Source organism: Syzygium oleosum, unplaced genomic scaffold (genome assembly GCF_021117445.2).
Source record: "Syzygium oleosum isolate NSW1041296 unplaced genomic scaffold, Sole_v2.1 Sole_v2.45, whole genome shotgun sequence".
In the NCBI taxonomy this organism is placed as follows: domain Eukaryota; kingdom Viridiplantae; phylum Streptophyta; class Magnoliopsida; order Myrtales; family Myrtaceae; genus Syzygium; species Syzygium oleosum.
The window spans coordinates 1,159,088-1,231,176 of NW_026607529.1; the positions used below are offsets into that span (position 1 = coordinate 1,159,088).

A 72,089-nucleotide genomic window follows, 5' to 3' on the forward strand; every position below is an offset into this window, starting at 1 on the left:
AATCAGGTAAAATATGTTAGAGCATCCGATTTCACCATAACCACTAGATATGAATTTCGGATCATTATGCATACAAGAACAATATCAAACATGTGATAGCGGAATTCCCTAGTCTATTTACTATCCTATCTCTAGGTATAGCAAACCTACTCAGTTTATCAATTCACTATATTTCTATGTGAATTTAAATAAACATAAGCGCATTAAAATCTGTGAATATTCCCGGTTTACAATGAATCTTTTGGACCACCTTATCACCGAAAGCTACACAAATAACATGGTATATTTCTATCCACATTTAATGCATGGTTATATATTATAAGGAGCAATTGCATATTATTACTTCTCAGTCTCAAACATGCACATCGGATCATTCAAGTGGTGGCCAATCACCTAAACGCATTAAGCACAATAATATATAACTCACATGAATGAAATTACTTGCAAAGCATAAAAAGCATGAAATTCATATCATCATGGTTAGGCTACATCGTAGCTCTAACAAAGAAAATTAGAACATAATAGAAGAAAAAACGAAAATATAAATTAAACCAAACATCTTGAATCAAAGAACAAGAATTCTGTCACCACTTTTGTCTTCTCTTCAAAATACTTGAAAAACTCTCAGAACACTGAAAACAAAAACGATCTAAAAAAAAACTCCATGTTCCCCCAAGTTATCATATTTATATGATAACATCCAAGACTCCTCTCTCAAGGCAATTGCTTCTTTTTCGTATAAAATTAGGGAATAAATCGCAGAATTCCCAATGTGATATCCACCTTCTAACTCTTCTCTGGGTTGCATATTCCTTTCCTTCTTTTTGCCATATTTTCCTTATTTTCTCCATATCTCAATATTCTGCATAAACAAGGAAAAATTAAGTAAATAAAAGGAAATCCAAATATATTCTAACAAATATTGCATTATTTATTGCCTAGAGTAGATAAAATAACTCTATTTTTATAGAGTTATCAAACCCCCAAACTTAACATTTTGCTAGTCCTCGAGCAAAAGCAAGATATAAGACATACTTAAGCTAACAACCCCCTCCATGACTTCCTTCCATAATTGCTCGAAATCACAATTCAAAGACAAACAAAAATTTCATCCAAACATTGAAATAGATTCATAAGTTAAAACCAATTCTAACTATGTGATCCAAGTGTGTGTGTGAGTCCTCATCTTTTCGAATTATATGCAATCCAGATAAGTTCACATTGGTATGCAACCTCTCAAAAACTCTTTATAATTATAACCAAATCTCATAGGTTTGCTTTTCATTCCTCTCTCCACTAATGTAAGCTAATCATCCAACCAAAAATCAATAGGACTTTCCTCAGGTTGTAATGTAAGGCTGGGCTAACGGTGACATAATGGTAAATTTAAGCTCAAATCCCCCATGAACACATTGATTTCTAGGATCTAATTGGAGCATATGCCACTATCCCCAATTTCACATCTTCAAAATAATCTTTCTGCCACCACGTATCATCATGCTTTCTCCTTTTTTTTTTCTTTTTTTTTTCTCTCTTTTTTTTTCATTGCTTTATGGTGGAGTTCCTCCCTAAGTCCCTCCTAATATAACGTGAACATTCCCAACCCATTGAGTATCCGAAAGGCTCACTCAATTGAAAGTTGGATAGGGAACCATAAAAGCAATTTTTTTTTCTTTTTTTTTTCAAACAACCATAGCAATCAAATTATTTCCATGCTCCACCCTTCCTCCCAAATAAACTTTTATCCTAAAAAATTAACATGTTCATGGGGCGTGGGACAATGATATAATTTGGCAAAAGGTAAGCTAAAAAAATGCGGGTGCCAATAAAAGATTGGATAATAATTAAGGCTCAACGGGGGTGACTATGGATAAATAAACAGGGTTGGCTTGAAAGGCTCAATCGATCCAAAAATTGCCTAAATCATTTTCTCAGTTAGATGTAGCCTAGGATTTCGCCTCAAGAGAAAATCAAACAAATTCTAAGATTTGGGTGAGATCTAAGAAAAGCACATACTTCACGTGAATGTTCTCTAGATGTACACACTACTAAAAAATTAAGGACTTCTAGTGCTCAGTAAGTGGATCGACATCATCAGAATCAAAATTAACTCACATATCATTCGCAAGTTTGAACAAAATTTAAATTTTCCTAAGAATCGCAAAAATTCACAACAAGGAATGCAAAAAAAAAAAAAAAAACAAATTCAGATTTAGCAAAAAAAAATTTGAGCAAAAATTGTCTCCCCCCAAACTTGAATGAAGCATTGTCCTCAATGTGAAATACAAAAGAAACAAAAGAAAAATAGGAACAAGAAAACTCCCCTTGCTGTCGGATGTGTCCATGGATGGTCTTGATGACTAAACTCCAAAAAGGTGATCCTTCAAAAAAGAAAATTAACCTGGATAAAAAAAAATTAATCATGTTTTTTTTTTTTTGAAAAAAAATGAACGTAAAAATTAATGAAGAAACATAATAAAAATGCTTGGGTTGCCTCCCAAGAAGCGCTTGCTTTATAGTTTTAAGCCAAACTATCTCAGATGTCGTTATTCTGGAGGATGAAGTTCAATAGTGGTCTTCTGCTTGTTGTAACCACCTTCGAAGTAGGGCTTCAAACGTTGACCGTTCACCTTAAATGTGCCTTCGGTGTCATGTGCAACTTCAACTGCTCCGTATGGAAATACCTGTGTGACTGTATAAGGACCAGACCATCGAGAACGTAACTTTCCTGGAAAAAGTTTAAGACGAGAGTTATAAAGTAAAACTTTTTGGCCAATTTCGAACTCTCTTCTGAATATGTGTTTATCATGCCATCTTTTGGTACGCTCCTTGTACATCTTAGCATTTTCATAGGCCTCATTGCGAAATTCCTCCAATTCATTTAGTTGCAACAATCTTCTTTCACCTGCAGACTGCATGTCAAAATTCAGAAATTTCAATGCCCAATATGCTTTGTGCTCTAATTCCACCGGTAGATGACAAGCCTTCCCAAACACTAGCCTAAAAGGAGACATCCCAATTGGGGTTTTGAATGCTGTCCTATAGGCCCAAAGTGCATCATCAAGTTTCATTGACCAATCTTTCCTAGAGGCATTCACTGTTTTTTCTAAAATTCTCTTGATTTCCCTATTTGAAACCTCTACTTGACCACTAGTCTGAGGATGATAAGGGGTTGCAACCTTATGTGTGACTCCATACTTACTCAAAAGTGCTTCAAACTGTTTGTTGCAAAAGTGTGTCCCCCCAAACTTATGATTGCCTTAGGAGTGCCAAATCGCGTAAAAATATTTTTCTTCAAGAATTTGACAATAGCCTTAGCATCATTTTTTGGCAATGCTACAGCTTCTACCCACTTAGACACATACTCCACAGCCACTAAAATGTATAAATTACCATAAGAAGATGTAAAGGGTCCCATGAAATCAATACCCCAAACATCAAATAATTCACACACAATAATGTTGTTTAAAGGCATCTCATTTTTTCTAGAAATATTTCCAGTTCTCTGACACCGGTCACATGAAGCTACAAAGGAGTAAGCATCTTTAAAAAGTGTGGGCCAATAAAATCCAGATTGTAAAACCTTAGCTGCAGTCTTGGAGGCACCGAAGTGACCACCTGCCTGTCCATCATGGCAATGAAAAAGAATGTTAGGTATTTCTTCATTGGGAACACATCGCCTAATAACTTGATCAGCACATACCTTAAACAAGAAAGGATCCTCCCAAAAATAGTGTTTAACATCAGAAAAGAATTTCTTCCTTTGTTGATAAGTCAATTCAGAAGGGAGAACCTTACTTACCAAGAAATTAACATAATCAGCATACCAAGGGGTTTCGGTTTTGACAGAGAAAAGTGCCTCATCAGGAAATTCATCTAGGATTGGTCTTTCTTCCACAGGGGCATTCGGCAATCTAGAGAGATGGTCGGCCACTAAGTTTTCTTTCCCTTTCTTGTCTTTGATTTCCAAGTCAAACTCTTGCAGCAGTAAGATCCACCTAATCAACCTAGGTTTTGAATCTTTCTTTTCAAGCAAATACTTAAGAGCAGAGTGGTCAGTATAAACAATGACTTTGGAACCAATCAAATAAGAGCGAAATTTATCAAAAGCAAACACTACCGCCAAAAGCTCCTTTTCAGTTGTGGCATAATTCAATTGAGCTCCAGACAGGGTGCGGCTTGCATAGTATATGGTTCGAAAAATTCCATCCTTTCTTTGTCCAAGTACGGCTCCAACAGCCGAGTCACTAGCGTCACACATCAACTCGAAAGGCAAATCCCAAGTAGGCGCAGTCATGATAGGGGCCGAAATTAACTTCTCCTTCAATGTGTTGAATGCCTGCAAACAATCATCAGAGAAGTCAAATTTAGAATCTTTTTCCAACAATTTAGAAAGGGGTCTAGCAATCTTAGAAAAATCTTTAATGAAACGCCTATAAAATCCTGCATGTCCTAAAAATCCTCGAACAAGCTTCACAGAGGTAGGAGGCGGCAGTTTTGAAATAACTTCAATCTTAGCTCGGTCCACCTCAATTCCTCTTATAGAGATCTTATGGCCTAGCACAATCCCTTCCTGCACCATAAAGTGACACTTCTCCCAATTCAAGACAAGGTTAGTCTCCTCACATCTTTGTAACACCAAAGCTAAATTATTCAAGCATGAATCAAAAGATGAGCCAAAAACAGAAAAATCATCCATAAATATCTCAATATATTTTTCCATCATGTCAGAAAAAATAGCCATCATGCATCTTTGAAAAGTAGCAGGCGCATTACAAAGACCAAAAGGCATCCTCCTATAGGCAAAAGTGCCATAGGGACAAGTAAAAGTAGTTTTTTTCTTGATCCTCAGGTGCAATAGGGATTTGATTATAACCAGAATATCCATCTAAAAAGCAGTAAAACTCATGCCCTGCAAGTCTCTCCAATAATTGATCAATAAAAGGCAAAGGAAAGTGATCTTTACGGGTGGCATCATTCAATTTTCTATAATCCATGCAAACACGCCATCCAGTAACTGTTCTAGTAGGAATCAATTCATTATCATCATTAGGTTGAACAGTCATACCTCCTTTTTTTTGAACAACTTGCACAGGACTTACCCAAGCACTGTCAGAGATAGGATAGATGATCCCTGCATCAAGTAGCTTAATTACCTCAGCCTTCACCACCTCCTGCATTTTTGGATTGAGCCTCCTTTAGGGTTGGATGATCGGTTTGAATTGCTCTTCCATCAATATTTTATGCATGCATATCGAGGGGCTTATTCCTTTAATATCTGCAATGGTCCATCCTATTGCTCCTTTATGATCTCTCAGGACTCGGAGTAACTTTTCCTCCATCACACCTGTCAAAGAAGAAGAAATAATTACTGGAAGAGAGGACACTCCATCAAGAAAAGCATATTTAAGATGAGATGGTAAAGATTTGAGTTCTAGAATTGGTGGTTCTTCAATAGAGGGTTTCGATTTCTTCAAATTCGATCCCAATTCTTCGAATTTCGGTGGTCTAAATCTCGGAAGAGGTGGATTTGCTTCCAAAAATTTCGTGTACTGCTCGACCTCTATAGCTTTGGCTTCTTCTTTGCTTGGCCAAACCAAGCATGCCTCCAACGAGTCTTCAATTGTGGCTTTACTAAAAATTGATTCCACAAGCCTATCAACTGCATCGACTCTCAAACATTCATTCGGCTCAGCAGGATATTTCATGGCTTTGAACACATCAAAGGTGACTCGGTCATCTTGAACTCTAAGAATTAATTTTCCTTGTTGCACATCAATTAGAGCTCTCCCTGTTGCTAGAAAAGGTCGGCCTAGGATGATCGGGACCTCGAAATCCTCCTCCATCTCTAAGACAATGAAATCTGCAGGAAAAATAAACTTGTCAACCTTAACTAGAACATCCTCCACTATGCCTCTTGGGTATTTGATCGATCGATCGGCTAACTGAAGAGATACGGTGGTAGCTTTTGCTTCCCCCAAACCTAATTTCCTAAAAACAGAATAAGGCATTAGATTAATACTTGCACCTAAATCACACAATGCCTTATCAAAATAAGAATTACCAATAGTACAAGGAATAGTAAAACTCCCTGGATCTTTCAACTTTGGTGGTAACTTATTCTGCAAAATAGCTGAACATTCCTCATTAAGCTTCACAGTCTCATAATCTTCCAATTTCCGTTTGTTTGCCAAAATTTCCTTCAAAAATTTCGCATAACTAGGCATCTGGGCTAAGGCATCTGCAAAAGGAATATTAATGTGCAATTTCTTAAAAACATCAAGGAATTTAGAAAACTGCTTATCTATTTTGTGTTGCTGAAGTCTTTCCGGGTATGGAACTGGTGGCACATATGGCTTTGGATTATCTGGAAATAACTTGCTTCGAGGTGGATCAGCTTTGGAGGGTTCAATTTCGGGTGCGTCGGCTCCGGGTGGTTCGATTTCTTTCTTCTTTCTTGCTGCTTCATTAGACAAATTTCTGCTAACTTCTTTTCCACTCCTCAAGGTGATTGCTTTTGCATTCTCAACTGGATTCTTCTCAGTGTTGCTCGGAAGGGTACCATACGGTTTTTCAGACAAATGGTTAGCTAACTGGCCAACCTGCTTCTCCAGATTTCGAATGGATGCCTCCTGATTTTGGAACCTCACATCAGCACTTTTAATGAAGTCTTGAGTTGTTTGAGCTAGCTTAGTAACCATCTCCTCAAGGTGATTGTGTTGTTTCTCCTCAGGCGGCCTAAATGATGGTGGTGGTGGTCTCGGCCCTTGCTGATTTTGGTTGCTCCAGGAGAAATTCGGGTGGTTTCGCCATCCAGGATTATAGGTGTTTGAATATGGATTATTCTGGGGAGGCCTGCTAAAATTTCCAACAAAGTTAGTATTTTCAGGAGGATGTGTGAAAGGATTACCTACCTGACATTCGGTGCTAGCATGGCTTCCATTGCAAAATTCACAAGTCGGGCCTTGAATCTTCAATGCTGAGTCGATCTTTTTGTTTAAAGCAGCAAACTCTGCGGCAATGGTAGTATTGACACCGACTTCATGAATTCCACTCGACTTTCTAGCAGATAGCCTCTCAATCGGCCATTGGTAGCTATTAGCCGCCATCTCCTCCAAAAGATCAAAGGCTTCCTCAGGCGATTTATTGTTCAACGTCCCTCCAGCTGTGGCATCAATGGTAGACCTCAAATTCGGCATCACTCCATTATAGAATGTATGCACTTGCATCCAAACTGGTAGGCCATGATGCGGACAACGCCTTAGTAGTTCTTTAAACCTCTCCCAAGCTTCGTACAGAGATTCACCATCCATCTGTACAAAAGAAGTAATATCGTTACGCATCTTGGCAGACTTAGCAGGAGGAAAGTACTTACTAAGGAATTTTTTAGCCATGTCATTCCAAGTCGTGATAGATCCTGCAGGAAGAGAAGTTAACCACGTCTTAGCTTTATCACGCAAGGAAAAAGGGAATAATCTCAATCTAATAGCATCATCAGTAATGCCATTATATTTTATAGTGTCATAAATTTCAAGAAAAGCATCTAAATGGATATTAGGATCATCATTCGGCAATCCATTGAATTGGAGTGCGTTTTGAAGCATCTGAATTAGGGAAGGCTTAATTTCGAAATTGTTAGCTTGTATGGTTGGCCTCCTAATGCCTGATGTTGATCCTTGGACCGTAGGTGCAGCATAATCCTTCAAAGTCCTCCTTGGATTTTCTTCTCCCTGTTGGTTTTCAGCCATGGTGTTGTTGTTTTGCTCTCGTCGTCGCCTTAGAAAAGTGCGCTCAATTTCAGGATCAAACTTCTCAAGTTCTCCCTGTTGGCTTCAAGTCATGCAATATTCCACCCAATTCTTGTACAGAGTCGAATTCCTCTTTCTTCTTTTTTTTTTCTGTAAAATCAAACTAATAAAATTAAAATAAAAAAAATAAAAAAATAATGTTAGACTAAACCAAGAATTGCTCGGCATTAATATTAATTGATAATTATCAAATCAATCCCCAGCAACGGCGCCAAAAACTTGTTCGTAAAATTCTGCACGTGTCAACGAACGTGTTGAACAAGTAATATAATGATGAGAAGAGTATCGTCCCACAGAGATTGATGATAATAAACCAATTAAATATTAAAAATGGACTAATTCTAAAATTTATCTAACTGATCAAAATATAATTGAGAACAAATAAAAATTGACAATTTTTAAAAAACGAAATTTTATAAACTAAAGGCAGATAATCAATCAGGTAAAATATGTTAGAGCATCCGATTTCACCATAACCACTAGATATGAATTTCGGATCATTATGCATACAAGAACAATATCAAACATGTGATAGCGGAATTCCCTAGTCTATTTACTATCCTATCTCTAGGTATAGCAAACCTACTCAGTTTATCAATTCACTATATTTCTATGTGAATTTAAATAAACATAAGCGCATTAAAATCTGTGAATATTCCCGGTTTACAATGAATCTTTTGGACCACCTTATCACCGAAAGCTACACAAATAACATGGTATATTTCTATCCACATTTAATGCATGGTTATATATTATAAGGAGTGATTGCATATTATTACTTCTCAGTCTCAAACATGCACATCGGATCATTCAAGTGGTGGCCAATCACTTAAACGCATTAAGCACAATAATATATAACTCACATGAATGAAATTACTTGCAAAGCATAAAAAGCATGAAATTCATATCATCATGGTTAGGCTACATCGTAGCTCTAACAAAGAAAATTAGAACATAATAGAAGAAAAAACGAAAATATAAATTAAACCAAACATCTTGAATCAAAGAACAAGAATTCTGTCACCACTTTTGTCTTCTCTTCAAAATACTTGAAAAACTCTCAGAACACTGAAAACAAAAAACGATCTAAAAAAAAAACTCCGTGTTCCCCCAAGTTATCATATTTATATGATAACATCCAAGACTCCTCTCACAAGGCAATTGCTTCTTTTTCGTATAAAATTAGGGAATAAATCGCAGAATTCCCAATGTGATATCCACCTTCTAACTCTTCTCTGGGTTGCATATTCCTTTCCTTCTTTTTGCCATATTTTCCTTATTTTCTCCATATCTCAATATTCTGCATAAACAAGGAAAAATTAAGTAAATAAAAGGAAATCCAAATATATTCTAACAAATATTGCATTATTTATTGCCTAGAGTAGATAAAATAACTCTATTTTTATAGAGTTATCAAACCCCCAAACTTAACATTTTGCTAGTCCTCGAGCAAAAGCAAGATATAAGACATACTTAAGCTAACAACCCCCTCCATGACTTCCTTCCATAATTGCTCGAAATCACAATTCAAAGACAAACAAAAATTTCATCCAAACATTGAAATAGATTCATAAGTTAAAACCAATTCTAACTATGTGATCCAAGTGTGTGTGTGAGTCCTCATCTTTTCGAATTATATGCAATCCAGATAAGTTCACATTGGTATGCAACCTCTCAAAAACTCTTTATAATTATAACCAAATCTCATAGGTTTGCTTTTCATTCCTCTCTCCACTAATGTAAGCTAATCATCCAACCAAAAATCAATAGGACTTTCCTCAGGTTGTAATGTAAGGCTGGGCTAACGGTGAGATAATGGTAAATTTAAGCTCAAATCACCCATGAACACATTGATTTCTAGGATCTAATTGGAGCATATGCCACTATCCTCAATTTCACATCTTCAAAATAATCTTTCTGCCACCACGTATCATCATGCTTTCTCTTTTTTTTTTTCATTTTTTTTTTCATTTTTTTTTCTCTTTTTTTTTTTCATTGCTTTATGGTGGAGTTCCTCCCTAAGTCCCTCCTAATATAACGTGAACATTCCCAACCCATTGAGTATCCGAAAGGCTCACTCAATTGAAAGTTGGATAGGGAACCATAAAAGCAATTTTTTTTCTTTTTTTTTTCAAACAACCATAGCAATCAAATTATTTCCATGCTCCACCCTTCCTCCCAAATAAACTTTTATCCTAAAAAATTAACATGTTCATGGGGCGTGGGACAATGATATAATTTGGCAAAAGGTAAGCTAAAAAAATGCGGGTGCCAATAAAAGATTGGATAATAATTAAGGCTCAACGGGGGTGACTATGGATAAATAAACAGGGTTGGCTTGAAAGGCTCAATCGATCCAAAAATTGCCTAAATCATTTTCTCAGTTAGATGTAGCCTAGGATTTCGCCTCAAGAGAAAATCAAACAAATTCTAAGATTTGGGTGAGATCTAAGAAAAGCACATACTTCACGTGAATGTTCTCTAGATGTACACACTACTCAAAAATTAAGGACTTCTAGTGCTCAGTAAGTGGATCGACATCATCAGAATCAAAATTAACTCACATATCATTCGCAAGTTTGAACAAAATTTAAATTTTCCTAAGAATCGCAAAAATTCACAACAAGGAATGCAAAAAAAAAACAAAAAAAAAATTGCTTTTATGGTTCCCTATCCAACTTTCAATTGAGTGAGCCTTTCGGATACTCAATGGGTTGGGAATGTTCACGTTATATTAGGAGGGACTTAGGGAGGAACTCCACCATAAAGCAATGAAAAAAAAAAAAGAGAAAAAAAAATGAAAAAAAAAGAAAAAAAAAAAGAGAAAGCATGATGATACGTGGTGGCAGAAAGATTATTTTGAAGATGTGAAATTGAGGATAGTGGCATATGCTCCAATTAGATCCTAGAAATCAATGTGTTCATGGGTGATTTGAGCTTAAATTTACCATTATCTCACCGTTAGCCCAGCCTTACATTACAACCTGAGGAAAGTCCTATTGATTTTTGGTTGGATGATTAGCTTACATTAGTGGAGAGAGGAATGAAAAGCAAACCTATGAGATTTGGTTATAATTATAAAGAGTTTTTGAGAGGTTGCATACCAATGTGAACTTATCTGGATTGCATATAATTCGAAAAGATGAGGACTCACACACACACTTGGATCACATAGTTAGAATTGGTTTTAACTTATGAATCTATTTCAATGTTTGGATGAAATTTTTGTTTGTCTTTGAATTGTGATTTCGAGCAATTATGGAAGGAAGTCATGGAGGGGGTTGTTAGCCAAAAACTTGTTCGTAAAATTCTGCACGTGTCAACGAACGTGTTGAACAAGTAATATAATGATGAGAAGAGTATCGTCCCACAGAGATTGATGATAATAAACCAATTAAATATTAAAAATGGACTAATTCTAAAATTTATCTAACTGATCAAAATATAATTGAGAACAAATAAAAATTGACAAGGAAAAATTAAGTAAATAAAAGGAAATCCAAATATATTCTAATAAATATTGCATTATTTATTGCCTAGAGTAGATAAAATAACTCTATTTTTATAGAGTTATCACATGGAATCTTGATTTTTAAGACTTAATGTATAGGGTTTCCTTTTACACATTCTTAGTGATGATGTAATATCATTTTTTTGGTTTTAGATTGATGTATAGGAGTCTTGTTTCATAAATTTTGATGTGATTAGTGAAATTTCCCTTTTATGTGTTTTTCTGAGATCCCAATGGAATATAGATGGGGCATCTTGTTTAATCATCGTTGTTACCCTTTCAATTGTATAATTTCTTGCAAAGAAATTTTGATAAGAAATCATTTATATTTTCTTTCAATTCTTTTCATTTCTTTTTTCCGTATACTAACTTGATTTCTTTTTCATTTTTTATTAATCAAGGTAGTAAACAATGGAACGAGGATGATCATGTGTAAGGACCTATTCTCAAGCTAGAATGAATCAAGAGGATGCTAATACTCAACTCACTAATGTCGTGAATCAACTCGCCCAAATAGCCGCCATGCTGGCAGAAATGAAAGCTCCTGCTTCACATCCTACACATGAGGTGCCGCCTATGCCTACTATGCCACTCAAACCGCAAGTTAATGATCATAGTGACAAATGAATAGCCAAAGATGTCCCTGTGATCACACCCGTTGTAATCAATCTTGAATACACTCCGAAATAAATATACCTCTCAAGGATGAGGAAAAAGCTAGACAATTGACGAAGATTGAGGAAGATAGTGATTATATGTAAGCATTTATAACATGAATTAAGTACAAACAAACACATTATTTCTAATTGAAGAGGAACATCACATATCCATTTCATTAGTCTTATTTACATACATCGGGTGATCGGACAATATCAACAAAAGAAACCTAGTCTGAGAGGATAAAAAAGATGCATTACTCCCTAACCACCACTATGTGACGCCCCACACCTATCACTAACCGCCATCACCCAACCTCATAGTTCAAGCTAAAAAGTTACGACTGTGGCAATTCAAAAGTCGTTTTCTCCATACGTACTACACCATCCCCTAGCAACTACTCCTCGCCGTCACCTCCCTCATCGCTATTGCTATCGTCCGGATACGGGATCGGCCCCACAAGTCGTTCACCCACCAAAACAACTATCGAGACCAAACAATACGGTATATGACCATGCGGTAAACTGATATCCACCCAAAGAGTCACGGTGTATCTCACAAACACCACCGAAAGAAAAGCAGGAGCCGTAAACTCATACAGTTCACCCTTGAAGTCTACAGGCGCGCCATAATGAGAAATAGGAGACACGGGAATATGAGGCATGACTAAGGATATGTAAAAACAACAGGAGTGAGCTAATGCTCAACGAGAGAAATAACTAGTTATAAACCAATCGATCAATTTAACACTCGATTCCTAAGACAAATCTAGCATAAAAACATCAAGCATACTAGGATGAGCACAAGCCACAATTCAAATGCAACATTCAATGGCTATATATTCAATGCCAGTAAGCAACTCTTATAATGCCACATTCATGTTCACATGTGCAACACCGGCATGCATTTGATGCATCATACGTTTCATTTCTCAATCTCGTCGTGTCATCATGTCCACCCCCATCTCCCGGTTCAACTGGTTTGCTAGCCCGCCTATGCAGGTCACTTCTGGTTTACTGGCCGGACTTCCACAGTTTGCTAGCCACAGGCATTATACAACATCCACCCCCATCTCACGGTACAACCGGTGTGACATCCCAAAATCCGCATAACTGATTAGTGATGGCCATGGTTTGATTATACAATTGTCAAAACACTTAAGGAATTTCGGTAAATACGCACTTGGTATAATTGCGATCCGAAGATTTTGGAAAATCATTGGACAATTGAAAAGGCTTATTTTCGACTATATATGTACACAATGTACATGTATAGTGATTATTTAAGATGATTAGGGATAATGGCCATTAATGTATATCTTATGTGGATATCAGGTGCACTTAAATTGGATATTTTAGGACACAAAATTTGTGCCCCTAATACCTTACGTGCAGCGGGCCACCTAGAATAAATTTTGCATGAAAATTTAAGTCAATTTTTGGGTATAATCATGCTTGATTTCCCCTCAACCAATAAGGCTTCATGCAATATGACAAAGCTTGCATGACACTCTTCTTTGGGGTTAATGATGAAGCTTGCTTGTAACTCATCCTCTCCCCATTATTTTCGGCAGACCACTCTCTCTCTCTCTCTCTCTCTCTCTCTCTCTCTCTCCCCATTTTCTCACTTTCACTCTCACCTCTCACTCACTCTTTCTCGGCAGCTCACTGTCGCGCCGCGCTTTTTTGAGGTTTTTTTTTTCGAGATTTGCGCGCTAAGGAGGTATTTCCGTATAAGGGTCTCTCCCAGACCATACCTCACGTGACAGTGGAAGGTGATTTCTAAATTTGTGATTTTGGAGTCGCCACTAGTCATTATTGGTAGGTAGACCAGAAACCTAATCGAGGTACGGGAGAAATACCACGATTCTACGAACCAGAGATTCTAAGTACGGGGACTTGGTTACGTTATTGATCCCAAATTGAGATCCCTAATGCCCTTTCGGTACCTAAGAACGATATGATGTCTAACGTGTCATGCGAATTTCCGAGGCTTACCCGCTAATCCTATCCGTTCTAATCGCAGGAAAGACCAAACAAGTATTAAGAGCACAATCAAAATCAATCAAGTCAATCAATCGTAAGTGGTCTCTAAAACGAAAATCAATCAAGACAACCCAAACCCTAATGAAGCTCTAATAGCTTGTTCATTTCATGATTTACACATTTTAGAGTTTTAGAGTTTTAGGGTTTTTTTAGGGGTTATAACCCCTGAATTTGGGATTTTCTAAAAATGCCACTTAGGCACTTCCGAAAATTCAAATTTCACTTTTTATGGCTGGCCATGATGATTTTGAATCATTCTGTGGATTTTCAAAAAAAATTTTAAATGCCATTTGGGCACTTCCAAAAATTCAAATTTCACTTTTTATGGCTGGCCACGATGATTTTGGACCTTTCTGTGAAGTTTCAAATTTTTTGAATTATAGAATTTTTTTTTTCGAAAAAATTTTTAAACCGAGAATTGATGTTTTTATGGTTTTCTGAAAATTTTTATGAATTTTCCAATTTTTCAATTTTTATTGATTTTCCAATTTTTTTTCAAAATTTTTTATTTGAATTTTCTAATTTTTTTATTTTTTATTTTTTTTCAATTTTCTGAATTTTTTTATTTTTTATGAATTTTCTAATTTTTTTATTTTTCATTTTTTGGAATTTTTCGAATTTTCTGATTTTCTAAAAAAATTTCTAATTTTTTTTATGATTTTCGTGATTTATTATTTTTTTAGAACTTTCTGATTTTTTTTATTTTTTTGAATTTTCCTGCCGGGGAAAACGAATCAGACCGGCCCGGTTCAACCCGGTTCGGCTTGGCCGAACCGGGTGTCGCCGGCGCCGGTCGCCAATCATCGTCTCCGGCAGGCACGGTGCCAAAACGGCACTGTTTTTGGCCTTCATCATTGGGGCATTTTTACGAATGGGTGGTGTGCATGGATATGTATTTAATGTTTTCGAGGCCACCGGTTCGGGCTCACCGCCGGCGACCTTCCGGCGACTATTTCGCAGTTCCACTTGCACCATCATCAAGTCCACATGTTCTATTATCAACTTAGTCTTATTAGATCGCCGTCGAACGTTCGTCGGCGGGCGAAAACCGATCGGAAAAACCTAAACCATCTCTAACCTAAACAACATTTTCATATTTCAAATCACCATTCAAATCGCCCTAGCCGTCTAAACCGATTCAAAACAATACTCAAAACATCAAACAAATGTTGGAAATCACTGACTTGGATAGCCTAGGGCCAGAAGAAAACTCCGGCGAAGGTTCCCGAGCTCCGGCGACGTGGTTTAATGGGCGACCGAGGTGGTTTATGCATATTTTTCAATCAAAAATGCAATCAAACAAAGTAAAACCTGGTTAGAACACATTTTAGGCACCTAATATAGTAAACCCATAGAAAAACATGCACAAACAATCCAAAACACTATTCTGGAATTTCTGGAAAACAATGACCGTGAACGATATTTACCTTCTTCGTCCAATGATTAAACGAAATTGTTGAAGTGATCCACGCCTGCAGTGTTGTTCCTTGACACTTGATCTTCATTTCGGTGGCCGTAGCTTCGCCGGAACTGGTCTGGATGCGCCGACCGAGCTTCGTTTTCAGGCCTTCCGGACCAGCTCTGTTCTAGTTCGCCCGAGGAGGAGATCCTCCCTAGACGGTCGATTTGCCGGTGCCGTTCAATCGACCTGCGCCGATCACTCGACCTGGGGATCTTCACTCCTCTCTCTCTCTCTCTAGATTTCGCACTATTTCTCTCCCTTTCTCTCTCTTCTCCCTCTTCGGAATTTCGTCGAACACCTTCCTCCCTTCCCCCGTTAGTTTTTCTCATTTTTTGTTGATTAATTCCCGCCCAAATTCAGTTAGAACCGACTTGTAATCGGTTGGGGATGATCATATTGTGCCAGCTGGATATTTTCCAGCTGACACAATCGATTAAAACGTGCTGAATTAACTGGAAATGATCGGTAAAGTTCTTGGTTTGAGTCGGTTTCTGGGTTTTATCACAAGTTGGGTGAGTCGGGCGAAGAAGATGCACTGTTCGGGTCGGGTTGGGTCGACCCGCCCAACCCGGCAGTTCCGGTTTTGACCAAAAATGCAAATTAATCCCGATTTTGTGCGAATTTTCGAAATTTGACCCCAAAATTGAATTTGCCATTACATTTTGAACCTAAAAATGTGTTTTTCCCCAATTTTTGATATAACCATGTCCAAAATTTTCCAAATTTCATATCTGGGTTATCCGGATTTTGCTCAATTCGATGTCCTGATGACCTGATTAGGCAAAACCGATGCCAAAATTGAATTACCCAGGTCTGATTAACCCTAGAAATGATGGTCTCATGATTCAACAATTTCGAATTGGACATGATTTGCAATTTTGGCTCAAAATCCTTAATTTTCAATTAATTTCCGGGGATTTTTGAATTTTTTGCAAACTGTACAATTGGATTGACCATTATGAAATTCAAGGTCCCAGGATCATTTGTTGTGAAGACACAATGACCTAAAAATGACTAGAAATGATCTAATTGAATTTTTGGCTTAATTTGGGTTTGATTTTGTCCAATTTTGGAAAAAAACATACCCAATTGACATTTTTCAAAATTGATGCTGTATTAATGAAATTTAATTTTAAATAAGACTAATGACTATTTTTATGGAATTTTTGGATTCCATTTGCTATTTTTCTTGATTTTCTTCTTTGTTTTGATTAAAAGAAATTAAGGAAAAATTCAGGAAAATTCTAAAAAAAAATATTTTTGGTTTAGAACTGGGTTTCTAGGCTTGGCCAAGGTTCCTAATCCTATTTTTGAGATTTTTGAAAAATTTGAAAAATGAGCTAAAAATTAGGTGTCAATAGCTGCCCCTCTTTGAGATTGAGCTCGTTAGAGGTTGATCTCAAAGACAAGATGACACCTGAACTCAAATTGACTCAACTAAAATGACAAATGATAGTTTCACAACAGCTAATTCAGGAATCTTGCTTCGAAATCCAAGATCTAATCCAAAGGTTTTCTTTTGAACATGCTGGAAAAGTTCTTGATGATTGAGGGAGAGAAACTTACATGTTTGAGAGCATTTCTTGGCTGATCACTTTCAAAGTATGAGTGAATGATGTTGATGATTATGATGGATTGAGTTGGAACTTCATGAAACATGAATACCTAGGATTCCTTATCCCAGGATTTTGATGATTTTGCCTAATGACTCATTGTCAAATAGGACTTTGGGATTTGCCTAGTGGTTCCTCACCGGTAGGACTTTTGTAATAGTTTTCTGAAGCTACGGTTTGTGATCACTTACGGAGGGTCAATTCTCCGAGGCTACAAATTCGCGATCACTTAGAAGAACTATAACGAGGCCATGCTTTAGGCCCAAAAAGTTATCCAACGCTACAGGTTGCGAACACTCGGAGGGTGATGGCTCTGAAGCTACAAACCTGCGAACACTTGGCAAGACCATAAAAATCACCATGAAGAGGCCATTCTATGGGCCAAAAAAGTTATCCAAGGCTATAGGTTGCGAACACTCGGAGGGTGATATCTCCGAAGCTACAATCCTGCGATCACTTGAGAAAACTGTAAAAAATCACCATATTCAAAGCTGCAAAATCGCGATCACTCATGAGAATCATCGCTCAGAGGCTACGAAGTGCAATTTGCTTTAGAATATCTGTTTTGCCTAGTGGCTCCTTGCCATTAGGTCTTTGGATGAGGCCGTGCTTTGGGCCAAAAAAGTTATCCAAGGCTACAGGTTGCGAACACTCGGAGGGTGATAGCTCCGAAGCTACAATCCTACGATCACTTGAGAAAACTATAAAAATCACCATATTCAAAGCTGCAAAATCGCGATCACTCATGAGAATCATCACTCAGAGGCTACGAAGTGCAATTTGCTTTAGAATATCTGTTTTGCCTAGTGACTCCTTGCCATTAGGTCTTTGGATGAGACCATGCTTTGGGCCAAAAAAGTTATCCAAGGCTACAGGTTGCGAACACTCGGAGGGTGATAACTCCGAAGCTACAATCCTGCGATCACTTGAGAAAACTGTAAAAATCACCATATTCAAAGCTGTAAAATCGTGATCACTTAAGAGAATCATCACTCAGAGGCTACGAAGTGCAATTTTCTTTAGAATATCTGTTTAAAAAAATGTGATCTTAAGGATAATTTCACGAAACTTTTGTATGATTTTTTAGCTAACCAAAAACTATTTTGAAACGTGGTTTTTAAGATTACGACAAACTTTTTGAAAACCTGGTTTCTAATTAACCAAAAACTTTTGAAACTTGGCTTTAAAAACAGCATTCTTCATGTCAATGCATTTTGACAATCAAATTTCCTTTTAAAGAAAGTATTTAAGCAAATAACTCGAAATCTTTCGAGAAATGTTTTGAACGATCATTTAGAAGACCTTCATTAGAAAGGATTTGTCTCGATCTATGAATTTGGTCTTTTCTTCACTGGCTGGAATGGGTATCATCTTAAAACCCTCAATTCATCTTTCTTAACCAATCATTAGGTGTTCAGAGATGTTCGCAATGTATACAATCTGATTGATCCGATAAGGTCTTTCAAAGGACTGTAATGTTGGCTTGGTTAATGGTTATTCAAAGGATAGGCATTCTGAGGCCAAGAAAAGGATCTTATCATCTCTCAACTCACTTCGGGTCTTCAAGTTAAGAACCTGAAGGATAAGATAAGACAATATTGCACACACTTCTTTAAGTGATGGCTTCTGTCATGAAATCATATTTTCACTCTCAACATCCCAATCTGAAGAGTCTTTAGGGAGAGGTTGTAATGTTGGTATTGGGTAGGCTCAAAAGGCTCAATTGTTTTTTAATTCAGGGTTTTTGTGAAACTGGTGATCTTCTTGGCATCACCATCCTTTTTCTTTGCCCACTGGGGATCTTTTCTTATCATGAACACAAGAGTCTCCTAAACTTTCATCGAGATCTTTTCAATCACTGATTTGTTGTGACTTTTGATTTTTCACAACTTTTGCTTCACTTTTGACTTGACTTTTGTCATTTTTTCTTTTGAATGTTTTTCTTTCTTTTCTTTTGCTCATTTTTCTGGGCATTGGCCTTGCTTTTACCAAGTACACTGCTTTTTCATGCCCCAGACTCCTTTGTCCTTGATCTTTTTACATTCTAACGACTCTGTGTTCTGCCCTTTTGTTTTTTATTTATTAAAGTGGATCATATGCTCATGCTCCAATGCGAAGAGATGATCACCAACTTGGGGTTCTGAAATGAATATTTAGGCTCAATTGGGCTTTGCCAAAGGTAATGTGTTTGGGTATAAGAAATGAAGTGCTCTTCTTCCTCTTGGGGATGTTTTGAGCTTCCATATGACTTCATGTGAAGTTATCTCAGAAAGATTGATGCAAGAGTATGCAATAAAATCCTTCTTGATCCTATTCTCCATAGCTGTCAATCCACAAGCCTCCTGATTTGCCCCAATGTAGGGTGGTTCTTAACATGGTTGTTTTGGAAAAAACTTCTCCACTGTTTTGGCTCAAATTTGGTTTGTAAGGGATAAGCATGTGTTTGGGATAGTGAAATGATTGCCTTTCATCATTTCAATCCATGTAATCATTGTGAATATCCTCTATTTCCTTCGGATGAGTTTTTCTTACTCAGTTCAACACTTTGACTTTGAGTGTGTAGGGAACGTGTTTGGATATGGCTTACCTTTCATCATTTGAAGGTCTTTCCATTTGATTTGATCCAAACTTTTTCTATGAAATTTTTTAAAGCCTTTTGTCAAATTATCCCTTTTAGGGAACTTTGATGCTTATTGCATTTTCAAAGAAAGCGTGTTTCAAAATCTTTGATTGAAACATTTTTGAAGTATTTTCCTTTGCTTAGCCTTAATGTCATTCCGCTTGGGGAAGAAAAGGTTTGACTTTTTCTCTTAGAAAGGTAACCTCACATGCCTTCATGATTTAGGGATACCCGTCTGATCAATTTATCAAGATCCCTCTTGTTTGCATGCTTTTGCTTTGGTTACACTGGGGATTCTTCTGTTGTTGCTCCATTTCTTTATCCCTCTGGGGATGGTAAAAAGGAAAGCACATTAGAGGATATCAATGGAAAATAGAATTGGGAAATGATACTTCCCTCTACCATTTGATAACTCCATTGGGAATTCTAAAATTGTCAACTGGTTCAGATTCAAACTTGCTTTCTTTTGCAAAACAGATAAACATATTCATGAAATGTATGACATGCACGATATGCATGATATGCACATGTTCTAAAGTGACCCGAATCTTTTCTTGAATGTTCGTCTTCATTTCATGGGTAGAAAATCTTGACAGCATCTGCATTTACAGGATAGGCCAGTTCTGTTCCTGCCATATCTACAAGAATCAACGCTCCTCCGGGAAGAACCTTCTTGACAATGTATGGACCCTCATAATTCGGAGTGAATTTGCCCCGAGGGTCTGAATTGTTGAAGATGACTTTCTTCACTACTAAATCCTCTGTTTTGAAATTCCTCGGTTTTACCTTTCGATTAAAGGATTTAGCTACTCGTCTTTGATAAGCTTGTCCATGACATATAGCTCTTAATCTTTTTTCATCAATTATGTTGAGCTGTTCATACCTTTGTTGAATCCACCCAGCTTCTGAAAGCTTTAACTGAGATAGTATCCTTAATGAAGGAATTTCCACTTCAACAGGTAGCACTGCTTCCATTCCGTAAACCAAAGAAAATGGAGTTGCTCTAGTTGATGTTCGAATTGAAGTTCGGTATGTCATCAGAGCATACGGCAACCTTTCGTGACAATCACGATAATTTTCGGCTGTCTTGGCCAGTATCTTCTTGATATTCCTATTTGCCGCTTCAACTGCTCCATTCATTTGTGGACGATATGGAGATGAGTTCAGATGTCGGACATAGAAGTGCTCAAGTAAATCATCTACAATTCTGTTATTTAGATTTGAGCCATTGTCCGTAATTATTGCTTCTGGAACTCCATACCTAGCAATAATGTCCCGCCTGATGAATCTTGCAACGTTCTTGGCAGTAACATTTGTGTAGGAGTTTGCTTCAATCCATTTAGTGAAATAGTCAATAGCAACCAGGATGAACCGGTGTCCATTTGAGGCCTTGGGGTTGATTGGACCAATCATATCAATGCCCCACATTGAAAATGGCCATGGCTCGGACATTTGATGTAGCTCATTTGACGGTGCATTGATTTTATCTCCATAAACCTGACATTGATGGCAACATCTCACATATTGGATGCAATCTAATTCCATTGTCATCCAATAATATCACAATCTCATAATCTTTCGAACTAGAAGATGTCCATTCATGTGCGGTCCACATTCACCTTCGTGAATTTCTTTCATGATCTGTTCAGCTTCTGTAGCATCCATGCATCTTAATAGAGTTGAATCAAATGATTTCTTGTAAAGGGTTTGACCATTGAAGAAGAATTTGTTGGCTATCTTTCTTATAAACTTCATGTCACCTGGTTGGCTTTCTTCAGAAAATTCTCCTGACTGAAGATACCTTTTGATATCATGATACCATGGTTCGTTGTCGAACTCTGCTTGGACCATCATACAATGAGTTGGTTGTTCGAGAATATTGATTCTCAATGGTTTTATATCCATACCATCTTCAGCTTGTAGTAAGGATGACAAAGTTGCAAGAGCATCCGCAAAATGATTCTGAGCTCTTGGAAGATAATCGAATGTTACCTCTTCGAAACTTTCTACCATCTCTTCTAAATATCTGTGATAAGGAATCAGCTTGGCATCTCGAGTTTGCCATTCACCAGTTGTTTGCAATATGATGAGCATAGAATCTCCATATACTTGCAACCTTTTTACCTTCATTGAAAGGGCTAATTGTAAGCCGAGAATGCACGCTTCATATTCAGCGACGTTAGTGGTGCATGGAAATACCAATTTCGCAGATACCGGATAGTGTTGGCCTTCTGGGGAGATCAGTATTGCCCCAGTTCCTGATCTAGATAAGTTGGTTGCATCATCAAAATACATGATCCATTTTTTATGACCAATGTCAATATGCGGTCATCAAGTAGTTCTTTAGAACTGGCGATATTCTGTGAATTCTCTGCCAGCATGTCTACTATCGCTCGTCCTTTGACTAACTTTTGGGATGAACTTTTGATGTCGAACTTAGATAATAAGACTTGCCATTTTGCTAATTTCCCGACCAATGAGGGTTTCTCAAGAAGGTTCTTGATCGGATCATTCTCGGTCACTAGGAAAATTTAGTGATGAAGGGTGTACTGTCTTAATCTGTGTAACACCCAAATCAATGCAACGCATGTCTTCTCAACTGCTGGGTAATTCACTTCTGATGTTGTGAATTTTTTGCTCAAGTAATAAATAGCTTGTTCCTTACCATCATTTGATCTTCTTTGTACAAGCACCGCTCCTAGCGACTCATGGTGAATTGTCAAATATAAGATCAGCGGGACTCCAGGAATCGGTGGTACTAACACTGGTGGGCATACAAGATATTATTTGATCTTGTCAAAGGCTTGTTGGCATTCTGCATCCCATTTTACTTTGGCATTTTTCTTTAACAGTTTGAAGAATGGTTTAGCAGTCTCAGAAAGCTGATAGAAACGGGCAATGTAGTTTAATCGCCCCAACAAGCTTCTCACTTCTTCTACTGTAGAAGGAGTCTTTAAGTCATATATTGCCTTGATCTTGGAAGGATCAATTTCAATTCCTCTATTACTGACCACAAATCCTAGCAGTTTGCCAGATTTTGCCCCAAATACATACTTGTTGGGGTTTAGCTGCAACTTGTACTTTCTAAGTCTTTCGAACAATTTGTGAAGCACCTCAACATGATCTTCTCCTTGTTTGGATTTTGCAATCATGTCATCCACGTATACTTCGATTTCTTTGTGCATCATGTCATGGAACAGAGTTACCATTGCCCTTTGATATGCGGCACCAGCATTTTCCATACCGAAAAGCATCACCTTATAACAAAATGTGCCCCATGGTGTTATGAAGGATATTTTCGCCTTATCCTCTTTCTTCATGAGGATTTGATTATATCCTGAGAAACCATCCATGAATGAAAATGTTTCGAACCCAGCAGTGCTATCCACTAATATATCAATATGTGGAAGCGGGAAATCATCCTTAGGGCTTGCTTTATTTAGGTCACGATAATCAACGCATACCCGTACTCGACCATCTTTCTTTATTACGGGTACTATGTTGGCAACCCATTCTGGATATGGTACTACTTCGATGAAACCGACTTTGAGTAATTTCATCACTTCTTCTTCTATTTTCTTTGCCAATTCCGGCTTTGTTCGCCTTAATTTTTGCTTCTTTGGTGGAATACTTGGATCAATTGGCAAAGCATGTTCAACTATACTTGGATCAAGGCCTGGCATGTCAGCATAAGACCATGCGAATATATCTTGATATTCCTTGAGCAAATCTGTTATTCTTTCTGCTTCTGCTGAGGGAAGACTTTCTCCAATCTTAACCTCTTTGGGGTTTTCTTTTTCACCCAGATTAGTAATAATCGTTTTTTCTAACGTGAGTGGTTTTGATTCTTCATGACGGATCCATTCTCTTCTGATCCATTCCTCATCTTCGCAAGTGATCTCCTCGAAGAGATTTGGGTCACATACGAACCTATTATGGATGTGTGAATGCTCATGCCTGGTATGCAATAAACATGGTTAGTAATCGCATATGAAATGAATTGATGCATGAGGTTTAATGAAAAACCATTTTGAAAAATTATTTTGAAATCTTTTTTGAAGACATCAAGAGGATAGAGCTAATCCTCATATCCTTGGACATCCTTGCTCTTAAAACCATTTTCACAATTAGGAGTCATATGGAAACCCAAAGCCTCAAGCCTCACGTGTGAGAGCAATATTCATCATTGATTTGGTTTTGTTTCCATATGTCCTTAACAAAACATTGAACACTTTTGTTGAATTACAAAACGTGATTACAACTGTATTAACAAGAATGAGAATTGCAACTAAGCCGAAATTGCAAACAACATCAATATGAAATAGACAAATTGTAAAGGCAACAATAAGGAAAGGGTTCAAAAGAATATTCCTACTCCAGTGCGTAGGTGTCTTCGTCTTCAGTTATAACGACGCTGATAACGTCCTCTTCAAATAAACCCAGCAAGATAGACTTTGCTTCTGTATGTAAATTTTCTCCTGAAAGCAGTTTGGGAGGCCCAGGAAAGTTTTCTCTGATATGAATCTGATGATAGGGTAACTCTTTAGCCTTACCCTTCCACGTTGATGGGTTAATGGTTCGATCACCTCGGCTTCCACGGCCTTCATGATTCTTTTGACCTTGGCCTCGGCCTCCATGGTGATTACTAGTGACTTCATACCCCACCCCATACTTTTTCTTTGTGCCAAATGGGATAATGGGTTCTTCAATTCCTTGCGCTTTTGTCCCAAGTCCATCATCAAGGTTGAATCCATATTGGCATAATACTTTTCCAGACATAATAGACGATGCCGAAAGTTCCGGAGACTTCATGACACTACCAGCGGGAATTTGTATCATAGAAATCATCTCAAAGGAATGATAGCTGGGCTCTTCTTTTATCTCAGGCTCGACATAAGGTATGTCACTTTCCTTGTAAGTGGTGAAGTCCGTCTCCCCGTGCACGGTAATCATTTTACCATTAATAACGAATCTAACTTTTTGATGAAGACTAGAAGGAATGGTGCCAGCCATATGAATCCAAGGCCTCCCCAGCAGTAGGTTGAAAGTCCTTGGAATGTCTACCACTTGAAAATCGATCAGGAAAGGCACAGGGCCTATATTTACTTTAAGCTCAATGTCACCGATAACATCTTTCTTCATCCCATCGAACGAACGTACAGTCACCTTTGAAGGCTTGACGAACTCGTCATTAATTCCTAGACGATGCAACGTGCTTAATTGACACAAATTAAGCACGGAGCCATTATCAATCGGCACGCGGGATACTTCCTTGCCCCGGCATTTGACGGCAATATATAAGGCCTTGTTATGTGAACGGCCATCCATTGGAAAATCTTCGTCAGAAAAAGCTATATGATCTTTCAAAAGAATAGCCCCAACGAAATCTTCTAGTTGCACCTTGTTGATCGTTTCGAGAACATGTACTTTATTAAGAAGCTTCATAAGCACCATTTTGTGACTTTCTAAGGTTTTGAAAAGATCCAGTAATGAAATTTATGCTGGCATCTTTCTCAATTGCTCAATTACCTCATATTCCTTATCCTTATGACTGTCAACAACTACTTGACATCTTCTTCAGTTACTCCTTTCTTTTCGTGCTCACCTTCTTTTGGGACATAACATCTTCCCGATCTGATTATTGCATCAACTTCTTTAGGCGTGTAGTCCCATGGTACACATCTGGTATCAAATTTCTCCTTTGGAGGCAAAGTGATGATCACAGGCTGAACCTCTTTCTCTTCGATTTTTAGTTGACCAATTGGGAGCTCAATGGTAATTGGTTCAACATGATCCTTCTCTTCCTCAAGCCTATCCACTTCATTAAGATTGATTAATAGTGGTGTAATCATGGACACCATGTTTTTGTCAACTTCAATAGTATCCATTCCACCCCAACCGTTAGGCACGATATTTTCATCCTTGAATGACCACGGAGGTGGTGTATATTTAACACGGTAATTAAACTGGCCACTGTATTGTCCTAGATAATCCACAGTTTCGCCTTGTTTCCGTGCTTTGCGAACAAATCGCCTATCTCCTTGTCGGGCAGTTTTTAATTTGGCCTCATATTCATCTTCATCATCAGGCCTTATTATTTCTCATTCTGTAAGGATCATATTTACCACATTGTGCTCAGGAAGAGGGTTCTGATGTACATTTGGCTCTGGCTCTTGAAAACTTAATATCTTTTTGTCGATGAGTTGCTAAACTTTGTATTTCAAGATTGGACAATTGTCTACATCGTGTCCTCTTTCTCCCATGTGATATGTGCAAGTCTTTGACTCATCGTACCAGAGGAACCTTGCATGATTATCTCTTGGCACTTCTTTTGCTACCAAATGCCTTTCTAACAGCATCTGTAGTAATTTCGACAGGGGCCATGGCAATGGAGTGAATTGCCTTACGAGTCTTTTCTTCAGCTTAAATTGTTTTGGATTTCTCCAAGGGACGTTAGACTGTTTTGGGAATGAAGCCTGATTAACATTGGGGCTAGATACCATAGCCACGTCACGTACAGGTTCTTTATCCTTTCTTCCAGGATACGGTTTTCGTGCTGTCACTTCTTGAGATTTCTTTTCCTTTAATGTCCATTCGATTCTTTCACCGACCTTTACCAACATGGTGAATGTTTGGCAGCCCGATATATGCAGCTTGTCGTAATACTCAGTTGGTAACGACTTTAAGAAGAGTTCAATAAGCTCATCCTCACTTATAGCTGGTTTAACTTGTGAGGCTACAGCTTTCCACCTTTGAGCGTAGGCTCTGAATCCTTCACTTCTTCGCTTCTCGGTTCCGACTAAGCCCTCCCGAGTTGAAAGTACTTCGACATTGAATTTGTATTGGCGAAGGAATTCTCCCGCCAAATGGTCCCATTCGGTAAAATCTTCTATATCGAGAGCGGTATACCATGCCAAGGCTGCCCCCTTCAAACTATCTTGAAATGTGCTGATAATAAGTGGCATGTTGTCTGAATATCTTGCCATCTTGTGGAGATAATATTTCAAATGGCTTTCAGGACAGCCAGTTCCATCATATTTATTCACGAACTCCGGTTCTTTGTAGTTTTCTGGAACCACCATCTTTGCGTGAGGCGAGAATTTATCGAACCTTTGAAGCTCATATCCTTGGCTTGCAAGGCATTCTTCAATTTTGGCCAATCGCTTGGCCTCCTCTTCATTCTTGGATGTCTTTTTAACCCGAATGTCTTCTTCCATATCCACTATTTCAGGTGCAGCTTTTGGAGGATTCTCCTGAACTGGTTCTTTACTTCTCATTAGCTCTTCAACAGGTACTTCAGCGGTATTTGCAGCTCGTGGATTTGAAACTGTAGGATAAGATCCCTTCGCAGCTATAATGAAGGCCTTCATTTCTGCCATCACGGCAGCCATTTGCGTCATCTGGTTCTCCACTTCAGCTAGTCGAGTGCGAGTTTCTTCCTTGGCCATTTTAATTTGTAAACGGGTTCGGTGTCTTTTGCCTTCCGTTACTAGAAAACCTGTCTTCATGAAAACCATCGGGATATTAGAATTGGTGAAATGAATATGAAAACCCACATTCTTTTAATTGTATGGTTTCTTGTGATTAACAAGGATAAGAACTTTTACACAAGCCTTAGCCTTGCATAAAACTTCTCATCAATGTTTTTCTCAAGGAATCATACCATTCAAAGAATTGTAATCCATGGTGATCCTTCTTTTTAATCATGTCTTTGAATTTATCCAAACGGATTTCGAAAAATGAGTATTTCATATAAAATCCAAGATTGCTTTACAAAATGATTTTAAACTTGAATGGGAATTCTAAATCATCCAAGTCTAGGCTTCTTGCTAACTAAGGTAGCTTCCGCCCCATGGTAATCCTTCCATTCCTTGATTTGAGATTCCCATTCTTCGACATCGATCACGACTTCTTCGGGGATGTAAGGCTCAACTCCAGGCACGTGTGGGACAATGTATTCTAGGACATACTCCTCCTTGGGATCCGTTATAATGCTCAATGGAACGTATGGCTCCACATCAATTGGTCGTTTACTTTCCATCCACTTGATGTATTCCTTGGATGCCATATAAATCTCCATGTCTCCTTCCAAGTTCTTTGGCCATTCCACTACTTGTGAAGGTGAATTATCCAAAGAAAGGATAATTTTGTGAACCTTGGCTTGAAGGTCTTTCTTCTCTTCTTCGGGTATAATTCCATTTGGGATGTCAAAGGAAAACTCCTCAGGGTTCCATGCCGGTGGGACTTGTTGAAGCATCCCAAATTGTCTGACCACTCTCAAGAGACAATAAGCGGCTCCCCCATTCAGCCCGAGTAATGGTACCGCGTTCCCTTCTTGGCTTGTAATCATTGCCTTGTCAATCTTTGGCCATTTAATCCGCATTGGATTTGTTGGAGGGAAATAGTACAAAGGAAATTAGCCCAATCTAAGAAAGATTGCTTGGGTAATTTTTGTTGAATACGAAGGTATTGTTCTATGGGATTTATCGTTGGGCAAATCTCACGAATATTCATGGAATGACACCATGGTCAAATATGTGAGATGAACCATAAAGATAGGAGACCCGTAGAAGCTTGAAAGATTCCCTTTCCACGATTTTGATATGTGTTCAAGGAAATGATGCTTTGGGCAAGAAGCATATTAGAGAAATCCCATTTGAGACATGCTTGCCTCGCTATTATTGCAACTAAAGGGTCGAATCCCGTTCTAGATACGGGGAATAGAACGAAGCCAAAGAAGACTAGAATGAAAACCCGAGCCGAAGTGTTTCCCATTTCCCTAGGAAGTTTGGAAAAATTGGCTATTAGAAAGGATAATGGAAATCTACCCGTGTTTGACTTAATTAACTTTTCGATTTTGGAAGCTTTGAGGTTAAGGAATTTCGCAAGAATGCTTACGGGATTAAATCCAACGGGTAGCTCTACGACCCTAGGCTTGAAATCAATTCCAATGGCGGCTTGATATTCTTCCAAAGTCGGTGTCAATTCATACTCTCCAAATTGGAAGGTGGCGGTGGAAACTTCCCAAAAATGCGCAAAAGCTTGGATTAAACTGACTTGATGTTCCGCATGGATCAAGTCTAGAAGGTATCCCAACCTATTTTGGACATAAACTTGGTTATCTTTTGTCATGTCCTTCTACCAAGCCATGAGCTCTTTTCGTGGAATGGGAACCACTTGGATGTCTAGTTTTCCCATTGAGCCTAATCATGCAAAAAAGTTCATTATTAATCACCATGGATTACACATCAATTTTAAATGCCCCCATTTTAATTATATGTCCTTTTATGGAAAAAATGGAGGTAAAATACATTTGCATACTTATAACATAATACAAATGCCACTTCTAATCCATTTATGCCTTAAAAAAGCATATACTTGAAAATGTGAATGAAACCAATGTTTAATGCAAATGCCTTTTGTCATGCTCCATTTTGACCATAAAGTCCTATCCTATGGTTTACAACTTCGAATACATAAAAAATAGACTTTCGGCAAATGGGATTGTACGTGTCACATCTTGAGCATTCAATCTACTTGAATTACATTGAAAATCACCATGGACCTATACATTCCATCTAGAAATGAAAAATATGACCAAATGGAGCATGTCACCCTATTCATTCATTCTAGTATAAAAAGGCATTTTGATCAAACATTGATTGTTATTTGGGCATTTTTTAACAAAATTGTGTCAACTAACTTTACATAATTGAAAAGATGAGAGAAGTGGAACAAAACTTATTTATCGACACATGTTTGCTTGGTTTTAGGTATACCAACCACAAAGACAAGCATATGCAACAAGTGAGGTTTTGACACCTAAAAGGGTGGGATATACTAAAGGCTCAAGGTCACCACCTTAATGGACAAGGGATTCTATTCCAATAGGCAATCGGCCTAAAGTAATGGAATATTATTCCATCTCGGTGATCGATATTGTATTTAAACAATCCCATGAGCAATCGGCTCACAGTTTCGCCTAAACACATACCTCCTAAGGGTGATCCTAAATGTAGCTGGGGTTGGGCCACGGGTGGTGTGTGCGAAAAGTGTAGTGCTAAAGCAATTTAAAGGCAAGCACAACAATTTATAATCAAACAGTACTTCTAAAATTTGATGGCATCACATTCAATCTCAACACCATCCTGCAAAACAAAGGTAAGCACAGACTAGACCCCTTATACCTCCCACCTACATCACCATTTAACACGTCAGTAGTGGAACGTACCTGGGATCCTTACGAGCACAAACACATGCATATCGTTCTATTTTAGGTTAAGTCCACTTAGAAACCCAAGATTCCCCAGCGGAGTCGCCAAGCCTATCGCGCCGCGCTTTTTTGGGGTTTTTTTTTCGGGATTTGCGCGCTAAGGAGGTATTTCCGTATAAGGGTCTCTCCCGGACCATACCTCACGTGACAATGGAAGGTGATTTCTAAATTTGTGATTTTGGAGTCGCCACTAATCATTATTGGTAGGTAGACTAGAAACCTAATTGAGGTACGTGAGAAATACCACGATTCTACGAACTAGAGATTATGAGTACGGGGACTCGGTTACGTTATTGATCCCAAATTGACATCCCTAACGCCCTTTCGGTACCTAAGAATGATATGATGTCTAACGTGTTATGCGAATTTTCGAGGCTTACCCGCTAATCCTATCCGTTCTAATCGCAGGAAAGACCAAACAAGTAGTAAGAGCACAATCAAAATCAATCAAGTCAATCAATCCTAAGTGGTCTCTAAAACGAAAATCAATCAAGACAACCCAAACCCTAATGAAGCTCTAATAGCTTGTTCATTTCATGATTTACACATTTTAGGGTTTTAGGGTTTTTTTAGGGGTTATAACCCCTGAATTTGAGATTTTCTAAAAATGCCACTTAGGCACTTCCGAAAATTTAAATTTCACTTTTTATGGCTGGCCATGATGATTTTGAATCATTCTGTGGAATTTTAAAATGCCATTTGGGCAGTTCCAAAAATTCAAATTTCACTTTTTATGACTGGCCACGATGATTTTGGACCTTTCTGTGAATTTTCAAATTTTTTGATTTTTTTTTTCGGAAAAATTTTTAAACCGAGAATTGATTTTTTTATGATTTTCTGAAAATTTTTATGAATTTTCCAAATTTTCAATTTTTATTGATTTTCCATTTTTTTTCAAAATTTTTTATTTGAATTTTCTGAATTTTTTGAATTTTTATGAATTTTCTAATTTTTTTTATTTTTTCTTTATTTATTTTTTCAATTTTCTGAATTTTTATGAATTTTCTAATTTTTTTATTTTTTGGAATTTTTTGAATTTTCTGATTTTCTAAAAAAATTTCTAATTTTTTTATGATTTTCGTGATTTATTTTTTTTTTTGAATTTTCTGATTTTTTTATTTTTTTATTTTTTTGAATTTTCCCACCGGGGAAAATTAACCGGACCGGCCCGGTTCGGCTTGGCCGAATCGGGTGTTGCCGGCGCCGGTCGCCGATCATCGTCTCCGGCGGGTACGGTGCTAAAATGGCACTGTTTTTGGCCTTCATCATTGTGGCATTTTTACGAATGGGTGGTGTGCATGGGTCTGTATTTAATGTTTTCGAGGCCACCGGTTCGGGCTCACCGCCGGCGATCTTCCGGCGACTATTTCGCCGTTCCACTTGCACCATCATCAAGTCCACATGTTCTATTATCAACTTAGTCCTATTAGATCACCGTCGGACGTTCGCCGGCGGGCAAAAACCGATCGGAAAAACCTAAACAACATTTCCATATTTCAAATCACCATTCAAATCGCCCTAACCGTCTAAACCGATTCAAAACAATACTCAAAACATCAAACAAATGTTGGAAATCACTGACTTGGATAGCCTAGGGCCAGAAGAAAACTCCGGCGAAGGTTCTCGAGCTCCGGCGAGGTGGTTTAATGGGCGATCGAGGTGGTTTATGTATATTTTTCAATAAAAAATGCAATCAAACAAAGTAAAACCTGGTTAGAACACATTTTAGGCACCTAATATAGTAAAACCATAGAAAAACATGCACAAACAATCCAAAACACTATTCTGGAATTTCTGGAAAACAATGATCGTGAACGATATTTACTTTCTTCGTCCGATGATTAAACGAAATTGTTGAAGTGATCCACGCTTGCAGTGTTGTTCCTTGACACTTGATCTTCACTTCGGTGGCCGTAGCTTCACCGGAACAGGTCTGGATGCGCCGACCAAGCTTCGTTTTCAGGCCTTCCGGACCAGCTCTGTTCTGGTTCGCCCGAGGAGGAGATCCTCCCTAGACGGTCGATTTGCCGGTGCCGTTCAATCGACCGGCGCCGATCACTCGACCTGGGGATCTTCACTCCTCTCTCTCTCTCTAGATTTCGCACTATTTCTCTCCCTTTCTCTCTCTTCTCCCTCTTTGGAATTTCGTCGAACACCTTCCTCCCTTCCCCCGTCAGTTTTTCTCGTTTTTTGTTGATTAATTCCCGCCCAAATTCAGTTGGAACCGACTTGTAATCGGTTGGGGATGATCATATGGTGCCAGCTGGATATTTTCCAGCTGGCACAATCGATTAAAACGTGCTGAATTAACTGGAAATGATCGGTAAAGTTCTGGGTTGAGTCGTTTTTCTGGGTTTTGTCACGTGTTGGGTGAGTCGGGCGAAGAAGATGCACTGTTCGGGTCGGGTCGGGTCGACCCGCCCAACCCGGCAGTTTCGGTTTTGACCAAAAATGCAAATTAATCCCGATTTTGATCGAATTTTCGAAATTTGACCCCAAAATTGAATTTCCCATTACATTTTGAACCTAAAAATGTGTTTTTCCCCAATTTTTGACATAACCATGTCCAAAATTTTCCAAATTTCATATCTGGGTTATTCGGATTTTGCTCAATTCGATGTCCTGATGACCTAATTAGGCAAAACTGATGCTAAAATTGAATTACCCAGGTCTGATTAACCCTAGAAATGATGGTCTCATGATTCAACAATTTCGAATTGGACATGATTTGCAATTTTGGCTCAAAATCCTTAATTTTCAATTAATTTCCGGGGATTTTTGAATTTTTTGCAAAATGTGCAATTGGATTGACCATTATGAAATTCAAGGTCCCAAGATCATTTGTTGTGAAGACACAATGACCTAAAAATGACTAGAAATGATCTAATTGAATTTTTGGCTTAATTTGGGTTTGATTTTGTCCAATTTTGGAAAAACACATACCCAATTGACATTTTTCAAAATTGATGCTGTATTAATGAAATTGAATTTGAAATAAGACTAATGACTATTTTTATGGAATTTTTGGATTCCATTTGTTATTTTTCTTGATTTTCTTCTATGTTTTGATTAAAAGAAATTAAGGAAAAATTCAGGAAAATTCTAAAAAAAATATTTTTGGATTAGAATTGGGTTTCTAGGCAAGGTTCCTAATCCTATTCTTGAGATTTTTGAAAAATTTGAAAAATAAGCTAAAAATTAGGTGTCAACACTCACTCTCCCTCTCATATTCACTTTCTTCCATTTTTCTTCCCTTGAAAGCTTGGCCAGCGACTCAAAAGGAAGGATCATGAGTCTAGAAGTATTAAGGCAAGGACACGAGGCTTGATTCTAAGCCTATCAATCTTCCTACACCCTTGGTTTTGTTCGAAATGAGTTGCGGATGAATCTTTGTGGCTTGCATGTGTTGTTCTTGAGCTTGTTGGGCATGCATGGGTGTGACCAGACCTAGAATTTGAATGCATGTGTGGTTCTTGGCTTCTACAATGGTTGCATGCTCATTCTATGATCATTAGTGGTCTTGCATGTGGGTTTTTTATGCTCAATTTGAGTTGCATGTGAAGAAGATGCATCTAGATTGTTGGATGAAGGTAAGATTGGCCGTTCCATGTTGGTTTAGACCTCTTGAATTGAGTTTTGTTGGATAAAAATTTATGGGTGTCAACTAGGGTTGATTTCTTGAAGGATGATTTCAAAAACCCAGATTCGTGGTTACTGTACCTCGTCGGTTTACTATTTTTGTAAAGATTTTTTTGGGTCGAATCTGAGGATCTGTTCTTCACAAAATTTCTTCACCACATCTTCAAGATTAACATACTTTAAATCTGGAATTTTTGGAGTTGATTTGGTTCGTACAAAGATCCACTTTCAAACCTGGTTCACATTGCCCAGAACTGCAGATTTTGCGACCCTTACACCTTCCCGATTTTTCATAAATTTTTCCAGTATGATTCTTGAAAAATTTCCTTCACAAAAGTTGTTGAGGACTTCTTTTTCTATGTCATATAAAATTTCAAAACGTTTTAAGAAGGCATGGGTTGTGAAATGGGTATCTTTTGAGAAGCAAACATTCTATTCCAGCGGACTAATTTTGGTCTGTCTTTGAGTGACAAAAAGCCATGGTTGAAAAATGATATAGGCTTTGTACTCCCATGAGAAATGTCATTTAAGATCTTTTCTATGACATATTCAAATATCAGAATTTTTCGAGGTCATTTACTATGGTTTTAGCTTTGATTTCATTTACTGTACAAAACTGCCCAGTTTCAACCACTTGCAAAAACTCACTATTTTCTACGTGAAAATGTTTAAATCATGATTCAATGTCTTCTAGAGATAAAACCCACACACTTTGGGCTATCCAATGAGGCATGAATGGCTTGATATGATGTCATATGGTGGTGCAAATTAGGTCACTTTTGTGATGACAAATTCTTGGAAATTTTGGATATGAATGACTAGTGTGTGATACTAAGATGTTATATCATTTTTATAGCACATGCTATTGAATGTATTTGTTGGATATGATGAAATGTATGGCGTGAAATGGTTTTGGCACTGCATGTATAAAAGAAAGTGCTTGAGTCGTGTGATATTAATCCACCACAAGAGATGACCATTGGGCCTAGTGCCGATGATGCCCCGTAAGAGATCGGGATGCCCCTGAGCTGAGTGCGGGGATGCCGTGACTAGCAAATCACGATGCCTTGGAGCGGAGATGTTTGTAGTCGATAAACCACGGAAGCCAGATCGATTAGTAAATCGGCATAATCCAGAGTGCCTTGCGCGGACCGGTGGATAATCGATGTAATTCGTGAGTTGGGCGTGAGACTAAACAAGGGAAACATTGAAATAATGTGGCATGTGCTTGTGATATTATTGCAAATTGTTAAGTTGTCCTTTATAGATTACTATTATATAACAATGATCTGGAAATGAGTTTGATTAAGGACATTTGCTATGGTTAGTGCCATGATGCATGCTGGCATGATATGTGTGACTACGGATATTGCTTTCGAATGGTGTGCGTTCATGATAGGATACATTAATTTTGTCATGTTAGATGTGTCCTTGGAATCAAGAGTTAGTAGGATCGGTCGGTTTATAAACTAGTCTTATCTCTTGTTTAGCATTAGCTCACTCCCATTGACATCTATTTTTATAGATATTTAGTTAGGCCTCCGATCCCAGCATCACCTATCGCTCGTTACGGTGCTCCCATTGATTTTGAAGGGGAGCTATACTAGTTTACAGACCTTGATTTCCCTTCGGTTATGTTCGTGCACTACACCGCGACGTTATGGGTTGATGTTGGAGTTCTGAGAGGTCATGTCTTCTATATCGATTCGTTTCATTTCGGTTTTCGTGCTTGTGGACGGTCGACTAGTTGGACCGATCCCTTAACCTGATGGCGGCAGTTCAGACGACGGAGGTGACGGATGAGAGTAGTTGTTTAAGGACGATGTAAGCTAATAGAAAGCCATTTCATAGTTTCCGTAGTCGTTGCTTTTTTATCTAAACTACAATGACGGGTGTTAGTGGTAGTGATGGATGAATAGTGTCACTTGGTCGTCGACGGGGAGTTTTATATCTTTTTAGTCCTCCCAGTGGTAGTTTTTTGTGGGTGCCACCTGTGTACATAAATAAGATAATGAAATGGAAGTAAGATATCCCCGTTCAGCTACATTGCATGTGTTTGTTTATGTCTAATTCATGTTATAGATGCTGAACTTGTCATGCCCCGAACCCCATCGAGCGCACGACACCCTAAGATAATGAAATGGAAGTAAGATATCCCCGTTCAGCTACATTGCATGTGTTTGTTTATGTCTAATTCATGTTATAAATGCTGAACTTGTCACGCCACGAACCCCATCAAGTGCGCGACATCCTAAGCTGGTCAAGTTAGTTGCGACGTCCCAGGCTCGTCGCCGACCCAACCCCAAAACATCAGAGATCAAACACATGTGAAAACAATAATAGTAATCACACCCTAACAAACAGAAAAGGAATAGCCAATAGAGATATTTCCCTAAACTTGAACATAACATTTATATAATATTTGCAAAACATTCAACATCCATATTTACAATACACACCTTAAAAATACAACCAGGCTTAGAATATAAATAACCACTACTACAAAAAGGATGCGTCGCTACAGTAGGGTAATTCCACCACAATAGGGTTTTATCAAAAATGGGTCTAGGGCCTACACCTAATTAACCCTTACAAGGTCTTAGGGGTCCACTCGGAATCGGTGTCTCTAGAGTCGGAGTCTGGTTCTTCCACCTCGACCCACTCATCCACCGAGTCAGAATCGGCCTCGATCTCAATCGGGTTGTCTAAGTCTCCCGATTCTGCTGCTACTCCTACTCAGGGTTCTTTGACGAGTCCTTCTTCTTCCTCGACATCAAGCTCTTCGGTGGGCTCCTCAAATTCTTCCTCAGGGGGTTATTCATCAAATTCCTCTTTCGGTGGTTCCTCTTCGAGCACGGGCTCCATATGTCACACCCCGAACCCTACGGCGCGCAACATCCCTGCCGAGGTCGAATTTAGCATGCGACGTCCCAGGACTCGTCGCCGACCCAACACCCAAACAGAGATCATTGCACATGCGGAAGTAACGAAAAACACCCGTACAAATAAAACACCACGAGACCAAGGATAGCGCAAACGACAAACGACAAACAACAAGATAACCAATATACACTTGTATTAACCAGGGAAACATATACATTATCCATTACATCAAAACACACATATATATCCAAATAAAAGCAGGTCAACGGCCACTAAGGTCAAAAAGGTAAGTGGCCCGGGCGATTAGGGATACTAACTAAGGTGGGGCTTCGGTCAAAAAGACCGACCTAACTAGGGGTAAGGCTAAACCTAAGGGACCCAGTCCAGGTCGGATCCCGAGGACTCGGAAGAGCTATCAGACTGCTCGACCTCGGAGTCCAGGGAATCCAGCTCGGACTCGACCTCTGCCGGCTCCTCCTCAAAGTCTATCCCCTCAGGCTCGCCCTCCTGCTCGAGGCCCTGTTCCATGGGCCCTGGCTCTTCATCCGCCTCCATCAGCTCCGGGTCAGAGTCCCCATCCACCGGCTCCTCGTCCATCGGGTCCGGCTCATCCACCTCCCAGACGACAGGTCCGGCACCAAAACTCGAACTCCCCTCGGCTGTAGCTTCGGAGCTCGCCAGGTCTCCGTCGGGACACCGCGGATCCATCTCACCCAGCCCGTTGAACGGGACATCAAAAGTTCGAAGAGGTCCAAACTCTCTGGAGTGGTCCCTAAAGCACCAGGCTATGTACTCGTGGGTCTCATAATACGTTTTCCCCACATCAACCCATACTATAGTATAATGCCTAATATACGTATCCCCGTTCCCTACGGGGTACTTGGTCACCGCTCTCTCTATCTGATGCGAGATCCCAAAACGTACTGGAACTTCTGACATCTTCAAGGCTGGGGGTCTGAAAAGTTGGGTTTTAACAACAATGAGACGAATCTCAGCGAGTAAAACCCCATAAACCTAAACTAGGCTAACATGCACCTCCTGACAGGCAACAAATCACATACAACTAGTAATAATTGAAAATCAATTAACCTAGGCCCTTGGGCCCAGATCGAGCACACAATTGACCCTGCAGGTTAGACAGTTCATAATAACACTCATGGCACATACGCGATCACACTTAGTCAAACGTACGCCATACGCATGCTCATACTTATTAATGCTTGCCTCACGTTCGAGTCACCGGTACGCACATGCTTGCACACATATGCCATCAATATGTTCATGGTCATGATCTGGTTCAATAATGCACACTAGCACACTGCTCATTTCTCAATTAGAGTTCGACCCGCGTAAAACGCATCAGTTCTAACAATCAATACCAACACTTCATGGCTCGCGTAAAACGCATCAGGCCCGGTGTCTCTAGCCCGCGTAAAACGCATCAGGCGCAACACCGATCTCCATATACGGGCCAAAACCCGCGTAAAACGTATCAAGCTGACCGTCTTCCAGTAGAACTGGGCATCGTCCCGCGTAAAACGCATCAGGACTTATAGTGATCACACATGCACACAGCCAATTTTATCTGAACCCTGCGTAAAATGCATCAGGGCTATTAGGTGATCACATGCTCATGTCAGGCACGCATACTCGCACAATTCTCATCTCAAGCCAATGCTTAGCATGCGAAATGCATGGCCATGCAGTCCCGCACCTAGGCAATAATATGATGTATAATGAGCATCCAATTCCAATCATATGCACATAGAGAATTATGCCAATTCAACGTGCATCTTAACATGTCCAAAGAATTATTCAATTCAAATCAGCCACGACATGCACAAATTAACATATTAACATGACCATTTTAAGCAATTCAATGCAATTAGGCTCCGGCATATCCTTGACACATAATTTATGCAATTAGCACGACACAATTTCGCACGCTCGAGGCCCGACATGCTACTCAATACTCGGCCACAATATACGCGCGACATGGCATCACGAAATTAACATCTAAATCAACACAAATCAGCCATCAAGAGGACATCACAAGACATGCTCGGAAGTTCACGATTAAACCCCAAATTGACCAATCTTAATCCCAATTAATCCCGATACGGACAGCCACAATTCAACACGTTCTCGGCCATTTTTCCACTTCCAAATCAGCACCATAGACTCCCATAATCAGCACATCAATAGCCTCCAACAATCAGCCACTAATCAAGCCTAAATTACCTTAATTAACCCTTAATTAACCCATAATCCTATCTAGAAATGCTTAATTAGCCTAATTAGGGTTTAAGGACTAATACTCACTTAATCCTAAGCTCCAAAGGGTGGCTGAACCGGTGGGGGAACGGGCGGACCGAATGGCTCACGGCGGCCTAGCGACGGCGACCAGCGGCGGCTTGCGCGGCGGCGGCTTGCGCGGCGGCAGCGACCGGCGGTCCTTGGCGGTCACGACAGTGAAGGGGAGAGGGTGATGGTCGGACAGGGGAGAGAGAGAAAGGTGGTTAGGTGGTGGCGACGGCTCACGCGGACGGCGGCGGTGATTGGCCTTGGCGAGCGGCGGTCCGGCGAGCGGCGGCGGCGGCTCCTTCCACGCGGCCGAAAGGCTGGTCCGGCGGTCCTCACGCCGAACGAGGGAGAGAGAGACGAGACGTAGAGAGAGAGGGTGGACGGGCCGGTTGATGGTGGTGCACGGCGGGCGTGAACAGCGGCGCTCGGCGGCGGCGTCGTCCTGGCGTGCTTGGTGGCTCACACGGCCGAGAGAGGGAGGAGGACGAAATCGGCAAGGAAGAGAGGAGAGGGGAGGGAGTTGGCCGGTGGTGAGGTGAGGAATGAGAGAGAGACAAGGGTAATTATTAGTCTTAGACAGGTTTGACCAAATTTTCCAAAATGCCCATCTTGCCCCTAACTTCAAGGGTTGAGATTAGCCAAGACCAAAATATCCAAGGGCAAATTAGACCTCAAATTTCTGAATTATTGGGCTGATACTATCCAATTAAATCCCCAAAATAATCTCCCCTAATATCCCAAAATTCGGAATACAAAGCATAGGCTAAGGGGCAAAATCGTCATTTTCCGATTCCGGGCCGAATTTCCATTTTTCGACCGTACTAATCCCAAATATAGTTGGCCACACTAAAATGACGTCGTCCTTGCAAAATAGTTGCGTACGTCCACGAAATTCGACATCCAAGTCTGGATCCAATTTCGCGATCAAAATTGCTCAATTAAAATTTCAAGGTCTCTCACTAACGGGCGGCTGTTTAGGGGTAACGCGTATCGACCTAGGGTTACTCGAATCGTGACGGTCTCGATTACCAAGAGAACGCGAGGAATTATCGCTAGTTCCGGAAGTCGCGATCGTTCAGATTAAGTTCGGGATTTGTTCGCCACGCGTATTCTCGGTCGTGCAGAATCACCCGCGATCTGATCGTACGTCATTGGCCAAACTAAATCCATCACCTTCCTTGGATCAGCCCACATTGGCCCAAAATATTTTCTCGTCATTTCTCAGAATCGGTGCCCAATTCGCGATCGGGTCCCTGGTCCACGTATCGTTTTTCCTAGTTAGCCATTCCCTTTCGGTTAGTATCCCGAGAGTGATCAATTTCGGGTGAGACTTACTAAAATTAAATGAGAATAATATCAATATCATTGATCCCGGAAATGGGTCGAAATTCAGGATGTTACAACTCTTCCCCCCTTACAAAAATTTTATCCTCGAAATTTGCAATCTAAACCCATCTACTCAAATAAATGGGGGTATTGACGTCGCATTGCCTCTTCGCTTTCCCAGGTGGCACCCTCTGTTCCATGATGCTCCTACATGACCTTGACCATCGGGATCGTCTTATTCAGTAGCACTCGATCTTTTCTGTCCTCGATCCTTACTGGCTTCTCTACGTACGACACTTTGTCGTCCACGTCTATTTCCTCGTACCTCAGAACGTGGGTCGGATCTGGTTCATACTTTCTCAACATCGACACGTGGAATACATTATGTACTTAGGACAGGTTGGGCGGTAAGGCAAGTCAATAAGCCATATCACCGATCTTCTCCAAAATCTCAAACGGACCGACATACCTCGTGCTTAGTTTTCCTTTCTTGCCAAATCTGGACAATCCCTTCATAGGCGACACCTTGAGAAATACATGATCTCCAACCTGAAACTTTAAAGGTCGTCGTCTCCGATCGGCATAATTTTTCTGGCGACTCTGAGCGATCCTTAACCTTTCCCGAATAATCTCAACAGCCTCAACCGTCTGCTGAACCAATTCTGGGCCTGTGATACTTCGCTCACCAACTTCGTTCCAACACACTGGCGTCCTACAAGCTCTGCCATACAAGGCCTCAAACGGCGCCATCTGAATACTTTGCTGATAACTATTATTGTAGGCGAACTCCACTAGGTGTAGCTGCTCTTCCCATTTGCCCTGGAAGTCCAATACACAGGCACGCAACATATCCTCTAAAGTTTGGATCATCCTTTCAGACTGGCCATCCGTCTATGGATGATAGGCCGTACTGAACTGCAACTTCGTTCCTAAGGCCGTTTGCAGACTTTTCCAAAAATTGGCCTTAAATCTCGGATCACGGTCCGAAGTGATCGTTACCGGTACTCCATGTAATCTGACGATCTGTTGCACGTACAACTCTGCGTACCTTTCCAACTCAAAATCCTTTCGCACTGCCAGGAAGTGCGCTGACTTAGTCAGTCGATCCACTATCACCCATATGGAGTCGTGACCTCTCTGGCTTCTCGGCAATCCCGTGACGAAATCTATAGTGATGTGCTCCCATTTCCATTCAGGGATTTCTAATGGTCGCAATAACCTTCTAGGTTTACAGTGTTGCGTCTTCACTTGCTGACATGTCAGGCATTTCGCCACATGTTTGCCCACATCCTTTTTCAGTCCATTCCACCAATAATGCTGCCGCAGATTATGGTACATCTTTGTACTGCCTGGGTGGATGCTATAATTGCTGCGATGTGCCTCCCTTAAAATTTCCTCCTTAAGCTCAATGTCATCGGCCACACACAATCTCCCTCGGAACTTTAAAACTCCGTTCTCGCCCACTTGGAATTCCGATTTTCTCGTAGCGGCATCCATTCCAACAATCTTTTGGATCTCTTGGTCCGTAGACTGAAGTGCCTTAACTTTGGTTTGGATCTCCGGTTCGATTCTCAATGCAACCATTAGGTTAGACATCCGGCTCACCTCGAACTTAAACTCTGAGTCTCTTAGCCTTTCCAATAAGGTCCACTCTTTGACCATCATGTGTGCCATACTTGATTTCCGACTTAGCGCATCCGCTACTCGATTTGCCTTCCCCGGGTGATACAGGATGTCGCAGTCGTAATCCTTAAGAAGTTCCATCCATCAGCGCTGCCTCATATTTAATTCTTTCTGCGAAAATAGGTACTTGAGGCTCTGATGATCCGTGTAAATCTGGAACTTTTCCCCGTATAAAAGTGCCTCCAAATTTTGAGGGCGAATACGATCGCTGCCAACTCTAAATCATGCGTCGGATAATTCATTTCATGCGGTCTCAACTGGCGCGACGCATACGCAACTACCCTTCCGTGCTGCATCAGAACACATCCGAGTCCTTTTAATGACGCGTCACTATAGACCTCAAATCTTCCTGGTCCGGACGGAATGGTCAATACAGGGGCGGTGGTCAGTCTATGCTTCAACTCCTGAAAACTCCTTTCACACTTTTCATCCCACTTAAACTTAGTTTCCTTCTTAAGTAACCGCGTCAACGGTGTGGCTATCGACGAGAATCGTTCTACAAAACGTTGATAATAGCCAGCCAATCCTAAGAAACTTCGAATCTCCGTCACTGATGTCGGCCTTGGCCACTTAGTTACCGCCTCAATCTTCGTTGGATCCACAGAAATTCCATCTCCCGAAATTATGTGTCCAAGAAATGCTACTCTGCTAAGCCAAAACTCGCACTTACTGAACTTGGCGTAGAGTGCGTGTTCTCTTAAGGTCCGTAGTACCTCTGTCAGGTGTACCTCATGCTCCTCGAGACTCTTTGAGTATACCAATATGTCGTCAATGAACACTATGACGAACCGGTCCAAGAACTCCTTGAACACCCTGTTCATTAAGTCCATGAAGGCAGCAGGGGCATTGGTCAATCCGAAGGGCATCACTGTGAACTCATAGTGCCCGTACCTCGTCCGAAAAGCAGTCTTAGGAATGTCCTCTTTCCTTATTCTCAGCTGATGATATCTGGTCCGTAGATCAATCTTAAAGAACACTGAGGCTCCTTGCAATTGGTCAAACAGATCATCAATCCTCGGCAGTGGGTACTTATTCTTAACTATCACCTGGTTCAACTGCCGGTAGTCTATACACAACTTCAACGTCCCGTCCTTCTTCCTTACAAACAGGATCAGCGCTCCCCATGGAGACACACTAGGATGAATGAAACCCTTGTCTAATAATTCCTGCATCTGGACTTTCAATTCTTTCAGTTCTGATAAGGACATTCGATACGGCGCCTTTGAGATCGGTTCGGTTTCTGGGGCCAATTTTATGACAAATTCCACTTCTCACTCTGGTGGCAATCCCGGCAATTCCTGAGGAAAGACTTCGGGAAAATTGCACACTACGAGTATCTCTTCCAATTTAGGTTCCGTCACTGTCGGATCGACCACATTCACTAAATACCCTTCACAACCTTCGTCCAACAACTTGGTCACTTCGAGCGAGGAAATCCAAGGGATCGAGGTTCCTCCTCGGTTTCCCTGAAATTCAAATCTATGATGTCCAATAGGATTAAACTGGATCACCCTACTGCCGCAATCCATTACGGTTTTTCGCCTTACTAGCCAATCCATTCCAATTATCACATCAAAATCAAACATGGCCAACACTACCAAGTCAATCCTTTCTTTTCTACCCCCAATCACTATTTTATAGTCATTAACGACACTAACACCTTATCATTCAATGGGGTCATCACATAGAGCACAGCCTCAAGCATAACAGGCTCAATCCCAACAAGTCTAACAAACTGCTCTAATATAAAAGAGTGGGTCGCCCCCAGATCAAATAATGCATACGCAGCATGATCACATAGAGAAATCGTACCTATGACCACGCCCGGCGCGTTCTCAGCCTCTCTGCGCGCCATCGCATAAACTCATCCTTGCGCTGGCGGTCTACCCTGATTAGCCGGTGGAGGATTTCCGCTTGATTCTCAATTCTGGGCTGTTGCGGTTGCATCGAAGGTCCTGTGGGGCGCTGCTGGGGACAATTTCTTATCTGATGTTCCAAACTCCCACACTTGAAGCAAGCCCCAAATCGGTTCGGTTGATGGCTCGGCTTCCCGATATTCTTTCTAGCCGGTGCGACGAATCGCCTACTTCCCGCCATCGGTTTCTTTCCGAAACGGCGGTTGTCCCTATTCTGGGCAAACCGAGATCCAGAAGCGGCTATCCTTTCCATTTGATCTCACTTAATGGCCTGAGCCCGTTCATACATTTCCCCATAATCACGGATATTCAAGGAAATCATCTGGCTTCTAAGATCCAGCTTCAATCCATCCCGGAATCTCCGAACCTTATCCTGCGGATTTTCAACCATTCTAGGTGCAAACTTTGACAGCCTTGCGAATTCTGCCTCATACTGGTCCACGATCATCTGCCCTTGGCGAAGTCGCATAAACTCCGCTAGCTTCCTTTCTTGGGCACTTTCTGAGAAATATTTTCCATAAAAACTTTCGGTAAACGCGGCCCAAGTCTGGGCGGTACCTTCCGGAAACACTCTATCTCTGGTGGCCTTCCACCAATCATTCACGTTGTCTTGCAACTGATATACCACCAATATTACTTTCTCAGCCTCGGTGCACCCCAATACATCAAAGGCCTTCTCTAACTCCTCTACCCATCGTGGTGGAGCCTCAGGGTCACCCCCACCATTAAACTTAGGCAGTTTCAACTTCAGAAACTGCTCCATCAATTGATGCATTTGTCTATTCACCGCCATCTGAGCCTGCCCTTGATTGGCATTATTTCCATGCGCAGCAGCAGCTGCTGCAGCCTCAGCAGCCCGGGCAATGGTGGCGGCCCTTTCTTGAGCCTGCCTGCCCATAATATTTCCTATTTCATGCAGGGTATGAATAACCTCCTCCATTCTTGGATCTCTGGCCTCTTGGCCCATAGCATTCGGCTGCCCTTGGGTTTCCTTTCCTCTTCTTCTCATCTTTGAAGTCCTTACTACCTACCTACCTGCTATAATTCCATTCAGGAATTAGAGACCTAAACCAAGCTAAACCGGTCTAAGGTCCTAGGCAGGGAACTAGCACAATAGCAATTAATCACTCAGCATGCGGCTAATCACAAGCAGCTCAAGACCTCAACCAAGGAGATACACGTACTTACCTCAGGTCCCGCCGCACCTGCACCTTACGGGTCAATTCACATATGCACTCAATCAAAACACAGACAGTCAGGAGGAACACGTAGCACAAAAGGTCTCCCTATTGGCTACCCAGGGTCATCGCTCCTTATCACTCCTGGCTTCGACCAACTTGGACCGAGCTGACCTTGCTCTGATACCAAATCAACGGGAATGTCACACCCCAAACCCTACGGCGTGCAACATCCCTGCCGAGGTCGAATTTAGCGTGCGACGTCCCAGGACTCGTCGCCGACCCAACACCCAAACAGAGATCATTGCACATGCGGAAGTAACGAAAAACACCCGTACAAATAAAACACCACGAGACCAAGGATAGCGCAAACGACAAACAACAAGATAACCAATAAACACTTGTACTAACCAGGGAAACATATACATTATCCATTACACCAAAATACACATATCCAAACAAAAGAAGGTCAGCGGCCACTAAGGTCAAAAAGGTAAGTGGCCCAGGCGATTAGGGATACTAACTAAGGTGGGGCTCCGGTCAAAAAGGTGCTGACCTGACCTAACTACGGGTAAGGCTAAACCTAAGGGACCCAGTCCAGGTCGAATCCCGAGGACTCGGAAGAGCTATCAGACTGCTCGACCTCGGAGTCCAGGGAATCCAGCTCGGACTCGGCCTCTGCCGACTCCTCCTCAAAGTCTATCCTCTCAGGCTCGCCTTCCTGCTCGAGGCCTTGTTCCATGGGCCCTGGCTCCTCATCCGCCTCCATCGGCTCCGGGTCAGAGTCCCCATCCATCGGCTCCTCGTCCATCGGGTCCGGCTCATCCACCTCCCAGACGACAGGTCCGGCGCCAAAACTTGAACTCCCCTCGGCTGTAGCTTCGGAGCTCGCCAGGTCTCCGTCGGGACACCGCGGATCCATCTCACCCAGCCCGTTGAACGGGACATCAAAAGTCCGAAGAGGTCCAAACTCTCTGGAGTGGTCCCTAAAGCACCAGGCTACGTACTCGTGGGTCTCATAGTACGTTTTCCCCACATCAACCCATACTATAGTATAATGCCTAATATACGTATCCCCGTTCCCTACGGGGTACTCGGTCACCGCTCTCTCTATCTGATGCGGGATCCCAAAACGTACTGGAACTTCTGACATCTTCAAGGCCGGAGGTATGAAAAGTTGGGTTTTAACAACAATGAGACGAATCTCAGCGAGTAAAACCCCCTAAACCTAAACTAGGCTAACATGCACCTCCTGACAGGTAACAAATCACATACAACTAGTAATAATTGAAAATCAATTGACCTAGGCCCTCGGGCCCAGATCGAGCACACAATTGACCCTGCAGGTTAGACAGTTCATAATAACACTCATGGCACATACGCGATCACACTTAGTCAAACGTACGCCATACGCATGCTCATACTTATTAATGCCTGCCTCACGTTCGAGTCACCGGTACGCACATGCTTGCACACATATGCCATCAATATGTTCATGCTCATGATCTGGTTCAATAATGCACACTCACACACTGCTCATTTCTCAATTAGAGTTCGACCCGCGTAAAACGCATCAGGTCTAACAATCAATACCAACACTTTATGGCCCACGTAAAACGCATCAGGCCCGGTGTCTCTAGCCCGCGTAAAACGCATCGGGCGCAACACTGATCTCCATATACGGGCCAAAACCCGCGTAAAACGCATCAGGCTGGCCGTCTTCCGGTAGAACTGGGCATCGTCCCGCGTAAAACGCATCAGGACTTATAGTGATCACACATGCACACAGCCAATTTTATCTGAACCCCGCGTAAAACGCATCAGGGCTATTAGGTGATCACATGCTCATGTCAGGCACGCATACTCGCACAATTCTCATCTCAAGCCAATGCTTAGCATGCGAAATGCATGGCCATGCAGTCCCGCACCTAGACAATAATATGATGTATAATGAGCATCCAATTCCCATCATATGCACATAGAGAATTATGCCAATTCAACGTGCATCTTAACATGTCCAAAGAATTATTCAATTCAAATCAGCCACGACATGCACAAATTAACATATTAACATGACCATTTTAAGCAATTCAATGCAATTAGGCTCCGGCATATCCTTGACACATAATTTATGCAATTAGCACGACACAATTTCGCACGCTCGAGGCCCGACATGCTACTCAATACTCGGCCACAATATACGCGCGACATGGCATCACGAAATTAACATCTAAATCAACACAAATCAGCCATCAAGAGGACATCACAAGACATGCTCGGAAGTTCACGATTAAACCCCAAATTGACCAATCTTAATCCCAATTAATCCCGATACGGACAGCCACAATTCAGCACATTCTCGGCCATTTTTCCACTTCCAAATCAGCACCATAGACTCCCATAATCAGCACATCAATAGCCTCCAACAATCAGCCACTAATCAAGCCTAAATTACCTTAATTAACCCCTAATCCTATCTAGAAATGCTTAATTAGCCTAATTAGGGTTTAAGGACTAATACTCACTTAATCCTAAGCTCCAAAGGGTGGCTGAACCAGTGGGGGAACGGGCGGACCGAACGGCTCACGGCGGCCTAGCGACTGCGACGAGCGGTGGCGGCGACCGGCGGTCCTTGGCGGTCACGACGGCGAAGGGGAGAGGGTGATGGTCGGACAGGGGAGAGAGAGAAAGGTGGTCGAGTGGAGGCGACGGATCACGCGGAGGACGGCAGTGATCGGCCTTGGCGAGCGGCGGTCCGGCGAGCGGCGAGCGACGACGGTGGCTCCTTCCACGCGGCCGAAGGGCTGGTTCGGCGGTCCTCACGCCGAACGAGGGAGAGAGAGACGAGACGGAGAGAGAGAGGGTGGACGGGCCGGTTGATGGTGGTGCACGGCGGGCGTGAACAGCGGCGCTCGGCGGCGGTGTCCCGGCGTGCTCGGTGGCTCACATGGCCGAGAGAGGAAGGAAGAGGAAATCGGCGAGGAAGAGAGGAGAAGGGAGGGAGTTGGCTGGTGGTGAGGTGAGGAATGAGAGAGAGACAAGGGTAATTATTAGTCTTAGGCAGGTTTGACCAAATTTTTCAAAATGCCCATCTTGCCCCTAACTTCAAGGGTTGAGATTAGCCAAGACCAAAATATCCAAGGGCAAATTAGAACTCAAATTTCTGAATTATTGGGCTGATATTATCCAATTAAATCCCCAAAATAATCTCCCCTAATATCCCAAAATTCGGAATACAAAGCATAGGCTAAGGGGCAAAACCGTCATTTTTCGATTTCGGGCCGAATTTCCATTTTTCGACTGTACTGATCCCAAATATAGTTGGCCACACTAAAATGACGTCGTCCTCGCAAAATAGTCGCGTTCATCCACGAAATTCGACGTCCAAGTCCGGATCCAATTTCGCGATCAAATTTGCTCAATTAAAATTTCAGGGTCTCTCACTAACGGGCGGCTGTTTAGGGGTTACGCCTATCTACCTAAGGTTACTCGAATCGTGACGGTCTCGATTACCAAGAGAACGCGAGGAATTATCGCTAGTTCCGGAGGTCGCGATAGTTCGGATTAAGTTCGGGATTTGTTTGCCACGCGTACTCTCGGTCGTGCGGAATCACCCGCGATCCGATCGTACGTCATTGGCCAAACTAAATCCACCACCTTCCTAGGATCGGCCCACATTGGCCCAAAATATTTCTTCGTCGTTTCTCGGAATCGGTGCCCAATTCGCGATCGGGTCCCTGGTCCACGTACCGTTTTTCCTAGTTAGCCATTCCCTTTCGGTTAGTATCCCGATAGTGATCAATTCCGGGCAAGACTTACTAAAATTAAATGATAATAATATCAATATCATTGATCCCGGAAATGGGTCGAAATTCAGGATGTTACACCATATGTACTGCTCCTTGGGCCGACTCCTCAGGCTCCAAGTCGAGCTCAACGTCCATAGGCTCAGGTCCCATGGGTTCAGGTGGTGGTACGGGAGCGGGTGCAGGGGCGGATACAGGACGGGTCTCGGTACTGGTAAGTTCACCATCGGGAGGAGGCACAGCTGAGGGATCCCAATCACCTACCCTGTCAAATGGGACATCAAAACTTCGGATAGGCCCAAACTCATCCAACCCGTCTTTGAAACAACACGCGCGTGTACTTGTTTGGTTGCAGCTCGGGTTGGCCCACTTCTACATACACTATTGTAGTACGCTTGATCCATACCTAGTTGTTCCCTATAGGGCATTCTATTGCCGAATTCTCCGAATGCATCGGGATGCCAAAACGTGTCGGAGGGTTATTCATTGACCAGGTCGGGGTTCTGAAATGGTTTAGTTAAACAACCATGAGAACACGTCTCAGCAAATAAACACCATAAACCCCACCTAGGTTAACACGTACCTCCAGACAAAAATAAGCATTTAATTCATATAATCCATAGTGCATATAACAATCACAGACACACTTACCCGGCCTTGTCACATACGTAAGCCCTGCACGTCAACTTAATCACGATAATATGTCAATCATGACGTGAACGCTCTAAATCACATGAAACACTCAATACATACTCGTATAGTCATGATAATCCGAATACTTGCCAAACTTAACTCAACATCTCGCATTCGTTCTTACAATCAAGCACACGTGTTCAGCTTATTCACAACCCGCGTAATTACGCCTCAGGTCCACTTTCGATCCACGGTCCACGTACAACCGTCTCATATTCACAACACTCCTTAGCCCGTGTTACACGCCTCAGGCTATGTCTCTTGCCCGTGTATCATGCCTCAGGCTCACCATCCTCTACCTACAACACAACCCGCGTAAACACATCAGGTTGGCGGTCTTCTAGTAATACCGGGCATCGTCCCGCATTACAGTACACGCCTCAGGATGGGCTCAATTCCCCGCGTTAAACGCATTAGGGATTATGTGATCAAACGAGCACGTCAACACTCCACATTTTATCTGGACCCCGCGTTACATTACACGCCTCAGGGTTTTTAGTGATCACGCGCACATTGATCCATATAAATTCATGCATATTCACATGCTCAAATATCACATCAACATGCCCAAATTCCACACAATTCAATTCAGCCCAATCCTTCCACACAACAATTTCGAATTTCACAAATTAATCCACAAACCGACACGTGTATTAGAACACCACAAGCCAATGATCACAGCCCACAACATACACATCCCACTATCATAATCATGCATAATTTCGGTCCCAAGGACCCTCAAAATTCAGCCACGGCATCACACAAAAATCCGGCACATATAGTCCACAATTCAAGCCATAAACACCTTATTCCGAATTACCAATTCCCAGCATGTGTTCACACTATAATCAGCCCTTATTTGCACTCTAAACAACCCCCAAATTACCCTAATATCAGCCACAATTCCAACCAAGACCAACTCAGCAAATTTGTCCACAAAACAACCCCTAAATTTGCCGAACAACACTTAAACTCGTCCGTTAATACCCAAAATCCTAAGTAAGGTTTAGGAGGCCACTTACTTAGGTCCTAAGCAAGGTTTAGTGGGCGAAACAGGTAGCAAGTCGAGCAAAACAAAGGTAGCAACGTTGCCGGTGGCAAGGAGGCACTGGCGGGCGATTGGCGGTCTCCGGCGTCGGTGTGGCTTGGGCGGCCGAACGTGAGGGAGGAGAGGGAGAGGGTGAGCTGGCCATATGGAAGAAGAGAGGAGGGGTGTGTGGGCGTGAAAATGAGGAAAGAGAGAGAAGAGAGAGAGAGGTTTATATAGAGAGAGAGGGGAAGTTGGGTTAGGTTAGTTAACTAGGGTTTAAGGTACAAAGTCAAAAAGGCTAGTTAGGTATCATGAAAGCCTAAGACCTAAGATGTCACCATCTAACTAAAAAGACCATCCAAACCTTCTACCTAACCAACCAATCCAACGGCCTTCGTTCATCTCAATCTTCAACCAACGGTCAAGATTCAAGGAAGGAGGGGCATCAAAGTCCATCAAATTCGTCCAATTAAAGAGCATGAAAAAGACTAAAACATCCAACTTCATTCCTTAATAACCTTTGCAACATTTCAGGGGCAAAACGATAACTTTCGATTTCCGGACGAATTTCCAATCTTCCTGACAATTCCGATACATAACAAGGATGATTATACTAATGGCAACATCGTCCAATTAATTGTCACAACATTCGAGGAAATTCGAAATCCAAGCATTGGGTATTAAATAATGTCTAATCGAACCAACGCGACTTGAGCGTATTTCTGACTAACGGGTGGCTTTTGGGCGTTACGCGAATTGACCCGTGATCGACACTAAGTCGAGCCACGTTTAAGCTCACTCAGATTGTGGCGACCTCAGTTGTCATGTAGTTACGAGGATCGATCGCTAGTTCCGACGGGCGCGATCGTTTGATATAGGTTTAGGGTCATTCGTTAATTCATCTTGTGGTCAAACGGAATCACCCGTGATCCACTCGTATGACAGCGGCGAATTGATCCATAACTATCCTTGGATCGGCCTACATTGGCTCAAAATGTCACCTCGACAATTTTTATGGTCGAAAGTCGGTTCACGATCGAGTTTCTTTGGTCGCGCTAGTTTAAATCCCTAATTAGTCTTTCCCTAACGGTTAGTATCCTAAGAGTGATCAATTCTGGGCGAGAATTGCAACAAGTGCGTTGATGAAATCATTCATTTTATACACCTAAGTGGGTCGAATTTCAGAATGTCACAGAACTTAAATATTATCTTGCGCTTGTGTAATAATAACATAAAAGAGATTAAAGAACTACGTTAGCAAGTGGCGTGCCTGAGACGTCACAACCGGTTTGTTAGCCGGTCCATACAAGTCACTTCCAATTTACTGGCCGAACTTCCACGGTTTGCTAGCCGGAGGCATCCCTACTCCAGGGCATCTTGGTTATTAGTCAAGGCATTCACTTCTGGTTTGCTAGTCGGACTTCCTGTCACCCCACCTAGCATCATTGAGGTTCTTGGTTTGCTAGCCAAGACTTCCAAGGTTTGCTAGCCTTTGGGCATCAAATAACATCTTCCTTTCTCACACATTTCAAGCATATCACACGTATGCAACAACAGGACATTCATACACCATGGGACTCATCTCGTTTAGCACAACTTTCACACGAAATGATACCATGTCACACCGAGCTAATAGGTGACTCGTCAACTACCCAAGCTAAACGCAAACAGAAATTCCAGAATTCAAGCTCACGAAGATGGCCCAAGTTTCACAAGTATTTGATATTGGATTAAAACCAAAAAAAACATCATTAGAAAGCCTAATGAGTATGGTTTCTATCGCCAGTAGACAAGGAATCAAGATTCAATCATCCTCAAGTAATAATTCATGAAATTCTAACAATAGGTGAAACAAAATAGTTTTGAGCAATGTTAGAAATCAAGACCATTACCTTAGTAAATGAATTTGAAAAATCATGAAATTTAAATATGTTATAGGAAAGACCATAAATAGCATTTTTCATGAAGGGTACTAAGTCCAAATCGATTCACATAAATGGCAATAAGTCGTTCAAAGTGAGGTAAAATAGACCCACTGGAAACAGGATTGAAACCATTCAAGAAATACCCATTTCACAACCCAAACCTACTCAAAACATTTTTAAATTTTTATATGTTCTAAACACGGATGTCCTTTACAACTTTTGTGGGTAAGAATGTCTAAATTCGAACTGGAAAATTTTATAAAAATTCAAGAAGACACAAAGGTCATGGTTTTACTGTATTGAACAGGTACAAATACGGTAAGGATTTAGGCCATCGTGCAAGCCATTTCAAATCAGAAAAATCTGAAATTAAATTATGTTGTAGACCAAGATGTCTTGCACAACTTTCATAGGGGAGTTTTGCAAGATTCGAACCACAAAAATCCCTATAAAATTGGAAAATAGCAAAGGTCCAGCAATCCCGAATCTGGAGATTAAACAATAGTTCAAGAAACAACCCAAACCTCAAACCAAACGAAATTTTGTTCAAGAAACACCCAAACCAGAAACTAACATCCACATGCACCACCCATCTCTATCAAGATTCAGCAAAATAAACTCACTATAACCAACTAAATCCACAAATCTCACATGCAACACCATACAACTCTAGAATCCTACATACAAGGATCTATTCCACAAAAACTCAACTCCACAACTTACAACAGTTACCTTTCATAACTTCTTCTCAAGCCCAAGCCAACCAAAGGGACATGCAACCAAGAAAAATTGAACCACAGCTCGCAACAACGTAAAGCCGAGGGTCTAGAGGATCAAGGGGAGTAGAATCTAGTCACTTCTCCTTGCCTTGAGCTTGCTAGAACCGGCTTCCTTCTCCTTTGAGTGCTGGCCGAGAATGCTTGACGAAAGAAAATGCAGAAATGAAGACGAGGAGGAAGTGAGGGGGTCGGCCAAGAGAGTAGCAAGAGAGAGGGAGAGAGTTTCTTGAGTGGTTCTTGAAAAATGAGGGGGAGTGAGTGAGAAGAGTTTAAGCGGAGAGGGAGAGAGAAAAATGATGATGAGCTCTCATCATGAGCCTAAGAAGTGTGATTGGCAAGCTTGCCATCCATGAAAGATCATTGGCTAAAGGGGGCGGCATGCATCATTAGAAGGCTTAAAATCAATTAAATTGCATGCAAAAATAGATTTAGGTAGCTAGCCATGCATGTACATATTAGGGTTTCAATTATGTCCTATGTTACTTATCTTAGGTACTTATAATACCTGCACAAAGTATAGGTTAAATGTCATCGTCCCAAAATTCCTCAAATGACCATTAGGAATGCGTTACTTAAATAAATTCGACCGCCGTCACTAAATAAATTTCCTTGACTTATAAATCGATTAGACAAAATTTAGGATGTCACAGAGTAGACAAGTTGTTTCCATACATCAAAGTGAAGGTTCCGGAATCTTACAAAAAACTGGAGTTTGTGAGAAAGTACGACGACACTGGTTGTCTCAAAACTCATTTGAAGTTTTACTCGGAAAAGATGACCCGATACTCAGATAATGTTTCCCTTTTCATCAATACCTTTCAAGATAGCTTGGTTGGACCCGCTTTATCTTGATTCATCAAGCTTGACTTCGAGAAGATTCACGAATGGGAAAACCTCACCGATGAATTCTTGCAACAATATAAGTTCAGCTCTTGCTAGAGAAGATTTTACGCGAGTGGAGAAAAGGAGGAGTGAGTCATTTAAGGCTTTCGCGCAAAGATGGAGAGTTATGACATTACAAGTACAGCCGTTGTTGAGCGAGAAAGAGACTATGCAATTGTTTATAAAGACGTCGCCTGCCTAACACTTCCAAAAGCTCTATAGTAATAGTTGCTTGACGTTCTCACACCTTGTGAAGGTTGGAGAGAAAGTAGAATGGGCAATCCGTGATGGAAGACTATCTGAAGGTAGCTCCAGAAAATTTCCAACCAAGAAAGACAAGGAATCTGCTGTTAAAATAACATTCATCCAAAACCCCTGTTCCTAAACTGCTTAATTGGTCATGACTTTACTCTTATGATCGTCGTTGTCCTTACAAACTCATAATTTTGTAACTTTTATTTAGAGGAGGTAATTTACTTTTGGCCATCGTAATTCGCAAGTTCTTTGGTTCCTATAATTCGTATTTTGCAAGTAATAGTAATATACATAAGAAAATCGTAAATTTATTCTCCTATTGCTAGTAAAATACCTAATTTAGTGTAACTTTACTTTCCAATTTGTAAATTTGTTCAACCTCTGAGTCCATAATTTTCTTTACTCTCTCTAATTTTCCTTAATCAAATATAAGTTTGATTACCTTTACATACGGAAATTTCCTTTATCGTCCATAAATTACGACTAGAAACCGATTTCATTTTTAAGAAGATCCAACGGTCCTCTTTTTATCCGGATTAATCTAACGGTTATACAAAAGCTATAGGACGGGTCTCTTAGGGTGCACATGGCAACGATTCTGTACCCGGGAACTGATTGTGTTAAAAAAATAATTCTTTTTTATTCTGTACCCGGAAACAATTTCTAAGTATTTGAAGGCGTTTGATAACTATCCAATATTTCTATTCTTAGAATAGAAAAAAGAACATAAATGCGTTTGGTAACTACATAAAATTTCTTTTTATTAATAATATTTTGAATTTTTTAATATTTCTTTCTTTTTTTTCCTTTTTTTTTCTTTTTTTTCTTTCTTTCTCTTCCCTTCCTTGGCCATGGCCGGTCACTGTTGCCGGCAACCGGCCACAGGCTAGGGCCGGCGAGGGCGTCGCGGCTCTTGCCGCCAGCCTCACCGGTCGCGACGGCGAGGTCGGCCTTGCCGTCGTATATGCAAGCCGCTCTCGCTGGCCCTGGCCTGTGGTCGATCGCCGGTGACCGGTCGCTAGCAGCCGGCGGCAGGCCAAGAAGAAGAACAACAACAAACCAAGAAGGAAGAAGAAAATCAAGAAGAATCAGAAATGGAAAAATTGTTCCAAAATCAAGAAGCTAATTTTTTTTTTCTTGATTCTATTCCAAAACTGATTCTGGAAATAATTTTTTGCAAATTTGTGCCCAATCACAAAAAATTTAACAAATGGATTTCTGTTCCCAAATTGATTCTGAAAATAAAAGAACAGAAATTTTCACTATTTAGTAATTTGCGAAACGGGCCTTAAATCCAGCCTTGGCCTCACCAAGGACAGGTTTAGGTCCAAGCACGGAACCAGGGAATTCTTCTCATTTTTCAGGCGGGCATGAGAAAATTCCAGTTCTACCCTCCAAGATCTCCGGGATATTCAACCGTACCACTAAACAGTCTCTCTTCCTCCCTCTCTCGCTCGCTCTCTCTCTCTCTCTCTCTGGCGCTAACATCTTGTTTCTCTCTCCAACTACTGCGGGGGCACAATCAAGGGCGACCAGAAGAAGAAAATAGAACCCGAAGCTAAAACCCTAAACGAGCTCGCGAACGACGAAGCGAGGCCCTAGTCGAAAGCACCTGCGGGTGAAGAAGATGGGGACTCTGGGGAGAGCGATATACACCGTCGGGTTCTGGATTCGGGAAACGGGTCAAGCCCTCGATCGCCTCGGCTGCCGCCTCCAGGGCAATCACTACTTTCAAGAGCAATGTGAGTCGCCCTCCTTCGATGATTCGATCCTCCCATGTTCTCTTCCCTGTGATTCGTCGGAATTTTCCCTCCGCGCGCGATGCATAATGACGGGTTAGGTCTAGCGGAATGCAACTGGGTTGGATTCTTTTCCTCTCGCTTTTCCCTTATCACTTGTTTGATGCGGCTGGCTTTTCGTTCTTCGCGTGATTGCGACGATTCCGGCCTGGTCACTCAGTGACTAATTCGTGGAATTGTGGGGGGCTTTATTCATTGTTTTTTGTTGGGTCACTGTTAACTTCGACTTCAGCGGGATGGTTCTGTTCGTAGTTGTAGATTTTCTGTGCTTGGAGCTGCAATTTGTTGGAATCGCTAACCTATTCTGTAATATTGTAGGGTGCTGTTTGTCATAAGGTCTTGTTAGGGAAAACAGTTGAATTGAACTTTTTCTTTTTTACTTGTTACTAGAGGCCGGTATGTCGGCCGTCTAAGAGACTCTTCCGTGCAATTGTTATAATCCTTGCCTCGTTTCTCGGTGCCTGGCTTCTCTTGCTAAGAGTCTCCTAAGGTGTAATAATTAGTCAATTCTTATGGGAACAGAGGATTCTCTGGCAAAATGATGATTTAAATAAAAAAATTTCTTTTCTTTCAAATCCTGTGAATTTGATGTGCTTGCAAATTGCTTTTAAAACATGTTAACTTTCAAAGAACACGGTCAGTGGTTGTACCTTTGTAAACAGTTGTCTTTGTGGGCATTGTTATTTCAATATTATGTGAGTCAGGTATTTTTTACATGATGAACTTTCTTGATGCATAATTTACTGAATTTGTGATTCAATTGGTGAGTGAAGGGTTTTTCCAAGGCACTTTAGGTTGCTCTTCTGGGGACAGACTATACTACTCTTTTATTGGTCAGACATGGGGAATGCCCTTTATAGAACTTGATTGTAAATGTTTGGGATAGTTTTGAAGGAACCTAGCCAACCTTTGATATTGCAAGTTTTCCATCAGCTGTAGAGTTTTTAACCGTGAAGTTATGGACTTTGACCATTTCGTTGATGATGCAATATGCTTAATCTATAATTTCAAAAAGTTTATCATTGTGCATGCTGAGAATTCCATGGATTTATTTTCTCTGGTGACTTTCTGCTGGGTACAGTGCCGAGCATTCATTCCATCTTTTTTTTTTTTGGCTGTATGTAGAACCTTATATTGGAAACTCATGAATAAAAGCCTTATTGACATTCGGTTCGTATTCTCTCTTACAAAATGAGCTTACATGGTAATCCATCTTTCAGTGTCGAGGCATCGAACTCTTATGAATGTATTTGATAAAGCTCCTGCGGTAGACAAAGATGCATTCGTGGCCCCAAGTGCCTCTATTATTGGAGATGTGCAAGTTGGGCAAGGATCATCAATCTGGTATGGCTGCGTTTTGAGAGGTAGGAATAATCAAGCCGTACTATTTATGATTTCTTCTACTTCTTCAAATGTATAATTCTGAATTCAATTATGCGACCAATTGCAAAGAGCCTTGTTGCCTTTGTTTTATTGGTTGTCCTCAAATAATTATTCAAATTCTGATGTTTGATACATGTCTTCTTTACAATCATTCTTACTGTCAGAATTAAATTACAATTTCACCAATGAGTTTCGACTTTCTAGCCTCAACGAAGCACATAGGTTTTCTAGGTCTTTTGATTATTTGAAGAATGTCTAGCCGATTAAATCATTCAAGTTTTAATAAAATCATGCTGGTCAGATGAGCTTAATCAACCATGTTCCTTGTCAGCAAGTCATTTTAGGATAGGGGAAAGTTAGTTTTTAGACTATGTAAAGCACATCATATGATGATCAAAGGAAGAGATTAAAACCAGGTTTTTTTTTTTTGGGGGGGGGGGGGGGGGGAGGAATGGGGGAGATGATCCTGGGAAAGCTCATCCTAGCCCATGGCCATTAATGACGGTTGTGATAATCAGGCAGAGATTCTACTTCCTTCAATGAAAAAGACCTATATTTCATCAAATTTGTTATTCTAGAGATTGTACTTTCTTTGAGCTTCCCTCATTGCAATGTATCATTCATGATTTTCCTCTCTAGGAGATCCATTTAATTGAAAGATTGAATACAATGGGGTTTTGGATTTCTGTTGGTTTTTGGATCATGGAAATTCATGGTGGAGTTGGATGAATTGGGTGAGACGGTTCTCTTGGAGAAGCTTATTTGATGTAATTTTCTTTAACTGAAATGTCATATCCAGTGAGGTTTTGGAGTTGTGTTGGAAGTTCAACGACAAAAATTTGTGGTGATGATGGATTAAATGGTATGTTACTGCAAAAAGAGGAATTGATTTGGTATAATTTAAACACAACACCTTTCAGTTGAATCTCAATTTAACCATGAGATCAGGAGTTATGTGATTGAGGCTTCATGAATCTCCATGTTATAATTGTATCTCCAAAATATGCTCAAGAACCTTCATAACTGGTAATTGGAGATTAAGCAACTGAGATGTGGATCCTTTGCATGAGCTCCTGAGTGGAGGAAAGATCCTGGACTTTAATTACTAAAACGAAGAAGCTTTACCAATGTTATTGTTTGAGTCTCCTTGAAATGAGTTCATTTACCTCTTTGGTTCCCCTTGTCACGCTTCCAACATCTTCATGAATACTTCCTCAGAGCTCTTTTTTGTGGCAGTATTGTAGAAGTTTTTAAGTCTTTACTGCTCAAGTAGGGGTTGCCCAGAATATGGATGTTGCATTTAATTTCTGGGACTTAATTTACACAGTGTTCTTCTTAATAAGTTTGTCTAATAAGCATTTAGAATTTTTTTAATCTCCTAAGTAGTTAGAATATTTTTAATCTCCTGAGGTTCAATTCTGTAATTCCTGGTTATTCAGGTGATGTCAACAGCATCAGTGTTGGATCCGGAACTAATATACAGGACAACTCTCTTGTGCATGTGGCGAAGTCTAATCTTAGTGGGAAGGTTCTGCCAACTATCATTGGGGACAGTGTCACCGTAGGTGAGTTGTGCAGTGGCTTGTGTATGTGGGAGGCTTTTAGTTGTCCTAATTCTTATCTTATTCTGATGAGTAAATTTGGTCTGGGCAGGTCATAGTGCAGTTTTACATGGTTGTACTGTTGAGGACGAGGCTTTTGTTGGAATGGGAGCTACACTTCTAGATGGAGTTGTTGTGGAGAAACATGGAATGGTTGCTGCTGGAGCACTTGTGAGACAGAACACCAAAATTCCATCTGGGGAGGTATATTCCAGTCTCCCTCTGCAATAGAGTATGTTTGATGATGAACACTTGTCTGACGGAAAATTTTTAACTTGCTCTTTAAAGTAATTTCTCGTGGTCATTGTCTGATATACCCAGGGAACAATTTATGACAATATCTATAGGGTAAGCGGATTGGTGGTTTATACTATTAGCATAGACAATGTTCAGAGGTTCTAACTGTCGATCCTGCAGGATGTGGAAAACCTGATTGACCTAGCATTTGTATATCCCTGTGCATGTTATGTGCTACATGTAGCTGTAAACAAACAATGTTTAAGAGAGCATTGTTTGCCTCTGCTTTGCTTGTAAGACACGGGATTTTCCTGTTTGTAATCTTTTTATGGCTGGGATTGGGAGCTGGGATGACTGATCTGATCTTGGAGTCCTTGTGTTTTGATGTGATGTGCCTTTAAATGCATATGGCATCCTTTTACATGACAGAAGAATTGTCTTGTCATTTATCAAATTCAGGACTATATTGGTTTGGAAGTGGCGGCTTGCATTTTGTCTACGGAGTCCTAATATGTCATCATAAAATCATGGGATTGAGAACGAATATTCCGTACATCTTAGTAATTATTATATAAATGAATTAACATTTAAGAAATATAGCAATTTCCCTTATCTTATATTCCGAAGCTTTATTTTCTGCATTTGCTATGTATATTAGTTGTTAGTAACTTCAGTCTTGATTCTGTTTTAACAGGTGTGGGGTGGAAATCCTGCCAAATTTTTGAGGAAGCTCACTGAAGAAGAAGTAGCCTTTATCTCTCAGTCTGCCACCAATTACTCCAACCTTGCACAGGTTCATGCAGCTGAGAACGCAAAGCCCTTTGACGAGATCGAGTTTGAGAAGGTGCTTCGCAAGAAGTTTGCTCGTCGTGATGAAGAGTATGACTCAATGCTGGGTGTTGTACGCGAAACTCCTCCAGAGCTTATTCTTCCAGACAATGTCCTACCCGGTAAGGCACCTAAGGATCTACAAAAGTGAGATCATTGTAAGTCCTTTCTTTTGGCTCAAATCATGAGTTTTATTGCCATGGATATTGTCGTGTGCAAGCACATGAAGATCATTTCTTTTGCAATAAGTACCAGACACATGCCAGGGTTGCATTTATGAGTTCAATCTCTCACAGACGCTCATCATGTGGATTTTAGATAAGTAATTTTGCTTCCGGAGAAATGGATCCCTTGTAGCTTCATGTATGTTGATCTTTTCAGTTGCTTGCACCCTGGATGTCGTCAAGACTTGTTGTACTCTAGATTTCTTCTTTTCGGGAATGGCATGAGAAATCTTCTCTCGTTGTTGGCATAATGTTGTTCTAGACATAAGCGGTATCCCTACCTTTTTCTCACCTTCATAGCCTTAAGACATTGTAAATGTGGAAACACCAATAATAGATTGGAGGGATGAAAAAGCACAAGCAAGGGCAGGCTCAAGTTATCCCTGACAGTAGCTGAGAATTCGATCATTATTCCTCGCTATTCTTTTAAAAGGCTGATATTTTCTACAAGTCTTATGGGGACTAGGGCCGGTAGGTCAAGCGGGTAAATAAATTGAATGGCTTACCTAAACTATAATTGACGGGTGTGTTAGTGATCTAATTTACGAGGCAAATGGGTGGAAACAAAAGGAAAAGAGGAAAATGGAAGGAAAAGAAACTGAATGCCTAGATAGCATTCAAATTCATTATGTGCTGCGCAAAGAAGTATAGTGCCTAGGGGTGCCAAAATCGAACTGAAAAACCGAATCGAGATATGAACCGAATCAAGCCGAATCAAATATTTGTGAATTTTCGGTTCAGTTCGGGTTTCGGTTCGGTTAATGAAAATAACCAATATTTTTAGGGTTAATACCACGAAAAACCCTAAACTGGTACACTTGTGACACATTTACCCCAAAGTATTTTTTTGACCATAAAAAACCCCAAACTGGTACACCTGTGATAATTTTACCCTGAACTATTTTTTTGACCACTAAAAATTTCAAACTGGTACACCTGTGATAATTTTATCCTGAACTTACCACAAAAAATCTCAAACTGGTATATATGTGACAATTTTACCCTGAATTAAAATTTTAATATTATTTTTTATTTTTTTCGAATTTTTATTTATTTTTTATTCTTTTCTTTTCTTTTTTTTTTCATCTTCAAACCTTGGCCGGTCGCCGGTCCGGCGACCGGCCAGAGGCGGAAGCCGGCGAGGGCCGCCCTCGCCCGACGCCGGCGAGGGCGGCCCTCGCTGCGTCGGGCGAGGGTCGCCCCTTGCCACAGGGCGAGCGGGGACGGCCCTCGCTGCGTCGGGCAAGGGCCGCCCAACGCCGGCGAGGCCGCCCTCGCCGGCTTCCGCCTCTGGCCGGTCGCTGGATCGGCGACCGGCCAGAGGTTGAAGGTGAAGGAAAAAAAAGAAAAGAAAAGAAAAGAAAAAAGAAAAAAATCACAAAAATTCAAAAAAATAATATTAAAAATTAGTTCGGGGTAAAATTGTCACATGTGTACCAGTTTAGGGTTTTTGGTGGTATGTTTGGGGTAAAATTGTCACAGATGTACCAGTTTGGGGTTTTTTATGGTCAAAAAAATAGTTTGGGGTAAATGTGTCACAAGTGTACCAGTTTAGGGTTTTTCGTGGTATTAACCCATATTTTTATACCAGTTCGGGTTGTATCGGTTCAGTTCGGCCCATAAACCTAACTTAACCGATATTGAGAAGCCCTTCACGCTTATAAGCTTACTGTCTCAAACCCTAATATAAATTGTCTCTGTACTTGCCTTTTCTCTGCTTCCCTTGCAACTTCATCTCCAGATTAGCAGCCGCATTGTGCACGATCGCCAATCAACCACTAAACCCGACCACGGACACAAGCACCGCCAGCCAAGCCTCCGCCTCCTCCAGCGAGGCCCCATATGGCGTCATCCGAAGCTGGGTCGCGATGCTCAGTCTTCTCTTTCTTCCCTTCTCTACTCACCCTCTGCTTTGGTTGCCGCCACCACCGAGTCTCGAAATTTTGCACGAGCTTTTGACTCTTGTACTCAGCCGCGCTTGACCAAAGCCCTAATCTCGGATCTAGGGTCGCCCAAGTCCTAGATCTCGGGATTTTGTGCTCGCTCGACGCCGAATCGAGGTTGATTGGGTCAGCAATGGCCGAAGAGCGGAGGCGGGCTCATGGACCTGAGCTGTAGACGATGGGGGAGGTGGGAATTCATTGTCATATAGCTTGAGATTGGAGGTTTTGCTGGTTAAGACTCTAAAGTGGAAGGTATGGTGGTGGCCGCTCGTGGAGTTCGGCTTTGGAGTCGCCGGAGATGGTGGGGTCGAGCGGCGGTGTGGTGGAGGCAAGGCAAAGGAGAGCGAGGGGAGGAGAGTGTGTGTCACACAATTGTGAAGACAAAATAGGAAAATCAAAGCAGGCCAAAAAAAGGGGAAAACCGAAAATCCGAACCAAACCAAACCGAATCAAACCGAACCGAATTTGAGTTTTCCGTTTGGTTCGTGTTCAGTTTGGATGCGATTCGGTTCGGCTAAGCCACTATCTTTAACAGTTCGGTTCGGTTCAGGTTTCTAGGAAATCCGAACCGAATCGAACCGTTGACACCCCTAATAGTGCCCGTTTGCTTTTGAGGAATTTCCAACATCCGCTTTTATTCTCATTTGACAATGAAAAGCACACCATGAAACCTTGTTGGTTAGATCTTGGAAAATGATTCTCAAATGACAACGCAATTTCAGTTTTCAGCTACTAGAATGAAAACACGGTCTTGGTGTATTTTATTAATATCTTTACCATTCCTCGGTTTCCATTTTCTGCGGCCCAAAAAGCAAGTCACTGCATCTTTCTTTTTCTCATTCATTTGAGCTTCCCGGTGACTCTCGGTCCCGAGCTTTAATGGGACTAGATCGTTATAATATTTAAATATTAAATTTCGCATTTATTTAATAATTTAAGCTTTTAGAATAGTAAGCAGTGGTCTCATAAAATATTAAGTAAATAAAGCTTGTCGTTGGGTCATCCAAACTTAGATTGACTCTACCAGTAGTGAGAAACTTTGCGGACCTCACGGCTTAGCTCTTTGAAGACCGAAGAAGTGTTGAGTTTGCGGATAGTGAGTACATTCAAATGCTCACGCAATATGTCTCGTGAAATAGAATACTTGTGGATTCTTTGTTTTATCGAATACAGATTACATATACTCATTAAATGATAAATACTTGTGGATTCTTTGTTTTATCGAATACAGATTACATATACTCATTAAATGATAACATAACCAAACATGGTTTTACAAATTTTAAACCGAAAGAGAATTTTCAATTGGACTTCCAGGAAGCGCTTTGTTTTTTTAACGACGAACAGAAAAAAATGGAAAAAAAAAGGATTTTCTTTATATATATATGTATATGTTCATCAGAGAAAGAAGTCTTCGTAACGTAAATTTTTAAGTAATATAAGCATCAATGTGCTCGAGTCTAAGGGGTACTTTTATATGTAAATAGATCGTATTATCAATTTTATCTTAGGGCCTGTTTAGTAACGTTTCTGTTTTTCTGTTCTTTTGTTCATAACAGAAAAAGAACAGTAATTCGTTTAGTAACGTCAGTTAGTTTTTTATTCCCTGGAACAGAAAAGTGATTAGGAAATATATTTGAAACAGAAATAAGAAGTTTTCTGTTTCTAGAATAAAAAGAGAAATAATAGAGAAACAAGATCAACTCTCTCTCTCTTTCACAAGATATTCTCGTACTAAACTCTAAACCCCAAATCCTAAAACCTAAAATCCTAAACCAAAAAACCTTAAACCTCAATACCCAAACCCTAAAACCCATAACACGAAAATCAAAAACCCCAAACCCTAAACCTTCTAAATCTCAAATCCTAAACCCTAAAATCCGAAACCCTAAACCCCAAAACTCCTAACCCGAAACTTTAAAACCTAAACCCTAAAATCATAATTCGAAACCCTAAATCCTAAAACGTTAAACCGCAAAACCCCGAACCCTAAACTATAAACCCTATACCTTAAATCCCAAAGCCCAATACCCAAAATCGGAATCCCTAAATCCTATACCTTAAATCCCAAACCCCAATACCTAAAACTCGAATCCCTAAAATCCTAAACCCAAACCCGAAACTCTAAAACCTAAACCCCAAACCCTAAACCATAAGATCCAAAATCTAAAACCCAGAACCGCAAACCCGAAACCTCAAAACCAAAATCCTAAAACCCTAACCCCAAATCCTAAAATCCTAAAATACTACACCCTAAATTGCAATTTCCTCGACCACCACCCGATATTTGATTTGTCTATAAGAAGTAATTTTCTTTGTAATTGTATTAACATCATCCAATTCTATATCATAATATATTATTATTCTATGTCTAGTCCAATTTTATCTAAACATGAATTGTTAAGTCCCCTAAATTGCAATTTCCTCGACCACCACCCGGTATTTGATTTGTCTATAAAGAGTAATTTTCTTTATGATTGTATTGAGGTAATCCAATTCTATATCATAATATAGTCTTATTCTATTTCTAGTCCAATTTTATAAAAACATGAATTGATAAGTCTCCACCAACAATTTTATAATTAAATGAAAAAATTGGGAGTAGAAATTTTTAGTGTCCTATCAAACGCATTTATGTTCTTTTTCTATTCCGAGAATAGAAATTTTGTACAGTTACTAAACGCCTATTTTTGCTCAGAAACTTGTTTAGGGAATAGAAATAGAAAAAAAAAATTGAACAGAAATTGTTTCTAGGAATAGAACGTTGCTAAACAGACCCTAAATATTTACAAATTTGCCATTTAGGCTATCTTTTCTTCAAAAACCTTAGTATTTCATTATTTTTGTTTACAAAGAGATGGATTAAAATTTTCATAGAATGAAAATGAGCTGAATATATCTTCTCCTTTGCATTATAACTAACTCAGGCTCCGTATTTTTCGCGAATGATGTGACATTTCTAGAAAATGTTTTCCAAGAAGACAATATTTTTTAGTATGTGATGAAACCTAAAAATGAACTAGAAAATATTTTCCGCCGTATGATATGAAAAATATTGTTTGATTTTTCTCCATGCACTCCTTTTAATAATTTTTTTAATTTTTAATTTTCTTTTTGAAAAATCGAGTTTTTAAATATTTTTCTTAATCTTTTTTTATTTTCTTTCTTTTCTTTTTTTCATAAAAAAGAAAGAAAAGAAAAGAAAGAAGAAAAAATAAAAAAAATAATAAAAGGAGTGCATGGAGGAGAATGTGTTTGGTCTGGGTGAAAAAAAGAGGAGGAAAAATGATTTCTTCTTTGAAAAGAGGAAATCATTTTCCCCACTTTTAAATTTGTTTTTTCCATTGACGGAAAATGTTTTTCTTGACTTGTTTATTTTCTGTGAACCAAACGCCGGAAAATTCATAAAACTTTTTCATGGAAGTTTTTTTTCGTAAAACAAATGGAGCCTTAGTGAGTTGCCAAGCGAAGTCCACTCTCTTAAGAAAATTCTTTGCTAGAGATAGAGAAATATGTGGGTACAATAGAAGAGAGAAGTGCTCTTACTAAAGAGGTGGCCATATTGGTCAATGAAAAGCTTGATGCTATAGAAAACGAAAGACAAATAGTTAAAAAGGACAGGAAGGGGTTATAAGTACCCGGAGGTGTTAATACAGTCTTTAGCACGATTTATTACATAAAAGATTCAAGATTGGCGAACTGTGCACCGAATTGGGAAAACGATTCTGAAATCAAAGCGGGAATAAAGATCTTGAGTGATAAGGTGCGCTGAAGTTGGGGTAGTTAGCTAGGAAACACCCCTATGCATGTGAATGATTGATTGTGGTTGAATAGGTTAAGTGCTCCTGTTTGTTTGTGATCACTGACCTACTCTTGTGTTGTAAAAAGTCTTGTTAGACTATTGATAGCAAAATAAGTGCTTAGGACCAGGCTGCGACCGCTGAGGAAAAAGGAAAGTCCCATCAGGACGCCACGACCTCAAAAGAGAAGTCCAAGTAGGTTCCCCTCTAATAAGTTGCAGTTCGGTGTTGAGCCAAAAGAAGGCTGTTGAATTTTGACATAACCCAATCCGATGAGGGCGAGGAGTGATTGCCGGGGCAAGACCTGATCAAGGAGCGGCTCTTGGCTAGGAAGTCGACGCCGGGGCAAGAAGCCTGATCAAGGTACGGCTTCTAGCAAGAGTGGTCGGCGGGGGTAAAGACCTGAACAAGGTGCGGCTCCTGGCAGGCTTCTAGGATGGCGGGTAAGAAAAGGGATAAACCAAACTAGGTACTGAATTGAAAGTAAGATAGGAACTGTTACTTAAAATGATAAGTGTGATCTTCGCGATTGTTACAAGTAAGTAAATTATGTTGAGGAAGATTTTATCAGAGTAGCGCAGTGGAAGCGTGGTCAAGCTTGCTACACTCTAGTATGTTGGATCGAGGTCGGGGAAAGACAGGTCGCTGGTCCAGAGCTAGTCCACATTACAGTGGATGCTCTAAAGGTACCAAGGTAAGATAAGTCCCAGGTGGGTAGGATTTTTTGAAATTCGAGAACGAAAAGGGAATTGGCCTATCGGTTGGCATTGCCATCGAAACTTGCTCAGGTACATGTTGTGTTCTATGTATTGATATTGTGAAAGTGTGAGCCCGATCCGGCACGGGTACCGAATTTTTCGACGAGGTCGAAGTGGACAGTAGAGTGTCCAATGCTGAGGAGTAGGTGCGGATCGTGGATTGTAAGGAGCAAGTGTTGAGAGGTAAGGTCATTCCCTTAGTTAAGGTCCTATAGTGTCACCGGGGCATAAAAGAAGCCACTTGGGAGAGTGAGGAATTGAGGAAAAGTTGATACCTGCATTTATTCGAGGAACCACGTACGCATTTAAATTTCGAGGACGAAATTTTATTAGAGGGGGAGATTGTCACATCCCGATTTTTGGGCTTGGGAAGCCGCAGGTAAATGGTAATAAATTGGGCGAGTAATACGACCTGAGGGTCGGTAATGGGATTGTTAAGATTGTTTTGTTGCGGAAAACCCTCGGAAAATAGGGGAAACAAGTATGATGCGGGGTTGTGATTTTGACATCGATTAGTCAATCTTGTGCACCCCGGTTGACCCGAGTTAATTGTAGGTGGAACCAGTATTTTCTGAGGACTTAGATTGGCTTCACGGTTTGGAAAATTGTAGAATAAACCAGAAGATAAGGTTGGACCAAGTCAAATCTTCTTCTCCAAGCCATATTAATTTGCTTGGACTTTGAGGCCTCTCGTCATGATGATATGCAATAAATGAACGAAGACTTTGAGGCCCCCTTCATCATGACTTGTATTAATTAGTTGGACTTTGGAGGCACCACCATCATGACATGCATTAATGGCCATAAGACTTTAGAGGCATTTCATCATGTTATTTTGTCCATTGTCCATTAATGCAAAGATTTCCAAGATCAAGTTATTAATGGCATTTCATGATGATATTTTGGCTCTTGTTCATTAATACCGAGATTTTCAAGATCATTTCATTAATGGCTTAGATTCTCAAGATCATCATCATGACTTTTGTCTTATATTCATTAATGACTAAGATTTTAGGAAGATTTTGTAATGAGGGCGAAATCTAGGAAGATTTGGTAATGATGCTATTCTGTCTCTTCTTTGCTTGAGCCACCATAAATAGAGGAAGCCCTCCCCTCTATCTCACACCATTCTCACGCCTCTCTCTCCATTCTCACACACACCACCAACCTTCTCTCTTGCTTCTTTGCTTCTTGTTCACGTGGAGAAAGAGAAAAAGAGAGAGAGAGAGCTCACCGACTAGCCCGTGTCTCTCCTTGTTGTTAGGTCAATAGGAAGCCACATCCAAGGCCGTGTGTTCGTGTTCAAGCCCGAGAACCGCCGAGACTCCCGTGTTCCTTTCTTGTTCTAGTTCTATTTCGTAGTGTAAGTGAATTCCCTAATATCGGGAAAGGATGTTGAGATGCGTTGTGACGTGGTTTGCTTGGACCGTTTCTCGGTCGTTTGGTTGGTCGTAGTTGGTTCATTTTCTTAGTCTGATCCTGTTTCATGTTTGATGTTGTTTTGAGATAGAACCGAGCCTTGGTTGGTAAAGTGTACATGATGTGGCCATGCGTGATGTTCTCTTGTTTGAACTTTGCTATTGATCTGCCATCGATGTAGGTGCGGTACGGGCCGACTTATGTTAACGGCGATCGATATATCCTCACTTGATATTTGTTTTTTCACTTGCTGAGTCTCCCCGACTCATTCCCCGTTGTTTCCCCTTTTTCAGGTCCGTAGGATGGCATCTCCCCCAGCCCGCGTTGGCAATCCCGTGGAGCAGAGAGCCGAAGTGTTCACCGTGATAGATGTCAGTGAAGACCGCGCCTGCCGCCGAATCACGACGCTTGTGATGTTCGATGAGGGCCTAACGGACTTGGTGCCTCATCCGTACGTGGCGTGATATCGCTATGCGAACGGAGAATGGGTTGGATCCCTATGTGGGTTCAACGGTGCTTTGGCGGGCCGGCTCCGGGATAAAGTCACTGGTGGGATGTGAGATGGCCAGGCGGACGGGACCGGGGTGGAGGTGAAGAAGTGAGGAGTGAGAAGCCGTAGTGGGTATAGGACAACCCAAGCCGAGTTTTGCTATTCATAGTGCGTGTGAAATATGTGTTATTTGCCATAGCCCGAAGGGCTTGTTAAAACATGTTTGCATGTCCTGTAAACATAAGGTTTGCTCATGATGCTGTTTGTTTTAATCCCGCTGTTGTTCTTAATGTGATTGTCCCGAAATTATGCTTCCGCTTTTGTTTAAAGAAAGATAACAATGAACGGGACGTCACACTAATGACCCCGAGATGGGGGCGTTACACTGTCAATATAGAATCAATCACATGCTAAAAGTCCATACTTGTCCATAATAAGCTAGATACACACTACTTTGGTAAGCGATTCCAAACTCGTGATATTGTGTTTATGCAATACCTAAGCCAATGCTAGGCCACGACCATGGCTAGCAAGTTTGCGCATGGAAACTTGCTTTTCATATATATATATATTGCTGGTTATAACATTGAACATATATGCACAAGGTAATTTTGGCCTTTTAAGGGTGTTTACAAAAGGGCTATTTTTACCTCAAACCCTGATTGAAGGAAGCTTCGTTCAACCATATGTTTGACTGTTAGAATTATAAACTATACACATCACCCATATGCAAACATAGCTATAAATAAATGTGAGTTATATTCATGTTTGTAATTGGTAATTGAAAGAAGTTTCCTCCAACTAGAGATGAAAAACACAAAATTAAAATTAAATAACTAATTTTCGGATTACCAAATATGAGCAAATCTCTTTGACGAATTAGTTTCTTTTCGTCGTGTTTATGTAAGATAACTTAATTAGAATCAAACATTAAAGTACAATGTTTTTATCTCTTCTCTATTTTCTGGCCTAGATACGATAGAATAGTCATTCAGTTTAAACATGATCCAAATTCAGTCCTCCTCCTATGTGGCAATATGTTCTTTGTCTCAAAAATATTAAGCTTGCAATTCCCTATCCTGTCACTCTCCCGCTACAACTTCTAATTTATATCAAGTCCTCTAGTAATCTCTCCAATTCATCGATGATGAAACAGTCTCAAACACGGACTGTCCCTAAATCAGCCGTTTTCTTTTAATTTAAGCTCTGTTTGTTTCGAGAAAAATGTGACGTTTCCAAAAAATATTTTCATGAAGTCATTTTTAAGGAAAATAACATTTTCTGATGTTTGGCTAAAATCTGAAAAGATCCGGAAAATATGGAACCCCACTCGGATCAAGATAACTTTTACTTGGTTTGGTGAGGAAATTTTGCCTTTTATTTCCAAAATAGAAAAAGAAAAATTTAGGAATCCTCTCTCTCGACATTTCACTCCAGACGATGAAGAAGCAGAAGTTGGCGAAATCCAATTGGCCTCCGACACCATCACCATCCTCTTTCAGCTTTAGCTGTCAATCGATCGTCTACCATCTCCTATTAGTAACAACCGTCATCCGTCAGACCTCCCTCGCTAGCCATCACAGCTAGGGGTGTGCGAAGGAACCAAGAATCGCTCGGACCGCCCGAAACCGGACCGGACCAGCCCGGAACCGGCAGTTCCTGTGAGGACCGGTCCGGTTCTTTGTTCTAATTTACTAGAACCGATGAGTACTGGTTCAGTTCCCGGTTGTAGGCATGGAACCGCCCACCCAAACCGGACCGGTATAATATATATATTATTTCAACAAAAAAACATTTTTAGAAAAATAAAAACCATAAAATCCCTAATCTAAAACTCGACTCTCAACTTCCATCAACTCATGACCACGCCTTTAGCCATTCATCGCCTCCCTCTCTCATTCTCGGTCACCTCCATTTGCGTGAAACTTAGTGGGACCGGTTCCATGGATCCACTTGGGAACCAACGGACGGTTTTCGATTCCAATTTCTCGGAACCGGTCCTTAGTGGGCGGTTCTCGGCTCCATGTTAGGAACCGCCCGTCCGGACCACACTCACCCCTAATCACAGCCTCAACCGTAACAAAGCAGAGCATCGACGCTTATCACTCTCTGAAGCTTAAAGTGTGCATAAGAGTTGAGGAACCAAGCTAAGCAAAAACACACACAGACCAAGAAAACCTCTCTATTCTTCAGCGCTCTGGATCAAATCCAGCGTCCTCACTCATAGTTGAAGCCAACCTTAGTCGAATATCTTCATCGAGTAATCTCGTCGCAGAATTGTTTCATTGCCTAGCTTTGTATTTGCGAGATCCTTGGAATCCTTCATCGATTTTCATTAACAAAAGTTGATACTCAATGCTAAGATGTCTGATGAACTGCCTAAGAGAAAAGCAGATTGAATTTCTTTGTTTTCATCAATCCACTCGCTGTCACGGCTAGAAAAGAAGGAGGAGGAGCTCCAGAGGCAGAGAGAGATGAGCAAGAAGACAGAGAGGAAGAAAGAGGGGGCCTGTGGCGATAAAAAGAGGAGGGAAGAAGTGTCAAAAAAGTCCTAAACCTTTTGCATTCGTGCCAATTGAGTCCTAAACTTTTTTTTTTGTGTCAATTGAGCCCTCAACCTTTTGTTTTTGTGCCAATTCAGTCCTTCCAGCTAATTTTGGCTGGATTTTGCTGACGTAGATGCTAGCCGCCGGCACTAACGTATACAACTTTTAATTATATTTTAATATTTTTTTGAATTTTTACTTATTTTTTTCTTTTTTTCTTTTCTTTTACCTTTTTTTCCCTCCCTTCCCTATTCCTCTAGTCGGTCGCTGGACCGGCAATCGGCCAGAGGCCAGAGGCCGGTCGGCCTCTGGTGAGGCACACTGGCCACTGGCGAGGCTCGCCCTCGCTAGCAATGGTGAAGGTGAGCCTGGCCATGGCTGGACGAGGCCTAACCTCGCCGAATTAGGCAGGGTTAAGCCTCACCCGGCCATGGCCAAGCTCGCCCGGCCCTCGCCAGCCCAACGCGAGACCGCCCCCATGACCATCCGGCAAGGGTGAGCCTCGCCCATGGCCAGCGAGGGCGAGGACCTCGCTGGCCTATGGCCTATGGCTAGTTGCCGGTCCGACAATCGGTTGGAGGAAGAGGGAGGGGAGGAAAAAAAAAGAAAAAGAAAAGAAAAAAATAAGTAAAAATTCAAAAAAATGTTAAAATATTACTAAAAGTTATCTTCGTCAGCGCCGATCGTGCCACATAGGCCAACCCGCGTCCACGTCAGCAAAATCCGGCCAAAATTAGCCTGAAGGACTGAATTGACACAAAAATAAAAGGTTT

At 40.8% G+C, this 72,089-nt stretch overlaps 1 protein-coding gene, 1 non-coding gene and 1 pseudogene across 2 annotated transcripts; 2 read left to right on the plus strand and 1 right to left on the minus strand.

Moving 5' to 3' along the window:
* Positions 1-2,546: 2,546 nt before the first annotated feature.
* LOC115666774 (uncharacterized) lies at positions 2,547-37,219 on the minus strand (annotated as a pseudogene).
* Positions 7,240-7,346, plus strand: LOC115667776 (small nucleolar RNA R71). Its single transcript, XR_004004091.1, has one exon. It is a non-coding gene; the product is annotated as a small nucleolar RNA R71 (small nucleolar RNA).
* An 18,503-nt stretch (positions 37,220-55,722) lies between the features above and the next one.
* LOC115663397 (gamma carbonic anhydrase 1, mitochondrial) lies at positions 55,723-60,611 on the plus strand. Its single transcript, XM_030585401.2, has 5 exons — positions 55,723-56,030; positions 57,308-57,451; positions 58,910-59,035; positions 59,124-59,275; positions 60,003-60,611. Exons 1-5 carry the CDS (start codon positions 55,916-55,918, stop codon positions 60,285-60,287), a joined length of 822 nt encoding a protein of 273 aa, XP_030441261.1. The 5' UTR covers positions 55,723-55,915; the 3' UTR covers positions 60,288-60,611.
* Positions 60,612-72,089: the final 11,478 nt, after the last annotated feature.

Coding starts and splice junctions, on each gene's coding strand:
- LOC115663397 (XM_030585401.2), top strand. CDS start 55,916: ATGGGGACTCTGGGGAGAGCGATATACACCGTCGGGTTCTGGATTCGG. Junction 57,452..58,909: donor GTATGGCTGCGTTTTGAGAG/GTAGGAATAATC, acceptor CTGGTTATTCAG/GTGATGTCAACAGCATCAGT. Junction 59,036..59,123: donor TGGGGACAGTGTCACCGTAG/GTGAGTTGTGCA, acceptor TGGTCTGGGCAG/GTCATAGTGCAGTTTTACAT.